The sequence below is a fragment of the Nycticebus coucang genome, chromosome Y (genome assembly GCF_027406575.1).
Source record: "Nycticebus coucang isolate mNycCou1 chromosome Y, mNycCou1.pri, whole genome shotgun sequence".
Classification (NCBI taxonomy): domain Eukaryota; kingdom Metazoa; phylum Chordata; class Mammalia; order Primates; family Lorisidae; genus Nycticebus; species Nycticebus coucang.
In genome coordinates, this window is record NC_069805.1 from 34,282,728 (window position 1) to 34,354,816 (window position 72,089).

Genomic DNA, 72,089 nt, shown 5'->3' on the forward strand with positions numbered 1-72,089 from the left:
TAAATTTAATTATGTTTCTCCCCTATACCTTTCATTCATTTATAATAAATCATGGCTGACTATACAAACCCTTTAAAGCTTCTTTATTAAAGGAGAAACAAATTTACTTTTAAATTTGGAATTATTTTTGCCTATAGTTTCTAACTAAAAATCCTGTCACCCAGACATTTTTAAAAATAATTTATTTGTATACTTCTGTTTATAGTTGGGAATAAAATAGCAGAATATTTATATTTTAACATTAAATTTATATGTCCCACAATATAGAAAGTACATTAAGACAGAAGTATGTTATGCAATTCATGAAAGTTAAGTAAACATACAAATCTAGAATTATACATTCACGGTAAAAAAAAATATTTTACTAATACGGAAACCCAGTACAAAAAGCTTGGCTACTGGATACACAGTTACAGCTAGATAGGGGAGGAGCTGTTCTGTCGCACTATAGGAAGAATGTGTTTAATGGTAATTTAGTGTATATTTTCAAAAAGTTAGAAGATTCTGAATGTTCACAACACAAAGAACTGATACATCTTTGAGGCAACTGATATGCTAATTACTCTGATTTGATCATTGCACATTGTGTACATGTATCAAAATATCACTTTGTATCCCACAAATCTGCACCATTATTATGTGTCAACCCAAAATATAAGAAAAAAATCACTACGTTTGAAAGTCAATGCTTATGTAGATTCACCAAGCAGTTTGCTACTATTATTGATTCATCCATCATATTCCTTGCTAAAGCACACACCTTAGAGGTTGGTTTAGTCTGGGTCTGAAATGCCCTTAGTCACTCATTCTGTCATAATAGTTTTCTTAGGTAAAGCTCTCTATGCTGATGCTTATTCTCCCTGGCACTTCATAAGTCACTACTCAATTACATTCTAGGCTTTATTTCTGACCAAAAGTGATTTGCTGATCTAGCTATCATCTCTTTGTAGATAGTTCTTTTTTATTTTCCCTGATTGCTTCTTAAACAAAGTATTTTTATTGATGTATAATATGCATATCCTCACAGGTCCGGTGACTGGAAGTCCAAAAACGAGGGGTGAAAAGGGCTAGCTCCTTCTGAAGGCCCTAAGGGGGGAACTGCTCCAGGCTGCTCTCCTGGCTTCTAGGAGGTCCCCCATTGCACCACTCATCCTCACAGGGCACTCTCCCTGTGTCTCTGCAGCCAGCATGAAGACATGATAGCAGACAGGCTGAGGGAGAAGCCCACCTGCTCACATGGCCTCCCCTTCACTCACTCTAACTGAATCTGCAATGACCCTGTTTTCAAATAAGGTCTTATTCTGAGGAACTGGGGGGTAGGAGTTCACTAAACTTTTTTGGGGGAGGGACACAATTCAACCACAACATGCCTCAAGGGAATAAAGAGGAATACAAGCAGCTGCAGCCTTCTTACTCGAAAAAAATGCTTCAATACTGACAGTGTGGATGCCGTTCTGCCAGGCAGAGGTAGGTGCAGGGGCTGGTCTTTATTAGATGCTATCAAATGAGAACATTTCATTTCCTAAGTATTGTTTGAATTCTAAAATACAAGCCACATAAAATGGGTTAGGAGTAGATAGAAGGATGGACAGCAAGAGGAAGGGGGAAATTGACACCGAAAAGAAATTATGTTGACAAAAAATGTCTAGAGGAAATTCTGCTTTTGCAACTAGAAATTGTATGCATGAGTCAGCATGACCTTTTAAAATTAATATGTTCCTTTAAAGAGAGGCAACCCATTGTTTCCCATACTTTAATATTGAAAATCACTAGCTAATGTAAATTCTAAAAGAACACATAAACATTTATGGTATGATGATCATTAACTCTGTTACTTAAAGATTTCCAAATAGGAGGAAGTTATGGTATCTATCAAGTTATTAGGAAAAACTATCCTAGTAGTTATTTTCTAGCTCGATTAGCTACACTTCCCATTCCTCAGAAGATGTTATTGTCTGCTGATACTGAATTCTTACAAGCCAAGCAGAATTTAGTCTTACATTATAATATATTTCCTTATAAAGATGTCATAGAAAGTGACATCAAGATCTTTTTCTAAAGACTGACTGCACAGCTAAGAGAGACTATTATTTAAGCTATCATTGAATGTAGATTTTTATGAATTTTTTTAAGAAATAAGGAGAGCTCCACTAAAAGATTGTGATTGTAAGTACCTTCCATGAAAGGCTGTGGTTGCAAAAAGCTCCCCTATACTGTCCAGTTTGGGGAGAAAGTTAAATTGGCCTCTTTTAGTCAGGTTGTCTTTTTCCTCCCCGTATGACACACAGGGGGTATAACACGACCTCACCTGGGCATACAGGGGTTTGTGAACACAATTCCAATTACAAGAAACAGGATTTGCACACGTCAGGGCCCGCCCAGAGAGCAGCAAATTCACCTTCTAATTTGCAGTGTTGCCCCGGAGGCTGAGCGAGATTCTGCCCACATATGGCAAGTGCGGGGATGCTTGCGCTCAGTGCACCGTGGGAGGTACGGCGCTCCCAGTCAGGGCAGCTGAGCAGATGATTTACAGCTGACGTCTAAGCACTCCTTCGAGGACTGCCAAGCACTGCACTAAACACCACCTATCAGGTAAATCCAGTTGTGGTAAACAGGCTTGGCATGAACAACAGAAACAAAATATGCTAATCAGTGGTTCTACTCCAGGAAAACAAGTCACCAGGGAAGGAAAAAAAGCCACATCCTTAAAGAATCACAAAGGTTTCTGGTTAATCTTTTACATTTACCTCTAGCTATGCCATCCCTCATATTTTTACCCCATTTACAATATAATAATGTTTTATACAACTGCCCTCTTTAGCCTTCTTTTTAGAAAAATCTTCAAATACCCTTCCATGCCACCTGAAGTTTAAAATTTAAAAACATATAGATTACATCCAGCATTTAAAAATACATCGATTACATCCAGCTTGTTTTCAGTATCCTCCATGGGATGCAGTGCAGTGTCATAGTTACGCACAACATGGATGGCGCTTGGTAGCCAGGACTCAAATCCTACCTCTGCCACTGAATAGTGTGGCCTTGACCAAGTTACACGCTACACTCTCTAGGTTTCTACTATCTCACCCATGAAATGGGATTATAATGGTATTATATGTTACTATTTTTTCTTTGAGACAGAATCTCACTATGTTGCCCTGGGTAGAGTGCAGTGGCATCACAGCTCATAGCAACCTCCATCTCCCAAGTGATTCTCTTGCCTCAGCCTCCCAAGTAGCTGGTACTACAGGCACCTGCCACAACATCCGCTATTTTTTTGTTGTAGGTGTCGTTGTTTGGGAGGCCCAGGCTAGGTTTGAACCCGCCAGCTCCGGTGTATGTGGCTGGCACCCTAGCCATTGAGCTACAGATACAGAGCCTATATGTTACTATTGTTGGGGGAGTTAACCAATATAAGCAAAACCCTCAGAATAGTACCTGGCACGTAGTAAGTGCTCAATAAATGCTAGCAGTTGTAAGACAATATACTTTCTGTCTGTCCACCTTTGACCTCACAGTTGTATTCCTGATAAATACAACATTATAAAATCTGATTAATAAAGCCAAATACTTTGATAGCTTGTAATAGGGCACAAGAGTTAGAAATACTCAGAAAAAAGATAATTTTCATGGAAGAAGGGGGAAGTTTTTTTTTCAGGTGTAAGTATATAGTTACAAATCATAAACATCACTGAAAAAATACGTGCTTAAACTTCGCTTATTCACATGAGCCTCTCCGACCTGTACAGCCCTGTTTACTAGTCCTTACTCCACCATTGCTATACTTCCTTATTTTACTGCCTTGATTACTCACACTTGAATATAAAGACACACCCACAAGGTACTGATGGTGCTCCATACTTTGTATTCCTTATTACAAACATTGACAACATGCTACAAATTTTATTTATTGATACTAATTAACTGATCCTATTATATCCAGCTAGACCTGTAGAAAAATAATCCCCATATAGTTTATTACACATAATGATGACTGGCCCACAGGCTGCCAGAAGACAGAAAAAGTAGAAGGCTCCAGGTGAAAAGAACTCAGTTCTATATTTTCAATTCTTCATGACTGGGGGCAATCATTGGAGAAGGTAATATTTGTTCCATTTATTTTCTTATTTTTGAGAAGGTAATATTCGTTCCATTTATTTTCTTATTTTTGAGACAGAGCCTCACTCTGTCCCCCTGGGTAGAGTGCCGTGGCATCATCAGAGTTCACAGAAACCTCAAACTCTTGGGCTAAAGTGAGCCTTTTGCCTCGGCCTCCCGAGTAGCTTGAATTACAGACACCCACCACAACAAAACCTGCCTAGATTTTCTATTTTCAGGAGAGACAGAGTCTCACTTTTCTCAGGCTGGTCTTGAACTCCTGAGCTCAAGGGATCCACCCGCCTCAGGCTTCCAGAGTGCTGGGATTACAGGAATGAGCCACAGCCCCCGGCTACTTGTTCCTTTTAGCTTTAAAACTGAAGGGGTAAGAGTAAACTAGTCAGGTGAGTGGGGGAAAAAAGTAGAGAAGATAACAGCAATTACCAGTTAGCTTTAATGGGAAAACAGCACATGCGTTGTGCACTTTTCAATTGTGTGCATAACCCAGGCATCAATATGACACAAATAATTACCACTTCAGTTTCACCATAATAATGCTGGGTGCATTGGTATCCTTAAAGATTTCCTATTTAATCTCACACATATTAAATAAAACGTTAAGTAACATATTAATTGGATTTTTAACTATATGCCACAGGTGCGTCCAATATCATTTCATTCCCCATGGTGAAATAATTTTATACAAAACCTAAAGATAGATGCCTGTTTTTGTAGCAAATCTTCAGCAAGTTTTGAAAAATGTGAATAAATGGAGCACAGAACATAGTGACAGGGGTTTGGGTATTTCTCTGATTTGCCATTAATGAGAAAGACTACACAGAGAAGATACACCACTTCGATTCTTTTTCAATATGCACAATGACAACAGTTAACATTCCTCAATCCTCGTGAACCAAATGTCAATTGTATGTATTAAGCCCTATCCTCTAAAGGCATTAGGACAATTACTTGTTTTATTTTCTTTAACCATGCGGGTCTAGCCATGACAAACTCAATCAGGCATACGTTATTCATTATATAATAACTATAAATGGAAAAATATAATATTCCCCAGCTGTTTCTATCAATAGCAGTTGGTAATTAATGATGACAGAACTAAAAAAAAAAAAAACTCCAAAATAACTTTATACTCAACTCTCAAAACACTTAATATTCATCATATCATGAATTCTGAGGCAAACACATAACACTTCTTTCCTCTATTCCCTAAGGGATCAAGGTATTAAGTTTTTATTTTAATTACAATGTGTATCAAGCCAATTATGATATGGAGTAAGGCAGTAAACGGGATCGCGTTGCTTTATGGGTCCTTTGATGCTACTGAAACACTGACTGTTGAGATGCAGGAAAACAGATAATGAGGAAGAACTTGTTGAAGAACTTTCTCAAATGAGGAAAGAGTTTCACTAGGATAAAAATAATAACAAAAACAGTAAGACACACCATTTATTGATGTTTACTATATAACACAAAATTAAAAAAAAAAATTCCTCCCTCCAGACCTGTGGAATAGCAGCAGTAGAAATGGCAGAACTGGCTTATTCTGGCTAGAGAAGGCTGACTGTACCCATCCCCTCCCAACTCCGACTTTGATGCACTACATTGGTAGCTTACAACCGGCCATGCTGAGAGTATTTACACCACAGAAATTGGAAGATGGTACACATACAAACCAGGACTTATTTTTCCCCTGGAGAGCTGATTCTTAAACATTCACCAGGACATTACTAGAAACAGGTGTGATTATTCTCATGTTATAGGGAAGGCAACTAACATTTAGCAAGATTAAGTGATTTGAGCAAGGTGACAAAATTCAAGCCTGAGATTTGCTTCAGAACAATCCAGTAGAGAAAGGAAAATGGGTGGGGATGCAGCAAAAACAAAATTGGCTCTGAGCTGCTGACCACTGAAATGAGGTGATGGACACAGAAGGGCTTGTTGCTATCATCTCACAATTCACATGATTACATTTTTCATAACAACATCAAAATACACAAACATACAATACTGACACTTGGATAAACAAATAAATTCCATATAGTAATGCTGAATAAAGATCCATTTGAGGGAATGGAGGTTAGGAATATGTTTTGGTGTTAAAAGTTGACAACTGCTGCTTTACAGTAGAATTTATTTACAGAAAGAAAACCAAACTGGAAACAACTCAAAGGCAATCAATAGAGGGCGGATGGGTAAATGTCGTGCACACCAAGAAGCACTATGCTATAAAATAATAACTATTTCTACACATTAATATTGCTTGGTTTCCTACAAATACTAAAGAACAAGTACTAAATTAAATTGAACAGCTCTGAGATACCAGGTAAAGCAAATAGTAAAAAAAGGCTGAAGGGCAATACATGGAAGGTATCCAAACCAATTCAAAGTTTCTTTCCATCACGCACTCATATTTCTTTTTTTTCTCTTTTTAAATAGCTTTATTGAAACATAATTTACATGTCATAAAATTTGTCCATTTTAAGCACACAGTTCTTAATAATTTTACAGAGTCAGGCAACCATCACCACAACCCAAATTTAGAATATTGCATGACCCCTAAAAATTCACTCATGACCATCTTCCTTAGGATTTCTAAACAAGTTCTTTTCAGACATGAAAATGTAGAAATTACCAATCCTCAGTATCTGTTTCTTGAGTCAAGCTGTCCTTGTGCGCATTTCTTAAGCAGACTTAAGATCTATTTGGATAATTCCAGGATGTAGCACCCAACGTTTCACATTAACAATTAAAATTCCTTATAGAGATGTTTAATTCATACAGAAGACCATATTTGGGGATTCACTTAAGATAGCTTGATATTTCCTGGGAAATGTAGCAATCATAATTCCAAAACAAACACGATGCCAACTTCCTCCAAGTAATCAATAGCATAACTTTTATATGAAAGTTTTGTATCCCCCAAGGATAATTATGTATTTAGCACTGTAAAAGGTAATATCATGAATACATATGTGAAATGCGAAGTTCCTAATAACAAAGATCTTATATACTAATTGAGGCGATGTACAAATACCAAAGCACAAGACAGAAAGGCTAACTTAACTTATAAGTGCTAAAGTAATGTAAGGGAAGATATTCTCTTCTCCTCCTGCTTAAAATGAGGAAGGCCTTCTTAAACAATAGCATATTTTTCTCTGATGTGTACATTTATGATTGAAGGTGAGAATAGATTTCTAGAAGGTGGTTTCAAATATGCCTTCAATTGTCTAGGAATTCTTTCATCTCAGGAAACTACAAACATTATCCAAATTAAAAACACAATTGTCTCAAGTCCCTGGTATGCAGACAGACTATTGGGGTTCACATTAAAAAAAGAATGCAACAAATTACAAACCACTGCCTTGTTTCCCGTCCAGGGATGGGAGGGAAGGAGTCAGACTTCAAAAACCCTGGAGGGTGTCAGAGCCAAAGCCAAAAAATAACAACGTTTGGACATAGGTTATGCTTCAGCTGTCTCAGCCACAGGCTTTCTTTGTTGTCGTTTGTTTGTTGGTTTAGTGAGCAGCACCCTGCCTGACTCTATCTCAGGTAACATACAGTTGCTGTAGTTAATACTGACCATGTAGAATCACGGAAACTCCTACTCACCACCAGGAAAAACTGGTTTATGTTCCACATACAGAAAGTGGTCAATGGTGTCAAAAACTTCTAAGAGACCAGTAAAAAGGAAAAATTAAAAATAGATCATTAGATTGGCTAAGAGAATGTCACCACTGACTTTTATGAAAATAAAGTCAATAGTCTGAGGGGAGGAGGAAGCTTTGTAATTGTGTTTTAAGTAGTGAATTAGTAAGGAAGTGAAATTTGTTAAGTGCAATGTTTTCACATGAAATCTGGCAGTAAAGCAAAGGTGGGAGATAGGATGATAGTTTGTAGGTGCGGTAAGATAAAGCACTGGGTTTATTTTTTGGTTTTAGACTTCTGAGCATGTTTGTAAGCTAAGAAAAAGCAGAGAAGAGGAAAAGATCAAAAATAAAAATATAGAGGTATGCAAAGATGAAGTCTAGACTTTACCAGAGGAGGACTCAGGAATTAATTCAGTGGCCGCCCATCAATGACAGCCCACCCCAGCCATAGTGTAATCTCTTGGATGAAGTCAACATGTAGGAAATTCAAAAAGCAATTTTACTGGAGTAAAACAAGCATAAGTTTTCTGACTGAAGAATGAAAAAGTTGAGATTATTTGGGTAGTACAGAAAGGCTGACCTTTCAGTACATAGATGTGAAAACTGGTGAATTTGAAATATTGCAGCATTATCTGAGTATTTGTGTGTGATTACAGTGGATACATGTTCAGAGTCTTCAGGTGTATAAAAGGCAGTGACAGCTGGGAATACATTTTTAATTTTGGTATTGGCCATTCTATTGTGGTACTGGTCTCTACCATTTATGCCTCATTAGACAATCCACCCATTCATCCATCCATCCATCCTCTCAATCTCTCTCTCTGTCTATCTGCTCACTACCCCACCTCTCTGTTCCCTTCACTCTAATGCCTATTTCTCTTACTTTTCCCCATTCCTCTTTAATCTTTCCACCTTTAAAAATTCTCTAACTTCTGGGAGGCCTGAGCTCAGGAGTTCGAGACCAGCCTGAGCTAGAATGAGACCTCATCTCTAAAAATAGCCGGGTGTTGAGACAGGCGCCTGTGGTCCCAGCTACTCAGAAGACTGAGGTAAGAGAATCATTGCTTGAGCCCAAGAGTTTGAAGTTGCTGTAGGCTCTGACACCATGACACTCTAGAAGGTGACGAAGTGAAAGTATGTCTCAAAAAGAAAGTCTCTAACTTATGGCACATTTTCATCTCCTGGGCATGACACATGTTGGGTGCTCAATACCTTACTACTGAAATAAAGAATTTAAACTTCACTCCAGAGACTCTTCATCTACGGTCAAACACAGGTGAACTAAAGTGACAAGAGTGGGGACAAAAAAAATTTCAATTTAATTTATAAAAAAAGGGGGACAAAAAAATTTCAATTTAATTTATAAAAAAAAGGGGGACAAAAAAATTTCAATGTAATTTATAAAAAAAGTCAACCATTTGTGATGATTCCTTAAAAAGAGTCCACGGGGGAAAGGATCAGTCTGCAAGGCAGAAGCGGGCAGGAGTACTGAAACAGAAAAGCAAGGAGGACCAGCAATCTAAGCCTGGCACACACAGCAGCAGCCAGGATGCTCTCTTCCAGCAGTTAGGGTACAGGAGCAGATGGTTTAAGGGATGGCGAAAACTCTCTATTTGTTCCAAAATAGGCAGGAAAGTAGAGAATGGGCATGGCTTTTCTCCCAATAAAGAAATATAGTGATTTACTTAGGGAGAGTCACATATAGAATGAACATTTATTCAAATTCATATCAGCAGTTACTGGAGGTCAGAATCTGTAACAGGCTGGGCATCTGGAGAGCGAGACAGGTCAAACACTAAGACAGAACAAAGAAAAGAATTAGGAACACAGTCACCTGCTATTCAAATGATAAAGGCCAGCAAAAGAGACTGAAAAGTATGAGTCTGAGAGAGATGGCACAAAGCATCAAGGAACAATTATCATTATCTACCCGAAAGACAATTTTGACACATACACCTAAAGAAAAAAACACAGAATGTTAGAGCTGTGGAAGGGGCCCCTGGCTTAATCTCTTCTTGTTATTGGTGAGAAAACTGGGTCCCGGAAAGGTGAAGTGATTTGTCCAAAGTCATAAAAGTCATCAGTGGGAGACAGGAGAGACTGAAACTCAGGTCCCCAAAGCTCAGGCTATTTTAAGATCCGGCATCCTTAGAATGAGAGCAGTTCATTAAACGGCCTCCTTCATCTCATCTTTATGGGACACTAACTTTAGGGATCTTGAGGAAGACCCAGAGGACTCCAGCTGCACTGTGGAATACAGAGGTGGCATCAACTGTGCCAGTGGGATTAGACTGAACAGACCATTCAACAGTGACATCCTATATTTGCACAGTAATTTTTTCAAGGTGCTTCCCTGTACATTTTTTCACCTGAATCTCCTCTGACGTTGGTGAAGTGGACATTACTAGCACCTTCTACAGATAAGAAAGTTTCACTCCAAGACCATATGCTGGAATCACATCTTATATTTCACACAGTGTAAAACTATTTGTAATTAGTACTTTTCTTTTAAAATTCATTTGAGTTTCTCAGCATTGGAAGAAAGCACTGTTTTGTGGAATGAGCACCAAATGAAGGTAACTGGCTTGCAGGCAGGTGACATGTTGTACAAAACATATGGATCTTTAAACTATAAAGCTGCACTCAGCTGGGGGGGATGTTCACCCCAATGATGCCACACAAGAACTCAGACGAAGTGAAGGAGGAGTAGATCCACATCTCAATTTTGACCTTCACCCAGAGGTGTGCACTCTTTGGATGGGAAAGTGGGTGGAATCACTAGGATCACTGATTTTTTATTCTTCTTTCTGTCTCTCTCAACCATAGAGGTAGTCTCATAATTTAAACACATACATGATACAATTCTAAGTGACTAGCTCAGGATCTCAAAGCTAGTATCATCTCAGGCCTGTATGTATGTATCATGAAAAAACTAACAAAAGTATTTATTCTTTTGTTGTGGTAAAAGCATTTAACATGAGGTCTACACCCTTGAAGTTTTTAGGGCACAACACAGTCTTGTTAATTATAGGCTGTGCAAGTATGTACAACTTAGAACTTAACTCTAGAACTTCACTCATCTTGCATAACTGAAATTTTATACCCATTGAATAGCAACTCCCCTTTCCCTCTGTCCCCAGTCCTTGGCAACACCATTCTGCTCTCTGCTTTCGTGAGTCTAACTTCGTAGAGACCACATGTAAATGGAATCACGCAGTATTTGTCTTTCTGTCACAGGCTTATTTCACTTGGCATCATGTCATTCAGGTTACTGCATAGGACAGAATTTTCTTAAATAAACTTCATATTTTAAGGACTATAAAAAGAGTAAACTAAGTCTATAGTTAGCAGAAGGTAAGAATAACAAAGATTAGAGCAGAACAATAGAAAAAAATCAATAAAACTAGGAGTTTTGATTTTATTTTCAAACTCTTAGTTTTTAAGTATCTTTTTGCTTAAAAAAATAAGTTGAAAAACCCTTAGCTTAACTAAAATCAGAAAAGACTCAAAAAAATAAAAATGAAAAAAAGACATTACAACTGATGCCACAGAAAGAAAAAGGATGAGGGCTATATGACCAATTATGCATCAACAAATTGGATACAACACAAGAAATAAATTCCTAAAAACCTACAAGCTATTAAGAATGAACCATGAAGAAATGGAAAACTTGAACAGACTAATAATTAATAAGGAAATTAAACCAGCAATCAAAAACTTCACAACAAAGAAAAGCCCAGGACCAGATGTCATCACTGGTGAATTCTACCAAACATTAAAAGAAGGACTAATACCTATCCTTAATCTCTCCCAAAAATTGAAGAAGGAACAATTCCAAACTTATTTTATGACGCCAGTATAAGTCTGATACCAAAGCCAGACAAAGGCACTACACTAATAGAAAACTACAGATCAATATTCCTAATGAACGCTGATGCAACAATTCTCAAACAAAATATTAGCAAATGGAATTCAACAGCATTACAAGGATCAATAAAGTATGACCAAGTGGGCTTTCTTCCCAGGATTCAAGGATGGTTCAGCAAACACAAATCAATGAATGTGATATACCATGTTTGAAAGCTTTTCTTCTAAGATCAGGAACAAGGCATGGATACCTACTCTCTCACTGTATCTATTCAAAATAGTACTGAAAAATGTTTGTTTTGAAAGGCAAAGAGTGAAAAACCCTAAACTCCGAGTCAAGACGCTCTGATTTAGCACCTACAGTAATGTCTGAAAGCCACTGGGCCTTGGTCAACTTACCCAATTGCTTACCTTCAGGTCTACCTGCAAAATGAGCTATTATTATTAATCTTGTATTCACAGTATGTTGTATGGATCAAACAAGAGAATGTCAGTTAAAATAATTTGTAAACTGAAAATTCATAACAAATGTAAGAATTGTTATTTAAAAATATCACTTTCGGTCTTGGAATTGATCCTGGTAGTTTGATTAACTCCTTAGCCTATTACTAGAAGCAAGTGATGACTATTATTTCATCGTATACAAAAGAACACTACAGCTTTAAAACAATAACAAAACTCAGATTAAAGTTAAGAAAAACAAATCAAAATACATTTGCTTTGCTTTGTGGGTACTTTGTCAGATCAAGTTAAAGTGGAATTTTAGGACTTGCTGTAGGGCATGTTTGACAGAAAGTGTGAGCTGGCTTCTCTGTAGGGACGGGTACAGCTTTTCCACCCTAAGTTATTAATTATTCAACTCATTATATTTTTAAAAAACTAGTCATATGTGATTTTTACTCCTGAAATTATTGAGCCTCCAGTAAATCATTTCAGTAACCAAAATAAAATCATGTACTCAGGAGTTCTTCCTTTTTTTCAATATTAATAAAATGTTATGATTATCAAAACATTTTTCTCATCAAAGATACTATTCATTAAATAAATAGACAAGCCACAAATAGGGAAAATATTTGCAAAGCATATAACACACACATATTCTGAATATACAGAACTATAGATAACTATATATACATTTGAATTTCTCTTTTTTATTTCAAATTAATATCAGGGTACATATTTTTAGGTTACATTGTTCTCACTTCCAAGGTAAAGTTCAAGTTGTAGTTGAGCCCTTCACCCAGGGGGTGTGCTGAACACCCTTACGTTGTGCACATTAGGTGAGATCCCCCAACTGCCCTCAGAAGTTATTTTTCTCAAATTTTCATAACTTAAAGCCAAAATGGTAGCTATTATAATTAAGATCAACAATCAGGCATCCTAGGCTGAGTGCATAATCCTGGCACTCTGCGTGGCCGAGGTGGATGGATCGCTTGAGCTCACAAGTTTGAGACCAGCCTAAGCAAAAGCGAGACCCCCTTCTACTAAAAAATAGAAAAACTGAGGGAAGAGGATCACTTGAGCCAGAGTTAGAGGTTGCTGTGATCTATGACGCCATGGCACTCTATCCAAGGTGACAGCATAAGACTCTGTCTCAAAAAAAAGAAAACCATCAGGCATCTCTATTAAACAAAATATTTCTATAATGTGTACCTCAGTATGTGTGTCTTCATTTTATAAAACAATGCTCTCATTACTATTCTATTAGATCATGCACATTATAAAATACACCCCAAATTAGAAGTCATGAACGGATAGAATAATGCCAAAACTAACAACAAATTGAAGTTCTAACATTTTCCTTACACCATCCATGGGATCATTGTGTCAGCCCTCTGTGACATCTGTACAGCCTTCCCTACCCCCTGACAAACAAACACTTTATTAAGTCAAATACACATAGATCATGAATGCATTTATGCGTATGTGGGGTACAATGTGTTGATTTTTTTTTATACAATCTGACATGGTTAAGATCAAACCAATCAACATAGCTTTCACCTCATTTACTTGATTATTGTGTTAAGACATTTATGTTCTACACTTGACAGATCTGACTTGTACCCTTGTCATAGGTGTGGTGAAGACAGGCACATGGTCTACAGACACATGAAAAAATGCTCGTCTTCTTTAATCATCAGAGAAATGCAAATCAAAACCACTTTGAGATACCATCTAACTCCAGTAAGATTAGCCAACATAACAAAATACCAAAACTACAGATGTTGACGTGGATGTGCAGAAAAGGGAACACTTCTGCACTGCTGGTGGGAGTGCAAGCTAATACGTTCCTTTTGGAAAGAAGTCTGGAGAACACTCAGGGATCAAAAAATTGACCTGCCTTTGGATCCTGCAATTCCTCTGCTAGGAGTATATTCAAAAGACCAAAAATCACTTTACAAAAAATATATTTGCACCAGATTATTCATTGCAGCTCAATTCATAATAGCCAAGTCATGGAAGAAGCCCAAGTGCCCATCAACCCATTAATGGATTAATAAAGTGTGGTATATGTATACCATGGAATGCAAACACTTTAGAGTCACAGAACTAGATGGTGCTTTGTTCATTAATTACAGAAAGAATCCTTAGCCATCCCTGTTTACTGCCCTAAAAGATCAATATAGTTCGTGTATCAAACCAAACAGGAAGATATGTAAATTATAGTTGTACAGTTTAAAATTAGGCAACCTTAAGCGAAAGAAAGAACAGGCAAGAGTGAACAGATTGCTTCTAACCCACAAGCATAACTGAATTGATGGTACACAAGTTCTACAACAGCTGAATAAATGACAGTTAACATTTACCTGAAGCAATTTAAACATTTCTGTGTGGATCTTCTTACAAAATAAAAATTATTGATGTACTCTTATGCTGCACACAGCACATTCAGACCATGAAGCAGTACTTTCATTTTTAAAAAAACTTGTTAAAGTAGACAATTTATATTTCCCAGTTTGATAATAGTCCCCCAAAATGTCAACCCCTAAGATAAAGATTAGTTCATTATATTGCTTTACTAAAAAATAAAAAAAAATACATACAGGCTTATTATGTGTCTTTGGGGCATAAAAATATTACATCAAAGAAGATTCTGTGTCATAATTTTTGTTTAGAAATATATATTACAACTATTTAAAATATGGTAGATCAAAGCCACTAAGCTGTCTATGTAACTATTAAACTTAGATTGGAAAAGGACAAAAATTTAAAAAAAAGAAAAGAAAGAAAGAAAGGGACAAAAATTTAACTGGGAATATCTGGAAATATCTCATAGAAGAAAAATTAGTATTTATTCACCTGAAGTAACTAAATTAATATTTGGGTCAGAATTCTTACCTTCAAATATGCTATTTTAAAAATCTTTGGTGCTGTTCCTGATTTGGCTTATTTCCTTCTGTGCCATCCTGAAATTTAATCTCTCCTTGACTGCAGGAGGCTATAATGTTTAGTAATCATACAAGTGCATATACTCTTTATTTCATTTTATAGAATAACGAGAGAGGGAAAAAAACTACCAATTTTCTGTATGTGATAAAACAATGTTTACCAATCACGAACCACCTAATTCATATTCCAAACCAGAGTAGACCCCAGGCAACGCTGTGAAGTCAGCCAAATCCGTCCACTCTGTTCTCCCCACCTCCCTTTCCAAAGTCTTTTTTCCTCCTGGCGCCAAGTGCCCTCCTGTTCTATCCAAGTGCTTCACAAAATTTAAAGCTCTATTTTGAGAAAAAATTGGCCCTACCCAAAGGCACCGCTTAAGGCCCCCTCCATACCTAAGTGGATGGTACTCCACGTGGACATGAATATACAGTGACTGGATTTTTATAATGAAAAGGCACCTGCATATCTGTAACTTAAAACACATGGATTTCTTTTCAATCAGTAAAATAGGGTGTCAGGAACCAGGAACCAATTTGGAAATTCAGCCTCAAACTCAGTGAGTTAAATACATGTTTGAAAAACTGGATGTCGAAAGAAAGCTTCTAAGGGCCATGTCAAATATTTTTAGGCTTCCCAGACTCTAATTCTGTGTTGAGATAAATAAACTAAAAGAGCAGTAAAATAATGCTTTCAAAACCTACCACCATATAGAAATGAATTTACTATACATTATTAATTTTATTATAGAAAATAAAGATAAGAAATTCCATTTCAAGATAGTTTCTACACTATTTCAGAATCTTGATCTGGTAAGACATTGTCTTTTGCCATAAGTCCATCCCAGAATTTAGTCCTAGAGAAAGTCTACACATCCAGATCACCCTTCACTAATCAGACAGAACTAAATAACAAAAATTACGATACTCTTTTTGCTTGGTATGCTATGGAAGTCAGTGTTACATCTTCCACTATGGTTTGGGCTTTGTCTATTTCTCCCTAGTTCTTTCAGGTTTGCTTCATGAATTTTGAAACTGTTAAATGTCACACATATATGTTAATTAATATTTAGTATCATTATAACTTCTTATTGAATTCCACTTTTTGTTGTTCATAAAGAATATTTAATGAGTTTTAATATTTTGTCTCATATTAATATAGTCACACCCATTTTTATACTTATTGTTTGCATGGTATATCTTTTTTCATCCTTTTGCTTTCCACCTGTTTGTCTTTTTCTATTTAAACTGCATTTCCTATGACAAGATTTTGTGGATCTTTGGTTTTTATATACAGTCTGATGAAATCTTCTTTTTAGTTGTAGTGTTTAATCTACTTACAGTTAACATAATTGTTGATATGGCTGGGTTTAAGTTTATCACCTTTTTTTTTTTGTTTTTTAATTAAGTCTTTGTCCTTTATGTGCAAAGGCTTGAGGGTAAATAGTAACCTCATAAATTTTGTAAAGTATAGAATGTGAAGTATAAAATTGTAAGAACCTGGAAGGGTGAGGAAGCATGTGTAAAGGGTCAGGTGTGAACTGGTACAATAAACGGGCATTTTAAACCTCACATTTTAATAGAATTGTGTTTTCTTCTTAAAGAAATTACAAGGAGAAAAAGCCCATCATACATGACATTCACTCACTTTTATTTAACATAGCCTTCCTGGCATTTTCTTAGTTATTGTGCCAAGACATTTACATTCCACATTTACTAAGTTTTACATATACCCTTTTAAGATGCACCGCAGGTGTAATTCCACCAATCTCCCTCCCTCTGCCCACCTTCCCCCCTCCCTCCCTTACCTTTCCCCCTCCCCCCTATTCTTAGGTTGTAACTGGGTTATAGCTTTCATGTGAAAGCCATAAATTAGTTTCATAGTAGGGTGGAGTACACTGGATACTTTTTCTTCCATTCTTGAGATACTTTACTAAGAAGAATATGTTCCAGCTCCATCCATGTAAACATGAAAGAGGTAAAGTCTCCATCTTTCTTTAAGGCTGCATAATATTCCATGGTGTACATATACCACAATTTATTAATCCATTTATGGATCGACGGGCACTTGTCACCCACTTTTATACAATTTTCAGTGCTCTTCTTTACAACTCATTTACTACATATAGATTCAGATTTCCTCCTCCAATTATTTCCCTTTAAAAAAAATAATGTCTTTTAGTAAAAGGAGAACAATTTATATGATATGAAGAGAATACAGAGTATGGAAATAATGCCTTTAAGAATCTCCCACAGTACAGGTCTAACAAGGAATTATTTCAGCTTTTGTTTATTTGAAAATAAATTTTTAATTTTTATTTTGAGGATATTTATGCTGGATATAGAATTCTGGGCTTACAGATTTTTTTTCCTTCAGCAATTTAATATTACCATCCAAAGCATCACTAATGTAATTCAACTTTCACTGTTCTGATAAGAGGTAAGCAGTGACTTTCACTTACATAGAAGGTGTCTTTTTTTCCTCCTGGCTGCTTTAGTTTCTTTTTATCTTTGATTTCTAGCTTATGACAGGATGCCTATTTACAAATGTATATTTACACTGTTTGACATTTACTAAACTTCTTGAATCTGTAAATCAATGTTTTCCATCAAATTTGGGGAATGTAGGGCCATTACTTTTTCAAATGTTGTTCACTCTCTTCTTCTTCTGGAAATCCTATTTTTTCATACAGGTCCCTGAGGTTTTTCTTCAAACTTTGTTCTATTTGGTCTGCAGATTGGACAATTCCTATTGATTTGTCTTCAAGTTCATTGACTCTTTCTTCTGCCATCTCTAATATGCACTTAAGATCATCCAATGAATTACTCATTACAGATATTATACTTTTCAGTTCTAAAGTTTCATATTGGTTCTTCTATTATTCTTTCTATTTCGCTCAACATTCTCTACATATTAAACACACTGCGGCTATGTTTTCGTTTAGTGCTTTGAATATATTTTACTTTAGTTCTTTGTACCTTTTTTTTAAGTTTTTTTTTTTTTTGTAGAGACAGAGTCTCACTTTATGGCCCTCGGTAGACTGCCGTGGCCTCACACAGCTCACAGCAACCTCCAACTCCTGGGCTTAAGAGATTCTCCTGGCTCAGCCTTCCGAGTAGCTGGGACTACAGGCGCCCACCACAACGCCCGGCTATTTTTTTGTTGCAGTTTGGCTGGGGCCGGGTTTGAACCCGCCACCCTCCGTATATGGGGTTGGCGCCTCACCGACTGAGCCACAGGCACATAATAGCTGCTTTGCCGTCTTTGTTAAATCCAACATCTGGGCCATCTCAGGATTGGTTTCTATTGAATTCTTTTTTTCTTTGCTTGACAATAGGTCCTGTTTTGCTATTTCCATATAGACATTGCTGATGATACCATGCAGAGAGTCTGGTTTCTGTTCTTTTTCTCTGAAGAGATTTTTGTTTTGTTTTGTTTTTCAAAATGTTAAGGGGATACAAATTTTTTTGTTACATAGCTTGAGTCAGGCTATAAACGAGTCCATCACACAAATACTGTTCATTGTACCCAATAGGCATTGTACACCTCTCCTTCCATACCCCTCCCCCTTGGTTTCCAATGACTTTTGCCTCCCTCTGTGCTCCTGTGTGCCCTGTCAGTTAGTTCTGATTTATTAGCGAGTGCATGTGATTATTTTGGGGTAGGCAATTCAACTACCTGGAAGACCATCTTAAACTTAGGTACCTGGGTAAGACTTGAATTATAAAAGTTTTGCTAGGGCAGATCTGTAGAATGCTCAGGGAATTTCCCAAGTCCCTCTAAATTGCTGAGTTTGGATTCAGCATCCAAACTCCATCCTCCTTGAGGATCTCTATCAAGGATTGATGGTTTTAGAGGAGGTCTTACTCATGGTCATGTCCTTACTGCTAAGGCATGGCGTTTCTGGTCTTTCTGGTATCCCAGATTGGTGCCTAGACATCTCTTCATTCTGGTAAGGCCAGACCTTCAATGTCCTCTAGCCCTGCTCACCCTCCAGCATCTCTATTCTGTTCTCAACCTTATAGGAACCACAGCCAGAAAAGCATTACGTGGTCTCTTCCTGCATGTGTACAAGTTAGCTCTTAATCCAATACTCACGAGCAACTCCATGAAGACCTCTGCAGCCCTACCTCTGAGCAGTTCCCCTGGCTCCCCATCCTACAGATGGCCAATTCACCTGGCCCAAACTCAGGTCTTTGCCTCCTGGTCTCAGTAGGACCACTGTGCTCTTCTTGGAAACCAACTCATTGCTCCGCAGTTAAGAAACTACTCTCAGGCAGAAAACTGAGGCAATCATATAGCTCACTTTCCATATTGCACTGCCTGTATGTAAAAACAGTAACCACCTACGTGGTGCCTGTGGCTCAATGGAGTAGGGCACTATGCCGGAGGTGGCGGGTTCAAACCTAGCCCCAGCCAAAAAACTGCAAAAGGGAAAAAAAAAACAAAACAAAACAGTATCTACATATATTTCGTCCAGTTTTAAAATTGATTAAGGTGAGTTATCTATCCAAGTACTAGTACTTCATCATGGCTAAAGGGGAAATGCCTCAGAGTTAAATCTAGTATTCAACTACCCTGTTTCCTTGAAAATAAGACATCCCCCAAAAATAAGACCTACTTACAGGAAAGATAAGACATCCCCTGAAAATAAGACCTAGCGCGTCTTTGAGAGTACACCTTAAAATAAGACACTGTAAACAGGGTAGAGTAATTAACTCGACTTAATTTGCATCTCTAGCTCTCTTTCTACCTAAGTGGTTTCTTCTCATTCTTTACTATGGGAACTTCCTTTTTACCTATTTTCCCATTGTAAGTAGTCTCAAATTGTTTTCATAAGTGGAAAATTACAATTACAAATAAATAACAACAACCCAATCTACATTTTACTATTTATCACATGAACTATTTTTAGTGATACACAGAACGCATGCCCCACACAATCTTCAGCCACCAAGAACTTATTTCCGAAGCAAAAAGCTCTATCTGTCATATTACCATAGAACAGACACCTATTTTTAGGTCAATGGCTTCAGAGCACTTTGTCTCAGTGTCGGGCTTTGTTCATTGCTCCACCACAGACCATGGTGGGAAGAAGAGGGACAGCAGGGAGTGTCCTGGCCCATCAAGACAAGGACTGCAAAGGGTTACAAAGACTCCTGTGGGAAACGTTTTATTTTATGCATCAAATATGAAGTAAGAGTAGACTAGGATTGAGAGAAAGAGAAGAGCAAAACAACACGTCAGCAACCTGTTTCACTGACATAGTTATCATTTCACCTTTACAAGAGATGGCAATCCCTGATTGATAGTTTGATTCACTCGCTGATGGATGTATTTCAACATTTCCATACTTCTGGAGAGCTACCAGAGGCTTCAAATACTAGTGTCCATATTAGAAATTATATCCACTTTACTAATATGAGAAATTGAACCAATAAGATACAATGCTAATTATTCATATAATCATTTATCATTTACATTCTGAGCACAAGGAATAAGCATAATTTTGCATAGAAAATTTCCAATTCCAATTCTTAGCAACCACATCTTGAAAGACTGTTCAAACATTAACTACAGATTGTTACTATACCCCCCAAAATGCTAGAAATTAATCACAGTCTAAGCAAACTTAAAATGCCTCTTTAAAACTACAAAGTGGACATAAACCTACGGCTTACTTCATAAATGATCACAGCAAAGGAAAATGTACAGGAGACTTAAGAATGTTTTTCTAGGCATAGTCTGGAAACATCAAAAGATTGTAACCCAGTGAAAAACTCAAAACCCTGGATTTCTTTTTTATAATTGATGAATGGAAATCACCTTGGGACCTGCTAAATGAAATTTCCTTGGAGTAAGATGATTATGAAGAAATTCAAGAGAATGAAATTTCCTTGATATAACATTATTCTGAGGAAATTCGAGAGACTCCGGGCATAATTCATATTTTAAGTATGTGTGAGAGACAACCCTCGAGAGTCCCTGCACTGCCACATAAAAGCCACTTTCCTGCAAGCGTTCTTGAGGAAGCAATCTAAAGACAACAAAACAACCCGAATTCCCAGAGTAACCATCATGTTCTTGGTGCAGGATAGCTATTTCTCTGTTTGATTATGTGCTCCTAAAGGACTACAGAGTCTAGTTTCTGTCTTTCACTTGCTCTGACAATTGGCCATTACGGATACTTTTTTTAGGATTAACTTGTGCCGAAAGATGGAAAGAAAGGCATTTCATTAAGGCATTCAATTAAGATGTCAGAATATATCTTTTGTATCCCTCCAAATAAATGTTTGTTTCATCTTCTGAATACATATACCTGTGAAAGGTTGTACACAAGGGCAAACTCACACAAAACAGAGATGTGGACAGGGGGGCGCGGATGGCAGAGGGAGGGAGGGCCTGAGGTGGGATCGCCCTAATGTGCACCTTGTGAGGGTGTATAACACGTTCCCTGGGTGAGGAGCTCCTCTACAAATGGAATGCACCCTGGAAGTGAGAACAACGTAACCTAAAAATTGTACCCTCATATTAATTTGAATAAAGTTTAAAAAAAAGATAAAGATATGCAGCATTAATTTTGGGATTACTATATATTGTCGAAAGCAAAAAAAGAATGTAAATTACTTTTTTCACTTAATCATAGTTATTTCCTGTCCCTCTAAAAGGACTTAATGGTCTATAAGCTTGCTTTTATTCATGCTTAAATATATAGATAAGTACAACACATATACTATCAAATGTAAGTTATTACTATCATTAAGCTTTTATTGCTCTTGAACCTTCTACTGGCGTCAGTAATACTTTATAATTGCACTGAACATTACAGGATAAAGCCTGGTGAATGGCTGATTTCATTTTCACTTATGAATATGAGACTTACTAATCTCCACCATAAAAGTTCAATAATGAGAGCTCTTTTCAGAAATACATCACATGATGCTTAATGCTAACTGAAAAATAAATTGATTCAAAACAAAAAAATTATCAAATCACATGACAAAACTTCTGCTATTGAAAAAGACAGGACCAAGCTGGGTACGGTGGCCTGTAAGCCCAGCATTTTGGGAGGTTGAGGTTGGAGAATTATTTGAGAGTAGGAGTTTAAAACCAGCCTGGGCAACATAGTTAGACCCTGTCTCTACAATTTTTTTTTTAATTTGCTAGGTAGAGTAGCACCTGTAGTCCCAGCTACTTAGGAGCCTGCGGCAGGAAGACTGCTTGGAGATTGAGGTTATAGTCAGCTATGATCTCTGCACTCTAGTCTCAGTGATAGAGCAATAATCTGTCTAATAATAATAATAATAATATAATAATACAAAAATAAACCCTAGGTGAAAAACCACTACTTTAGGCTTTAAAATAAAAATCCAAAAAAGGCTATTTACTTTCACTTACTACTTTCTACAGAAAATCAAATTCAAGGTCACCAACAACCTCTATGTTGCTGAATCCTATGGACACTTCCCAGTTTTTACTTCACCTGATTTCTCCACACCTTTGACCTGCTGACTTCCTCACCCTTCTGGAAATGCTCCACTCCTTGGCCCCTGAATCCCCCCGTCCACCAATCCCAGGGTCTCCTGACTCCTACCTGTCTCTTCTCAGTGTCATTTGCAAATTCTTCTTCTGTCCCTCCTACAAATACTGGTACATCTCAGGGTTTAACGCATAACACTTTCTGCTGCACAGTGAAATCCTCCACTCCTGTTTGTCATCTGTGAAAGCATTCATTTGCATTGAGCTCTTTATTGTCACATATTGGATACTGCCATTTGAATATTCGAACATGTTGGACTCAATTATTGCTCTTAGTATGTTCCTTGTCAGAGTGAAGACGATCACCTTATACTCAGATCAGAAACCCGAACATTATCTCAACCCATCGCTTTCCTCAATTTCATTTCCAAACTCACAGGTTTTGAGTCTCTAAAGCTTCCACCTGCGGTGCATCTTACAAGGGTATATGTGAAACTTAGTAAATGTAGAATATAAATGTCTTAACACAATAACTAAGAAAGGGCCAGGAAGGCTATGTTAACCAGTGTGGTGAAAATGTGTCGAACGGTCCATAAAACCAGTGTATGGTGCCCCATGATCGCATTAATGCACACAGCTATGATTTAATAAAATAAATAAATAAATAAATAAATAAAAAATAAAGCTTCCTAAGCACATGCACTGCTCTCCCTTTCCTCTGTCACCCCTCTGCTCAGCCCTTATCATTTCCCCCCAGATTACTGCCAAGGGTCTCCCTCCTCCATTCCTGACTTTCTCCACCCAATTCTCTATACCCTACTCCCCAAATCATCTTCCTAAAGTACAAATCTGTCACATGAATTCCCTGCTGACACACCCTCAAGGCCCCACTCCCTCGTATGGTCCAGGAGACCATCAAAGTCTGACACGAGCTTTGTTCTCAGGCCCCCCACCTTCCATGTACTCTCAATCCAATTCTCTATACCCTACTCCCCAAATCATCTTCCTAAAGTACAAATCTGTCACATGAATTCCCTGCTGACACACCCTCAAGGCCCCACTCCCTCGTATGGTCCAGGAGACCATCAAAGTCTGACACGAGCTTTGTTCTCAGGCCCCCCACCTTCCATCTCCTCTCCATCACACTAAACTTCTTCCAGTTATTAAAACTGCAATATCTCGGGCGGTGCCTGTGGCTCAAAGGGGTAGGGCGCTGGCCCCATATACCAGAGGTGGTGGGTTCAAACCCAGCCCTGGCCAAAAACTGCAAAAAAAAAAAAAGAAAAAAAAAAACTGCAGTATCTCTCTGTCCTCCAGGCCTTGCCATGTGCTGGTCCCTCTTTCTAGAGCACCTCTTTCTTTCCTGAGCCCTCCATTTCACACCTGCAATTAAGCATCTGTGGGTGTGAAGATGAAACTTAGCTAAGAAGAAACTTTGCCCCTCTCGTCTGCTCCCCGGCACCCTTTACACAGCCAACTGCAGTTCACCAAAACTCTAGGACTGGGACTTATTCAATAACGTATCTTTGGTGTCTACTTTGGTAAATATTTATCAAATTGTTGGATATTTATCAATTGTTGGTGTTTACTCCCTTTCCCAACTTTCGGGTACATATTTTTCAGAACTGTTCCTGGGAGATGACTCATCCAGTAAGTGACAGAGGAGTCACTGCCCACTGTAAAGAGTGGGTGAATGTACTAGAGACCCCACCTGAGGTGCTGGCTAGAGGCCTGTGAATGCCTCTCCAGCGGCAGGCGCTGGGGCACAACTGGAAATGTGAGACTCAAGGTCTTGCTTGAAATTTTTGAGCTCTAACAGCTCAAAGTTACACTTTGTATAACAAAGTTACACAGTCATTGTGATGGGGTGCAATATTAAAACACTAACAGTCAGTAGAGAAACACCATCAAATTTATTTTCCTGTCTTCAAGAAAGGTAGATCACAAAGGTCCTCTTTAAAAATATCTGTCCAAATATCTCTCTCCAGAAGAATCTATGCTTCTGACTGCAGACCAGACCCAGATTGATTTTCTATGAGTTACGCCTTTCCTGACGGGCAGGCAGATGATCAGAGGTTGACTTTACTCTTGGTCAATTTTCAAACACAAACTCAGGAGTTAAGTCATAACTCAGGCTTTTACTAACACAGTGAACCTCAGGCTAAGGCCCTAATGTTCACTAAGGACAAAAGACATGACTTGTAAGATATTATTAACCATATCCTCTTCAGAAGTATGAAAGTGTAACTTTATAGGTAAAAGGCTCAGTTCTACAGTTAGAGCAATCCAGATTCTAATCTCAGTTTACTATCTGTATGATTTAGGGTAACTCAAACTCTCCAGGTTTTAATTTCCATATGAATGGCAACTCTTTGACAGTGTTTTAAATAGAATAATTGAACTAATATACACAAAGAGTTTAACATAATGCCTGCTACAAATATTAGCTACCTTAATTAGCTATTCATCCTTCTCTCTTATATGTTTTCTAAATCAGGCAGAGATTACTGGAGTTAGCAAGGGCAGAGAGAACATCTCTCAGTTTTCTAAGTTACGATGTTTGCATTAATTACTAGAGGATTACCCACCACAATAAGAGAACCAAACCACACTTCCATATTCCACTGGAGGGAATATGCAGTCCTCCTAGATGTCAAAACATTCATTTCATTATGATTCAAAGAGAAGAGAATGACCTGCCAAAACACCAACCACTAAGCTTCCCGCAACACGTGGATGTCTCTGACAGGTGTCTCCATTCCAAACACTGACCAGGCCAGCAGCCGGAACAGATGGCCCAGCTGGCAACATAGGCCTTTTCATCCGCCAGCGGTTTCTCACAGGTGCTGGGAGAAGGCGAGATAACTCAGTGTTTTCTGATGTTTTGATAACCTTGACTGCTGTCTTTCCCACAGGCCAATTTTATTTTGGACATATTTCTATTTTTTAATATTTGACAACTGAAGACACTGGTAGGAAAAATAAAAACGTTTTTCTGAAAACTGATCTTATACACACATAATCATACAGCTGGCTTCTTCCCAGCCATCATTAATTTCCTTTCCCTTGAGGCTTTTTTCTCACCTCCATATCAGTGTAACCATCATCAAAATATCACAAAATCTGCTTGTAAGCATTTCTCACAAGCTGGGTGTAATACTGTAGTGTGTTTAAATAAGACATTTCCCCTTTTCTAAAATGAAAAAACTGCAAAAATATAATCATTCTTCCTCATGGTAGCCACGGCAGAGCCCACTTGCTCTTTGTCTGTGTAACTTCCAGATTAAAACAGATGGGCTGACTTAAGAAACAGGTAATTTTAACATCCACCTTCACAAGCAGAATGGTGGCATGGCACATTTAAGTAGAAAAGCTTACACGTTCTAGGTGTAATTTATTAGTAACTTTTCCTTAGAACTTGACAAAGGTTTAAAACACAGAATAGAATTTTATACACAGAAAACATCTCTTTTTAAAGATATTTTAGCTATTCCTTTATTTTTGGCTCATTTGTGATATAGCTCATGAATAACTGCCATTATGAAGCTGTTCCTTTAAACGTGAGAAAACTAAGGCACCAATAATTATAGGTTGTGTATACCTAACGTTCCTTTCATTAGCTGGAATCCAGTGTAAGAGCCCCTCCCTTATCATCATCATCGTCATCGTCACCAGGTACAGTGGTCAGGAGCACAGCTGTGTTAAGTAGGATCTAGGTTCAAATTCCTGTTCCTGACCTTCCTAGCCCTGACCTGGAACAAGTTGCTCAACTTCTCTGAGCTTCCATGTCTTCATCCAGGAACCCAATAAGCACTCCATAAGGTACTTCTTATTATTTATCATTTACTTCTAACATAAATGTAAAAGTATGCCAAGGCCTCTCCCATCTTAAACAAACTAATTCTCTCCAACTTCATTTAACTCCTGTTTGTTTTTCCTCCCTTCCATTTCCTTAATTACTATTAAGTGCTCAATCCATTACAGTCTGGTTTCTACTTCTACTAAAACTGGTCTGACGGTGGCCACCAACTACCACTTCTCTGCCAAATCTAGTGGATGTACTCATTCCTTGTCTTCCTTTACCTCACTAGAGAGAGCATTTGCCCCTGTTGGTCAGGTTGTCCTTGTTAAAACTCTCTTCTCCTGTAATTCACGTGATTACCCTCTCTCCTGATTTTCTTCCTACCTTCTTGAGCCTGCTCCTTCTGAATTCCTGAAAACTCCTCTTCCTCACCTCCTGAACTGTTGGCATCATCAATGGAGGCAGAAAAAGAGCTTTCGGCACCTGTTGGCTCAACAAACCTGACCCTTTGTGATCTGGCCCCTGCTTGCTCCTGTAGACTCGGTCTCTCCGATTAATCACATTTCTATTTCTGCCCCTCTCCCCCAGTCCTTTTATGCCATCGACCTACTTCCAAATCCCTGCATGCACCCCTTGTATCCTGCTTCTCAGCCTTCCAGAAGACACGTCTTTTTCTTAGATCTCTCTCCTCCCTCCACGTTTTCTCTGTATTTAGCCTTCAGAACTCAGCTCAAGCATCACCTTCTTCTCAAGCCGTCTCAACAGGGGCTGAAAAAGTCATCTTTAATATTCTACCCTCAGCTGAGGTTTCATGAATAGAGACAGGCTTCCCTATAGAGCCCTGGCAAAATTACAGAATCATGAGGAAATAAAGAATTGTTATTGTTTTAAGCAGCCAAGTTTTGGGATGTTTGTTAGGCAGCAATAGATAGACAAAACACCCCAAACTCACTAGATTTTAAGTTCTTCAAAGGCAGACTCATGTTGTGTTGAATACTGTATTGAAAACAACACATTCTCTGGTTTATGAAGCCCCCATGAATGATTAGTCAACTAACCACCCAACCAACCAGTCAACTAATGAGCCAGTCCATCAGTCAAAGTGGTCTAAAGTTAGTCTTTTCCCTTTAATTTAATTAAATGTTTCCTTGAACGTGGAAGCCAACAAAATGGGGAAAAGGGAGAGATAAGGAGAAGAATGAATGCTAAGTAAATTCATGTCCCTGGAGGGACTTACCGATCTAAAGTTCTAGCTCTAATCTGCTCTTATCACTACAGTCTCACTTCTATTTCCTACTACATATTTCCATTGAAGTATGTCCCTCTCTCTTCTGCCAAACCTAAACTTTTTACAAACCTTTATACCAAAGTCCTATTTGATCTTTTTGGCTATGTTACGATCATTGTTCATTCTTGAAATCTCAGTCAGCTTTGATTTCTGCCTTCTTCTCCCTACAAATATATTCCACCTTATTATTAGTTCAGACCAATTTGCCTTGGTAATATTGTTTTTTTTTTTTTTGGGCCAGGGCTGGGTTTGAACCCGCCACCTCCAGTATATGGGGCCAGTGCCCTACTCCTTTGAGCCACAGGCACTGCCCTGCCTTGGTAAATTTTTTTTGGTGATTCGTCCTTTCCTTTAAACTCCTTCTTCCCTCATGCTAGTTTGGACTCACATTACCCCATTTCTGTATTAGTCAAATGTCTTATGATTAAAATGCTGTATTGAGAGTCTTATAGTTACATTTCCAAGTCCTGATATGTCTAATCTGAAGCCTTTTTGTAGATGAAACATTTAATTTCAGGGCAAATAGGTTAAAGAAAATGGTAATTATTTCAATTGTCATTACTCTTTCCCAAAATAAATATTTGTAACAGTGAAAGGAAATCAGTTTTAAAAATGATATCCATGAAGTGACTAAACATTAGAACCTATTATTTGACAAATCTTATTAATGAGCAGTGCCATAAGAATAGATGACAGATGATGACTCTAGTGAGGAAGCAATCTGAATTTGTTTTTGTTAGCCTGAAAGCCAACATGAAATAAATAGGCAAAAGAAAAGGGGACAAAACCCAAGCTGGAACCCCATCTCTTTTGTATACATCAGTTCAACCTTTGTTAATAGGATAGGGAATTCATTATTTATATCAAGAGGAAATGGACAAACATTTTATGTCTGATAAGATTTTTTTCTTTATGCGTCAAATTCTTTAAAGGATCCAACTGAAAGATAGTCTTTATCATGGGAAGTTTGGAGAAAGGATTTATCCATATGCTAAATCTATCAAAGCTATTTCATGATTCTGTACCAGCTGAAGCTAACCCCAATTACCCTTTTTTCAATCAAAGGATTATCTTTCATGTACACATTAATGCACATCTTGATTTTAAGCAACAGTGAGTTATTTGCTTTGTGAGAACATGAAAGTCATCTTGATATTCAGAACAGAAAAAAAAAATTCATTCTAATTAAGTAAATCATATAATGTTATAATCTTATCTAGGAAACAGCTACGAGATAAGAATAGCTGTTTGTAAACTAACAATTGAGTTAACAATTAAGGTCACCTAACCTTATCTATCCCTACTAAAATGTCCTATTTTTCAGTCATTGTAAGAATGTATTTTATCACCAATAATAATTCCATATCAAAAATGATTCTGCCTTCACAGCAGGTGCCACAAAGTATGTGTTTTTAGAAAGCTTCCACCCTTGAATTCATTTACTAGCAATCTAGTGGTGATTTACAGTGGACAAGAGGAAATTAAGAATAGGAACAAATGAACACATGTCGTAGGACAACATACAAATAAAGACAAAACAATAACAAGGCCAAGGTGAGAACCAGTGCAAGGTGATTTTCCACTTCACACAAATGTTTTTATATCCAGATTACTACTGAGGGGTCTTTATTAAATTACAGAATACTTACTCCAAAATCTCTGCTTGTTCCCATCCTTGGGTCAATTTTGCCAATTTAATTTCCAAAGACAAAGCATGCCCACCTTGACAAAAGGCAGTTGCTGAAAGGGAGTTTGGGGGAATGTGGAAACCACCTCCTCTTCAAAATTCAGTATTTGGCACTCCAGACAGCCTCATAAATTACACCAATCTTGGTGTTGGCCAATTAAGTTACACAGAAGTTAGAATTAGTTGAATACCCTGCAGTGGGTCTTAAGTGAGTCAAGGTGACCAGAGGAAAGTTGCCTAAATGGTATACAGAGTGAAGATGTCTGTTCCTGGTACAGTAAACAAGACCAAACCAAAAGATGAGTTGCAAAAGAGAGGAAATAAGGTGCTAACTCAAATACTGGCAACTGAAAGGGAAATTATGTAAGGGACATCCAAAATGCTGAAAAGCCAAAAGAAAAATGAATGGTGAATGCAGAATATGATTGTCTTAACACAATAACTAAGAAAATGCCAGGAATGCTATGTTAACCAGTGTGATGAAAATGTGTCGAACTGTTTATAAAACCAGTGCATGGTGCCCCATGATTGCATTAATGTACACAGCTATGATCTAATACTAATAAAAATAATAATAATAAAATGGCAAAAGAAAATGCAAAAAAAAAGAAAAATTAAGGGTGTAGCATGACCATGCTTTGTTGTCTACTCTGGCTGTGACAGATGGGATGTGAGGAAGGGACGGAGAACCGAGAGCTAGATGTTACATGAGTAAGAGGTTTCTGTGGTTAGACATGAGAACAACATAGTCTAGACAAGAAGGGCACTCGAGAATTGTCCCATGGAGAGGAGGGACTCTGCTTTTGCTCTAATTAAATTGTTTTGGTATGTTCATGGGTGTCACTGGTGGGAAGTAAGAACAATGGCTGGATTTAATGAAGAAGCACCAGAATTGGGAAAGTTCTTCCATTTCCTTGCCTTTGCATTTGACATTTTCAGAGGAGTTCTGGGGAGAATGTGCTCATCTCTCATTACACATAGCCATAAAATGGCAAAGTAATAGGAACTAGTCCAGATGGTTCAGAGGAAAACTCTAACATGGATACACTGTGCTTCTTTTCTGCCAAAGTTAGTGAAAAAACATTTACTCCCCTCAAATTGCTGGCATTTTCATTGCCTTATCCTGCCCCACAGAGGTTTTCTACTGCTTCAGATACCCCAGGACTCAAGAAGAGTTCTGAGCTCTTCTTCTGTTGTGGTCCTGAATCTCAAACTTTCTTCCCCCTATATAAAGTCTTGTGGCTCCCAAAATGACAGCTGGATCTGAGCTCTTCTATACTTGCTCTTTTAAGAAAAGATTATATAACCCGAGAACCTGGACTCAAATAAATATTTATGGGGTGAAGGTATGGAGAGACCCGGAGGGGAATCACAGAAATTGCTTTGCTCTCTCCACCTCACCAGATGTCTTCATTAGCCTCTTCTCTCAGATGGGGCTTGAGATTGGCCACCAAAAGCCATAGAAAATCCCAAAAGTGGAATCAGAAACTGCATTAGTGCTTATGTTTCCCTGATGTTATCATACTTAAAACAACATCTGACATTTCCTAATCCCGCCTAATCATTTAACAAGTTTTTTAAAGACCATCTATTTAGCATCTTGCTACAGATACAGCCTCAAAGTGTGGTAAAGAAGACCCCCTGGCAGAGTGACTACTAGCCTACTGTTGGCCTTTGTAGAAAGCAGAAAGTTATCTCCCATAGGCGAAGCCACATGGTACCCCAGCTTGGTGATCCTGGCAGACACAGTTCTGCACCAAAGCACAAGACCTGGTGAGCCAGCATGAGCCGGATGCCAGCCCCACTCCAGGAGGCTCTGTGTAAAGCACTAACTGCATGACTCTGCCCTCCCCCAGCCCTGCTCCCAGGCTCTGACCACTAGTAGCACATCTCTGCATGACTCCGACTGACCCTTCCTTATCAGTCTGGCTCTCTGGTCCTGGATCCCAGGAGCATCCCAACATCCTCACTCGGCCTGCTGGCCACTGCCCCCAACCTAAGACCTCAGCATGCTGAGGACTAATGAGTTACAGCTCCTTGTTCTGACCTTTTGTCATCCAGTTCTGCTTCTGACAAGAGAGAATACACAGAGGCCCAAACAGCCAATTAAACAAACTTATGCTTATCAAAGCTGATAGCATCCAGAGCAGAGACACAGTTTACATTATCTTTTAACTATTCCAAGCACTGAGATCCCAGGCTGGTTTAGAATGTGAAAACAATCTATACCTCCTGTCATTTAAGTAAAACACTCTTGCTTTTCTGATGTCACACTTTTTGGAGGTGATGAGCTTTGCAGGCAGCTCTTGCGCTCTTTGGGAATGCTGGTAGCAAGATGATGGCCAATGCTACCACCGAGAGTGTTAATAGCAGAGGACTGAAGGCCAGAACACTTATTTCTCTTTGAGAATATTACCAACCACTTAATATGCAACTTATGAGCTAAAGTACACAACTCATAGAAAGTGCGAAAAGCTTTATGAAATTTTATACTTTTTAGAGTCCTGAGGGTTTAGTAGGCCTGGCATAGGCCACTGAAGGGCACCCTTCATATTTCAATCACTCTTGATAGAACCAGCTTAGACGGTGTCACAGGTTCCTTCAAAAGATGCTACATCCTTTCCAGGATTATCTCATTCCCTCCACTTGACAGAGACACATTATGGAGGGGGGGAGGGGGGCAGAGACACTGAGGCAACAATGCGGGATGACACTCTAAAGACCAGGAAGGACCGCCGAATGAGTTCAGTTTTCTGTAGTTAGCTACAAAGACCCAAATACTTCCTCATAGGAGAGAATAAGCAGCACCAACCCTAAAATCCTTGTTTAAAAGACTAGACTCTAGAAACATTTTCCCGGCCTCATCCAAGCAGGTAGATACAACACAGAATTTGTGCCAGGTAAAAGCATGACCTTTCCAAAACTGACTTAGCTGGCACTGCGAGTGAGGATGTCTCTGGGTTCCGGCCACATAGTTACCCCCAATTCAATTCTCCTCCTGGCCCAGTGACCTTTTGGTCACGTCCTCCTCTCTTTGATGTTTCCTTGACTTCCTTCATTCGGGCCGTTCCCATGGAGCCTCCGTGGTTTTTACAGTCTGCCTCTGGTTTTCCTCTCCTACATCCTTTATGTCTCCACCATTGACACTGCAGCTACTCCTGCTTTAAATCTGTCTAGGTGCTCAGGCCCTTGTTTTAATTGTTGGGGATTCATCGAGGGTAGGCACTCAGAACTTTTTAAAAATAATTTTCTTTCTAGTGCAGGGAGACTGTTATTTCTTTTCATTGCGACTGTGGCATGCTGTGTCCACTAAATGATAGGAGATATCTTTGGGATTCATGCCACAACACCCTACTATGGGGAACACAAATGCCCTTTAGATACATGTCGTCAAGCTCACTATATACACGTAGAGAATTAAGCCCTGCAGAACATGAGGTGACCCTAGATATACAAGTGAGAAAACAAGTCCTATTGTTTGAAACCTTCGAAATTTTGCACATATATATGATAGTACCGACTTACTTACGAACAGACTCAAAGGGTGCAAGGCAGATGAAAAACATTTACTGAGAACATGTTATACATTGGTAGGTTTTCCTCTATCGTTTCATCCAGTTCCCACCACACCACGTAAGTATTAGGGAATTTGGGTAACATTTTTGAAGACCACAACCAGTTCTGCTCAGGTCTGAGTCTTTAGCTAAAGAATTCTATAGGGCTAACACATCTGTAATATGTTGTAGCTTAGGATTCATAATATATTTCAAACATTTGAGAGAGCAATTACAGAGAGCATAACATCTAATTCAATCATTTAAAATATAATTTATAATACATAAATTGATAGCATAATTGATAGCATAATTTTTATTTTAAAATATACTTTTACAGTATTTCTTATTTTAACATAGACTTCATAATATGCTTTTATAGTATACTTTTAATTTTTAAATATAGTTTAAAAAATTTTTTTCTATGTTATAATCTGATGAAGACTTACAACTATAGTCTTTCACCTCAAGCTGCCACTTCTATGGCCACATCTCAACGTGCTGTCATAAGTTTTCTCTGCAACACGCTGTAAACATTCGCCAGGCCTGGCAAATCACAGTGGCTCTCACCTATAATCCCGGCATTCTATGGGCCAAGGCAGGAGAAGCCCTTGAATTCAGAAGTTTGAGAACATCCCGAGCAAGTGAAAGATCCCGCCTCTACTAAAAATTAAAAAAGTTAGCTGAGCTTTGGGGTGGGCACTGTAGTTTGAGCTACTCAGGAGGCTGAGACAGGAGGATTGCTTGAGCTCAGGAGTTTGAGGTTGCTATGAGCTATGATGATGCCACTGCACTGTAGCCTGGAAGACACAGTGAGACTCTGTCTCAAAAACAACAACAGAAACCTGCCCTCCCCACCGACACTGACCAGCACCCTTTCTTTTGCCTAGGGATTTGTTTCCTGCCAAAGCCCGGGGAGGAAATGCCAACATGTCCATCTCAGGGAGAGACACTTTTCCTACCCTACGAAGATTTACAACTGTTATGGACCCATATTAATCAAAAATAAAAAAATCTTAAAACAACTCTTATATTAGTACATGTTTTGATTATTTACAAGGTAATTTAAGATTTTAATTTTTTAAATTTCTGGGACCACGCCATTCTGTAAAAATTTAAGTTAGAGGCTCAGCATCCATAGCTCAGTGGTTTGGGTGCCAGCCACATGTACCAGGGCTGGTGAGTTTAAACCCGGCCTGGGCCTGTAAACAATGATGACAACTACTACAAAAATATAGCCAGGCATTGTGAGGGGTGCCTATAGTCCCAGCTACTTGGGAAGCTGAGGCAAGAGAATCGCTTCAGCCCAAGAGTTTGAGGTTGCTGTGAGCTGTGACACACGGCACTCTACTGAGGGTGACATAATGAGACTCTGTCTCAAAAATAAAAAAAATTTAAGTTAGATAACATTTTTTGTTTTTATAAAAATGCCCCTTAGAAATTAACGTATTCAGTTTCTTTTATTTATTTATTTATTTTTTTGCTGTTTTTTTTTATTATTAAATCATAACTGTATACATTGATATGATCATGGGGCATCATACACTCGCTTCATAAACCATTTGACACATTTTTATCACAGTGGTTAACATAGCCTTTCCGGCGTTATCTCAGTTACTGTGCCAAAACATTTACATTCTACATTTACCAAGTTTCGCAAATACCCCTGTAATATGCACCACAGGTGTGAGCCCACCGATCCCCCTCCCTCTACCCACCCACCCCCCATAACCCAGCTACGTATTCAGTTTTTTAAGTGATTCCAATTTGCCAAATTTCTGTAGTCCTTCAAGACTATAATTCATTTTGCTTATTTTTTTTCATGCGCTAGCATATAAACTAGGTAGTGTCTAGTTTAAAGCTAAAATTACTAGGTCTTCCCAGAATAATACTGCCTTTTCTAGCACAGACTCATATTTCAGGGTGCCCCAAAAGTTGTCCCTGATGTTGCAATACATAAGAAAAAAGGGAAATTAAAGCTAAATGTACCTTTATTTACAAAATATTCATTACAAAATTTTACAAGGAAGTAAGAATTTTCCTTTACAAAGAAAGTCAACATGTAGAGAATATTTTGTAAAATCTTGTAAAGAATATTTTGCATCATCAGTAAAGGTACACTTAGCTACAGTTTCCCATTTTTGCCTATGTCTGGTGATTTTAGGGGTGACTTTTGGGACACCTGGGTATTATTCTCAGATGGAGATCTCTTTAGGAACTACCTGTATGCCTGCCGGAATAACATTTCAGAATATACCTAACATCAATCCCTATGACATATTTAGATATGTAACAGGAAACTGATGGCTTAGCCAAAGGAGTCTTTAGTTCTGAGCCCAACATATAAATTTTGAAATAGAAGAGAGTGGACCTGGGATGGACTTCTATGGTTGAACATGTAGAAAGAGTCTTAAAAGGGCCAGAAAGAATTCTCTGTGTAGCCCAAATATAAGGGCAAAGGAGAAAACATTTTGCACAAGGAAAAGAGACAAAAATGAAGGTTTCTCTTTCTTGCTTCCAAAAGCTGATTCACAGGTTACTCTGTATGAGGGTGGAATACAGACACGCTGGCACTCAGCTAGAGAGAGGCAGGACCCCCAGAAATTCCTCTAGGATGCAGAGCCCTCAAGTGGTGCCACAAGCTTGGATGCTCAGGAATCTGAGTATCCAGACTAAGACTCCTCTGTGTCTTTTTATGTCCATGTCCAGTTCTAACACTCGACTCCCTTTGTATGGTAATTTCTGCAAGGAAATAAAATTCTTGTCACTTCCTCGTTGCATGAAAACAACTAGAGAAACACAAAACTGCCTTGCAGCATGAATACTGAGAGGCCACTCGTGAAGCCTTGAAATGTGTGTTGTTCCAATTTGCATGTTAGCCACTTTGCAGGCTGTTACATGACTTTGTTCTTTGAGGAGGCTTACTAGTCACTGAAACTGAATGTTAACTCTTACATGCCAAAGACCATTCTAACGTATAAGGAAGGTGGACATAAACGCGCGCACACTTAAGCAACCACACGGTGTCAGGGACCTCTTATGGCAGTGAGTGCTTTTCAAATTCTTTTTACGGATTTTATTTATCTTTCCAAAGAACCAACTTGTTGTTTCATTAAATTAAATTCTGATTTAATTTTGGTTATTTCTTTCCTTCTGCTAGGTCTGGGATTGGACTGCTCTTCCTTTTCCATTTCTTTAAGATGATTCATTAGGTTATTGACATGCTCTCTTTCTGTTTTTCAGCTGTAGACATCTAATGGGATAAATTTCCCTCGTAGGACTGCTTTTGCTGGTCCCACAAGTTTTGGTAGCTTGAGCCTTCATTGTTGTTATGTTCAATCGTTGTTGTTAATGATTTCTTTTTTTTTTATTCTTCCTCGACCCAACTGTCATTCAGCATAATGTTGTTTAATTTCCATGTCTTTGTGTGGGGATGACAATTTTTGTTGGAGTTGAGTTCCACCTTTATAGCCTTGTGGTCTGAGAAAATCAAGGTAAAATTTCAATTCCTTTGATTTTGTTGAGGTTTGATTTGTGTCCTAGGATATGGTCTATTTTGGAGGATGTTCCATGGGCCGACGAGAAGAACGTATATTCTTTGGCTCTGGGATAGAGAGTTCTGTATATGTCTATCAAGCACAGTTGTTCATGGGTCACATTTAAGTCACTTGTATCTTTGTTTAGTTTCTGTTTAGAGGATCTGTCCAGCTCCGTAAGAGGAGTAATACAACCGTCCACAGCAGAGAATACAGTTTTTATTTTGCAACTAAGGACACAGAAAACTTTGTCACAACATGGTTTAAGCATTAACTACAGAATATTACATAGCTCCCCAAGGTTGCAGATTAGTAAGACAGAGGGATGCATAGGGTGAATCAGTAAATTGGCTGATTTCCTCATCATCAGAAGAGTAAACGACCAAAATGAATTAAACAATCATGCAGCACTGTTTCTCCTTTCTTTTCTTGGAAGAGAAACTACTCTCAGGTATGGATGAGGTCTGAATACAAGAGAATAAATTATAACTTACTTAAATTTCCACTTCAATAACTCTTACCAAACTTTCAGTGTGTTAAATGTAAGGTGTCCAACCTTTTTCCTTTTCTGCTGCACACTGGAAGAACAAGAGATTTCTTGGGCCACACATTAAATACACAAACACTAAAGAAAGCTGATGAATAAAAGAAAAGGTCTATGCATACTTTTTGCAATAACCAAAACCACAAATAAGCAAAACAGTTCTCAAATAACCTGAATGTGGTTCCCAGGACGCAGGTTGGACACCCTTGATTGTATGAACAACAATCAAAATTTTCCTGCTAAAAATTTGTCATTATGCATTTTATCTTCTTTCTTTCTTTCTTTTTTTTTTTGGAGACAGAGTTGTACTCTGTTGTCCTAGGTGTAGTGCTGTGGCATCTTAGCTCACAGCAACCTCAAACTTCTAGGCTTAAGACATTCTCCTGACTCAGACTCCAGAGTAACTGGGACTACAGGTACCCCTCTATGACATCCACCTAGGTTTTCTACTTTTTTTTTTTTTAGTAGAGACAGGGTCTCGCTCCTGCTCAGGCTGGTCTCAAACTCCTTAGCTCAAACAATCCACCTGCCTTGGCCTCCACAGACTGCTAGGATTTTATCTTATTTCAAGAGAAATTATTAAAAATATTCTTCATTGTAATAATCTATGAAACCATAGTTTGTCTACCACCTTCTTATTCTTGAATAATTTGTAACTTTCTTATTTACAAAATTTCTAAATTCTATGAGATTTTTTTGACCTACAATATAACCTTCACTGCTGTAAGATTTTGAAAAAAAAAGTTTTAATAACATATACATTCATAAACAAGTAACTGAAGTTTTACTTTTTGCCCATGACTAAAAGACTATCCAAACAAAAGCAATTTTAAAACACTTAGATTTTCTCGTGTACTAAATACATGACATACCCATTCCCTCATTAGTTTAAATTTTTAAATTAAAAATAGATTTAAAAGCATGCTAAGTGGTAATAAAAATGTTAGCTTTTAAAAGATGGCTTGACATATGTGTTTTCATATACTTTCAAAGAATTCCTGCCTGCCCAGTCAAGACTTTTTTGCTTCTTTGTGAATCTCCAGCTCCCCATTTCAGGTGCTCCAGCCTTAACTCTAATAAGCAGAAAAACACCAGGAGGTTGTGGCCCGATTTCAGAAGAAAAATGTCAGGCTGAGAAAGCCCATGCAATTATTGGGATCAAGAGGAAAGCAAATTAATGAAGCCTCAAATTTGGTGTGTAAGCAGCACAGGAGCAAAAAGCAGCTGATGTGTTCAGTACCTACAGTGACAGAAACTGTGTCTTTAATGTAATGGCCTGACCCACTGTCATAAGCCCTGCAATGCCAAAAATCACACAGGCTCACCCCACCCATGCTCTGCTCTGGTTCCACAATGTAATCTTCATGTAGTGTGTTTGTTTGCTTATTTATTTATTTGACAGAAGAACTTCATCTGTAAACTTTCTTGACTAACATCAACTTGGCAACAACTCATCGGTTAATTAACTGTTAATAGATTCTTCAAGATATGACTGCTACACTGATACTTTATCTTCCTGTTAATTAGTAATTATGCACTGGCAAGAAAAACAGTGTTTCTTTCCAATTATCCCAGAATTCAGTGATTATTTAAACTTGACTAATTAGCATTAGAGAGCTGTACAGCTTCTGGACAAATTGTGTTTGATAATCCTTATTAAAATATACATAGTGGTTGTTGACTTGTAACAAGAGAAAAAAAAGTGGTAGTTCAAAGGGTATTAGATATAGCAGAAGGCAAACAGGGGCCCATTAAAATTTCCCCAACTGCTCTAATGAGAATGCCGAGGGTCATTTCTGCCTAGTTTACCATCTGTTTGGTTTCTGGCATGTGGCTCTGATGAGAAGGGAGTGCCCCAAAGCCCTTTCGGCTTATCACAGTGTCATCCAGGGTCTGAAGTAATTTTGGCCTTTCATAAAGTGGCGCTTTCATAAAGTCAGACACTTACACATGTGGAATGAAAAACTTATTAAGTGTGAAAATGATGCTACCTGACGAAAAGCATCCTGATTTTTTTTTGTTGTTGTTGTTGTTGTTGCAGTTTGGCCGGGGCTGGGTTTGAACTCGCCACCCTCCGTATCTGGGGCCAGCACCCCACTCACTGAGCCACAGGCACCACCCAGCATCCTGATTTTTAAAAACAGGGAAGCAATATTTAAAAAGGAACTTTACAAAACATCGTATATTAAATTATGTGTCTGCTTTCCAATCACCCGAAGGTTTTCATGATTTTATGATAATGAAAAACAGCTACTTTTCAATAATTAGGCTCTCATTAAAAAAAGGATTTGCCTTGAGTCATGTGATGGTATGCTAGACAGGACACAGGAAGCGATTACCACAAAAGAAAAAGTTGATAAATTAGAATTTCTCATAGTCATCACATAGTAACATTGAGGGGAAAAAAAGAGACAAGCCATGAGCGGGAAATACATTCACAAAACATAAATCTGGTAGAAGACTATAGCCACGTCCTCCTATACAACTCAATAAAAACACAACTCTGTCTTTTAAGACGGGTGTAAGATTTGGCAGACTTTGACAAAAGTGGCTGATAAGCACATGAAAAAGTGTTCAACACCAATAGGCAGCTGGGAAATGCAAATTAAAACAACAGCGAGATGCCGCCACACACTCACAAAAATGGCCAAAATTAGAAACAGACTGTGTTGAAGATGCAGAGAAATTGTGACTTTCACGCTCTGTTGGTGAGAGTGTAAAATGGGATAACTGTTTTGAAAAAAACATCTCATAGCGTCTCATAAAAGAAAAACCCAAACCACCACTAGGTTTTTACCCAACGAAAATGAAACAGGTATTCATAAAAAGGTATTCATTCATTGCAGAATGTTCATAGCAGCTGTGTGCACAATAGCCAAAAATCAGAAACAACCCAGGTATCCAGTACAAGGAAAATGTAAAAACAAACACAGGAATACCACACAGTAATAAAAAATTGTAAAAACTACTGATACATACAACATGGATAAATCTCAAAAACGTCATGTTGAGTGAGAGAACCTCACTCATCTGAAGGTCTAGAACTGGCAAACTAATCTATGGACAATCAAAACAGCACTGCCTCTGGGAAGCAGGGTGAGAGTTGACAGAGAAGAGGCGTGAGGGAAACAGGAGGTGACGGTAACATCCTATGTTTTTTATAGGGGTTTACACAGCTATGTACATTTGTGAAATCTCATCTCATATACCCTTAAAATGTGTGTAGATCATTGTATATATAAACGTTACCAACACAATGGGTGTTGTATGATTCTTTCAATTTTGATATTTGTTTAAAAATTATAATTATATGTTAAAAAGTAGATTGATATGACTTTAATCAAATCCCTACTAAATTACTTTTAAAAATAACATTAGTTCACTAGGTGAATCGCTACATATAAAGCCACATAAATGTAACTGTTGACAAAGCATCAGTTCATTTTGTCACATCGGCCTTGCGATAGGAGAGCAGGTACCACTGCTTTTGTGTTCAATATCTGTCCTTCTACCAGTGTGCCAACCTGGTGTTCGCTTATATGGGTATGCATGTGGTATGTGCCCCTCAACCTGTTTATCCCATTTGAACCTGATATTATCGTAATGTAATCTCATCAAATGGTATATAAATTGATGAAAAATGAATACAGGCAGTTCCCAGCTTATGAGAGAGGTTCTGTAGGTCTGCCCTTAAGCTGAATTTGTATATAAGTTTACAACAGGTAAATTTGCTCTTACATAGTACTTCTAATAGTCTCTGTTCATAAGTGCGAGTTATACACCAATTAGATGTTTATAACTTGGGGACTCACTCTAATAGCCTCCATTCTCATAAGTGCAAGGTGTACTTAAAGTGGATGTTTGTAACTTGGGGACTGCCTGTATGCATAAGAAAAGGAGTTTTTGTTCATATATAAACTAACTTGAATGATTCAGGCAGACGTGACAAAAAGAAGCTAAAGAAACGTTGCTTTAGATTATCATGAAAAGGGTACCAGTTAAAGATTGCAAAACAAAAAATCATAAGTATCTAGAATTCTGTACTCAGACTTCTTCACAAGTCTGTTTATGTTTCTGCTCCATTTTAAAGAAACGAAAAGTAGGAAAGTGGTTTATGTAACAAAACAAAACCCTAGTGGCCTGCCAATCACTGGGCCCACATTTAAAGAACAGTTCTTAGATAAACTTTGAAAAGGGTAACTTTATTACCAACCATCCTATTTGATACCCAAACGGGTTAGGCAGGAACTAAATCTGGAGGGCGGTTCCTAGGGGACGGGGACCAATCAGGGGCAGGGGCTGCAGGAAACCACAGAACACCTGTCAGTCACGTATCTCAATCTCCTGGTAACATCCACACTTCCCTTAACCCCTGTCCAGAACTAGCCCAATAAAAGGAAACCACCTGAGAGTCCTTAATTTCTTTCTCTGCTCTTAGAGATTGACCCATTCTCTCTCCACTTTGTATAACTTCCTTCTTTTCGACAATAAAAGCTGTTTGTGTGGAACTGCTTCCTGTCTGAGCTCATTCCCTCCACCAGCTCTGCTTGTGATGCTTCCAAGCAAGGAGCCAAAAACCCAGGACAACAGTGCACCAAGAGCCCAGACCGGACAAACCCACACAAGTACTCTGTTACCTATCCCTAGCCACTTCCGTCCCTCCCCACGGGATTCACCTTTTAACAAACTAATGAAACTGTTGCTTAATTATTCATAGAAAAATCAATATCAAGCATGTCTAACCGATTTGTTTTAACTCCCTCACTCCTAGTACTGATCAAGTCAAATAACAGAGTTCCTGTAGTTTTTTTACATAATTTAGTACGGATACGAATGTGTAAGTATTTGGAGAAGCAGGGTCAATTTCTAAACTCCGTGTGTGTGTATTTGTATACATACTTCAATTATACTCTAACCATTAAATATTATGCAAAACATAATTTTAATTCCTGAATGCTAACTTAATATATTTCCGTATTTAGAAAATTTTCAAAATCCTATCATAAATAGTGCCTAGTGAACAATCGTGTACATCGAATTGTCTGTGTTTGTTTTTTTAAATTTATAATAGATGTCCAAAGGTAAAAGAACAGAGTCAAAATATATAAACATTTTAATGGTTCTTTTTAGATACCATCAGTTTGGTTTTTAGGTAACCAATATACATACACATCAATAATAAATACCTATTCTATTTTCTATCACTAATACTAGTTATTAAATATGCAGAATTTTAAACATCTTTGCCAAATTAAAAAAAATGTACCTCTTACTGTTATGTATGTTTATTAGTAAGTTGAATATTTTGTTCACATATATTGAACATTTGTCTTTCTTTTTTTTGTAAATGGTCTGAGTTTTTTATACTTTTCTATTAAGACACAGGTTACTGGTTTCATTGTACAAAGGCTTAATAATCCCTTTACACCTACAGCAAAATGTTTGTTCATTTTATTAATTTTTTAATACACAAGCAATACTTTTTCATTGCCAGAAAATTTTTTAAAAAAGAAGAAAACTATTAGACACTATGAGATTTTCCAAGTTGTCCCGCACAAAACTAGTTCTTTAAGATACAAAACAAATTTTCTTTGGGGAAAATAAAAAGAACTCTTATGTTAACATATATTTTTGAAAGAATGCTCACTATATGCTGTTGATAAAAATTCATAATGTGCAAAGGTATATTTAACTCACAGCTCAACAATAAAAAGACTCATAAGACAATTAAAAAATTGGAAAAGGCCTGAAGTAGATATTTCTTCAGAGAAGACACACAAACACAAGAAAAGATATTCAGTGTCATCAGTCATTAGGGAAATGAAAATCAAACCACAGTGAGATACCACTTCACATGTACGAGGATGGCTATCGTAAAATAAATAAATTAAACAGAAAAAAACAGGTGTTGGCAAGGAGGTGGAGAAATTGGAACTCCCATACATTTCCAGTAACAATTTCCAGTAGCACAGTTTCTATGACAAACAGTTGCGTGGCTCCTCAAAAAGTTAAAAAGAATTATCCTATGACTTAGCAGTTCTACTTCTGGGCACATACCTGAGAAATTTCAAACATACATTCGCACAAAAGACCTGTAAGGCGATTCATAAGAGTATTATTTACAATAGTCCAAAGTGGAAACAACCCAAATGTCTGTCAATACATTGAATAGATAAAATATGGAATATCCATCCAATGAAATATTATTAAGCCATAAATAAGGATGAAATATTAATACATGCTTCAATATGGATGAACCTTGAAAACATGTAAGAAGCCAGCCACAAGAGGCCACGTTTTGTATGATTTTCTTTATATGAAATGTCCAGAAGAGGCAAACTCAGAGACAGAAAGCAGTTGAGTGATTGGCAGGGGAATTTGAGATGCTAATAGACAATAGGGTTTCTTTCTGGGGCTAACGAAGATGTTTTCAAAATTAGTGGTGATGGTTGCCTAACATAGTGATTGTGCTCAGATCCACTGAATTGCACATAAGAGGTAAATTTTATGTTATGTGAATTATGTCTGAAAAGAAAACATTAAAAACTCTAAGAAGTACTGTTTAACTTTAACCAGAATATTCCCAGCTTTTTATATGGCAATGCCCCTTCTCCATGTTAGACTTATTAATATATCATGAGGCAGTAATGTTTGCAAGAAATGAAATGTGGGAAAAAGCTGCTATTAACACAACATTTTAAAATTCAGTCTAAAATGTGGCTATCTGAGTTCCTGGCTGAAAAGGGGACAAGGATGAGAATGAAAGAGAAAAGCTAGGGATCAACTTCACCAGCCTCATAATGATTCCAGAGCTGGCCATTTGTTCCATGCTCTAGACACAGAAAGCACAAACCTCAATTGAGTTCTCTTATTAGCAACAGATTTCTCTCCATTTTTGCTATTGTTGTAAGAAATGCTATCAGATCATACAGGTTAAAGTCAGGTTAAAAAGGAATCCTCTCATAATACAAATAATTATTTTAAAAAGGAAACAAATGATAAATAAAACATATTCCCAGAATAATATCTCTGATAGCTACATTTATTGTATGTTTAACTTGCTATTTACAGGAGTTCAAGTGGAGAGGAACTTTTCTGAAAGAGAACCAGAAATAACATAATTAACCAGATAATAACAACAACATGGTTCTGCTGTATGAAAACGTGCAGGAAGAAAAGCAGGAGGGGAGTTCAATCTGAACTTTTACCAACATATTAACAATTTTCGCTGTTCTGTTTTCCAAAATGGCATCTCCCACACTAACAAGTATCTTTCCATCCAGACAATTCAGAGTCCTGAAAACAGTAATTTAGTTGTGTGCTTGCCTCAGAGAGCAGCCTACACATCTATTAGGCTAAATGCAAAACTCTGCATCAGAGGGTTGAAAACAAACTACAAAACAGAAGACGGGAGTGGAAACAAAACCAGCACTTGGTGAGGGGCCTTTGTTGGACTCCTACATCTATTTTCAAATTATAATGTTGCATGCACAACTATTTTCTGGGAGAAGAATTTACTTTCACTATTTTTTATCTCAAAATAAAATCACAATTATATCGAAGAAGTAATAACATTACAAAATCATTGTTAAGCTTTTCTTAGATGTAACTGCCAAGAAAGAGAAGCCAACTTCATCCAACGGTATTTATAAATAAGTTACTGTGTACGTGGAACATAAACTCATTTACCATTATCTGGAAACAAAAAAAAAAAAGGACTGGAAAACATCGAGATTAAACCACACTGTAAGTAAAACAGCTGCTAGGTCAGAGTCAACCTTTGAAGTCCATTCCCTGGAGCATGTGCTTCTGTCCCCTCTCCTGTTAATGTGAACAGTCTGGCTTATTCAGAGAAGTGTCACTCTCCTGGAGAACAGTGCCTTTTACCAGCAAAGACCCACAATTCCTAGATGTTTTTAAACATTATTATTGAAGAAAGAGAGAGAGGAAAGTATTCCTGATTCTGTTCTCATCAAGTGAGGGCTAAGAGTTCATTTACAGAAAGTCACTTTCCAGAATTATTCTTAACAATTTTGGCCCATGAAAAAGTACCTCAAGTAACGACCTCCACTCCATTCCTGTTTGTTTGCTCAATAACCAGGGCAAATGTCTTCTTCAATAAAAGGAAAAAGCTCTGCCAAGATAGAAGAAGCCCTTCACACATTTTTTAACACCAGCTGGCAAATGATAGAATATTTTCCGAAGTCATAGCTTATAACTTCCACCAGAACCTGCTCTAAAATGTGCACTTCTTAGCCCTCTATTTCAATTTCCTACATAATTTTATATATACATACCAGTTTTCTGTATGATTTATAATATATATATATCAGTTTTCTATATGATTCTGAGCATATTCATTTGAACAGAAGTAAGAAGAGAAGAACTGCTCTTCAGGATACATTTTTAAACCATCCACAGTGGTTTCTGGGTACATGTCTTATCAGGACTAAATTCCTCCACCTGCAATCTGTAGAGTGTCCAGAGAAAACTGACAAGTAAATTATTAAGAGCTAGGAAATGGATGACTCTTACACATCTGTGAAGTGTATGTTTTGGGAATTTTGTTTCTGTAAAGGAAAGAAAACAAGAGACAATTACTTTCTGACAAACACCATTTTCAGTTACATGAAAAATTAGATGAGAAAGATGCTAAAGTTAAAGCAAAGGATTAAACTTTTATAGAGGAAATCTTTCATTATCTGACTTGACTTAATGTTAGAATATGTTCCTAGGAAACTGCAGAGTTATCATTTCTGGGAAGATACAAGAGAGGAAATAAGAACTACGGTGTACCACCATGACATTAACCTGCTCTGAGAGCTGAGGCTGCACTGGGCAATCTCTTAAAGTTCTTTCTATCTTCTTAATCAATCACTGTCCTATCTGAGAGCATTGGTACCCATCAGCTACAGTAGAAAAAGGGACAGAGCAGTTGCCAGGATGTCTAGAGATGTAATATTCCCCACAGCCAATACATATCCACACACTGGCACATACACATGTATTTAGTAGTAAAATAGCCTGTGAATCCTCAAAGATTTGAGGATTTTTCAGGACCTTTCTCACATAATTTTTCATGTTCCCCCAGGAGACAGAGCCAGAAGGAATTCCAAGGGCCATAAACCAGGGCAGCAGAAGTTTTAAAGCAGCTGGGACTTTGGAACCAGGCATGGGTTATTTTGAATGGTTCATGGGTGCGTATGTGTGTGCGTGCTGGGAGTGCGTATCTGGAAAGGGGTGGTAGGAGGCTGGGAAGAGATGGGGCTAGAGCAGAGAAGGCCTTTCCTTCATTTCTTTTGGCTGTAACAGAAACCAATCCAAACTGGTTTGGGCTGCCAGGGAAGCTCAATGAGAAGCCAGAGAGCCTGGTCTGAATTAGGGCTTTGTAACTCCCTAAGCAAGTGTGACTTCAGGCAAGTTTCTTATCCTCTCTGTGCCTCAGCTCTGTATCTACAAAATAAGAAGAATGATAGTAGGATTTCTTTTTTTAGCATGAAAGAGTTAATACTTGCAACACACCTTGCATATACCAAATGATTGGTATATTAGCTATGTTTATCATTTCTTAGAACCCCAAAATAATCCTAAAATAGGAGAAAGGAGGCCAGGTGCAGTGGCTCACGCCTGTAATCCTAGCACTTTGGGAGGCTGAGCGGGTGGATTGTTTGAGCTCAGGAGTTCAAGACCAGCCCGAAAAAGAGCGAGACTGTTTCTACTAAAAATAGAAAAACTAGCTGGGCTTTGCGTGAGCACTTGTAGTCCCAGCTACTCAGGAGTCTGAGGCAAGAGGATCCCTTGAGCCCAAGCGTTTGAAGTTGCTGTCAGCTATGATGACGCCACACTCAGTCTCAAAAAAGAAAAAAAAAGAAAAATAGGAGCCTAGAAAGCTCCAGTACTTCAGCACTCTGACTCTCACCTCCTTTCCCTGCTCAAAACTCCTCTGAGCCATTGCTGAGGGCGGCTGCCCATCACTACTGAATGTTTTCATGCTCCATGGGTCTACCTCATGAAGAGCTGGGGACTGGGATTGGTGAGTCTCGACTTACGTAACTCAACAAGGGTTAGGCTAAAAACATGCCACCATGCCTCTCTTGACTGGCAGAAAAGGAAGGCCGAGGAGGAATTTGTCTTGATTCCGAAGTTTGAAAATTCTCATATCTCAGCCATAGAACAGATTAAACAATTTTAGTCTTTAGAGATTCTGAGCCACTGATGATAAATATTTAAGGAATTTGGTGATCCTACTGCTCAGCATCTTCCTTAAACTGTTTTTTCTTTTCCTTCTTTTTTTTTTTTTTTTCAATTTGCACAGTCCTACGTCCTTTTATAATAAAAATCTGGTAACTGCCAAATATCCACCTACTAAATAAAGTAATGTCTATCCATACAGTGGAATTTTTATTTGGATGTAAAAAGGAATGATGTAGCTATATCATGGTAAACCTTGAAAAAGTTATGATAAGGAAAAGAAGTCAGGTACAAAAGGCTACACGTTCTATGATTCCATTTACACGAACTGTCTAGTATAAGCAAATTTATACAGAGGGTAGATAAGCGTAGGGACTGAGGGGAAGAAAGAATGGAGAATAACTGCTCATGGGTCCTGGGTTTCTTTTAGAGGTGATGAAAACACTCTGGAATTGCTGGTCTTGTGCATATACAGGAAATCATTGAAATATATCCTTTAAGCGGTCAGTTTTATACTATTATATTTTTTAAAAATCTGGGAACTGGATGTGACACTAGAACACCTGGTTTTAGTCCTCACACTTAACCAGCTCACATAAGAGTCACCACTTGCCTTCCCAAATTTTGCTTCCTTACCCAGACATTTGGACAGAGGCTGAGCCAGACTCTCCTGGAGGTCCATTCCCGCTCAAAATTCTATGGGTAAGAAACAGAGTGCATCCCCCCAGAATCAGAGGCAAACTCTCTCCTTTTAAACCTTCTTGAACAATCCTCCCATTCCATCGCCCTTCTCAAAGAAATAATTCTTGCTTCTTTCTGAGTCTTTAAATAATACCTGTTTGGAACATGTAATACACTTTGTATTTGAATGGTAATTTTATTTACTCCATCCAATAACTCTCTGTACTGAGCACTACTGTTATTCTCATTTTACAAATACAGAAACTAGGGCTTGGGGAAGGTAAGTCTATTGCTTAGGTTAGCAAGAAGCAGGGCCAGGCACAAAACCTAAACTGCCCAGCTCCAGAGGTCATGTGATGAACCATTCACAATGAGTTACCTTTCTCTACCAACCAATTTCTCTGTCTTGGCTCAAATCTCATGGCCTTAAACATACGCATAAGCAATTTGTTGATTGATGAACTCAACAGTATATGGACTATGCCCACTATTCTATTGTAGCAAGTGATTCTTTTCAAGTTGGCTATTTAGAAGTTAGGAAATATCCCTGAATTCTTTATCGTATGTCAAATATAAACTAAATAAAACTACTTCTTAATGAAGGTAATGCTGGCATACCTAAGTAGAATAAATAAAGACCAAATTTAAGTTAATACTCTGTAAACAGGAAAAATTAATGGCAATTTCAAATCCTTTTATCATAAGGACACTTGTACTAGACTGTTTATTGCAGCTCAATTTACAATCGCCAAAATGTGGAAACAGCTTAAATGCCCACCAACCCAGGAATGGATTAACAAGCTGTGGTATATGTATACCATGGAATACTATTCAGCCATTAAAAAAAATGGAGACTTTACATCCTTTGTATTAACCTGGATGGAAGTGGAAGACATTATTCTTAGTAAAGCATCACAAGAATGGAGAAGGATGAATCCTATGTACTCAATTTTGATATGAGGACAATTAATGACAATTAAGGTTATGGGGGGGGAAGCAGAAAGAGGGACGGAGGGAGGGGGGTGGGGCCTTGGTGTGTGTCACACTATATGGGGACAAGACATGATTTCAAGAGGGACTTTACCTAACAATTGCAATTAGTGTAACCTGGCTTATTGTACCCTCAATGAATCCCCAACAATAAAAAAAAATAAATAAATAATGGCAATTTCACCTCTTGTCAGCTGTGCTCCTTATACCATTGACCAGAGTAATTTGTTTAATTGAGTCTTCCTGTTAATTTTAGATCATTTATTATACCTAGTAAAAGGTCATGCCTTTGAATTCCTCAAGTATATTTCAATTGCATTTATTTTTTATTTCCTTGTAAAGAGACAGACAAGACAAATTTATCCAGATCATGCTGAATATAGTAAGCTTAATCTGGACTGGTAAATACCAGAACAGATCCTATTTAATAAAGTCAGTAGGGGCTACCCCCCTTTACAGACATTAATTTCTTATGCTCATGTATTCAGACTGTGCATCGGACACAGAAACAAGACCCTTAGGACTGAACTGTAGCTAATGCTTGGGGGGGGAGGAGTCTTAAGATAATTAGCAAAGTCATAAAAGGTTCAACTTAGTCTTAACACGATAACCAAAACAGTTAGCTTAAAGAGACCCTGTATTTTTCTTTTCTTTCCTTTTATTTTTGGAAATGGAGTCCCACTCTATTGCCAAGGATAGAGGGCAGTGGCATGATTACAGCTCACTACAACCTCTAATTCCCAGGCGCAAAGCATCCTACTGCCTCAGCCTGCCAAGTGGCTGTTACTATAGGTGTACACCACCAGGCCCATTATTTTTTTCTATTTTTAGTGGAAACGGCCTCACTCTCACTCAGGCAGTCCTTAAACTCCTGGCCTCAAGTGATCCTACAACCTTGGCCTCCCAAGGTGCTAGGATTATAGGCATGAGCCACTATGCCCAGCCAACCCTGTAGGTTTATCTTTAGTGAAAATAAAACAAAGTAGTAAAAGCTTGCATTCTGGTGATGAAACATTAACATACCATCTAAATCTACTGGCAAAGTACACATTTTTACTAACTAGTGACAATATAAGATTTACTAAAATTTGAAGTCCTTCTGAAAGTATTTAAGTAATTTGTTGTATAAATATACCCAATCTAGAGTGTCAAATCACATTTAAAAAAATAATATCAAGTTAAAAATTCTAATACTGTGTTTTAAAGATAACATTGAAAATATTAATTTAATGTTAATTGCTTAATCTCTATTAAAAATATAACATGAATGTTTAAGAGAGAAAATTAAAAAGAAAAAAATAATCCTAGACCTGTTCATCAGATCACCATCCCAAACTCTTGAATTTCATCAAAAATTGCCATTTTAAAAGTTTTATTACTTAAATTATTGGATCTAGAATGCCTAATTATTACAAAACAAAAATATGAAACAAGTAGGAAATTATAAAACTTTAAGTTTTGAAAAATTGCTAAAATGCCTCATGGGTTAGTTAAGCAAGATTATCTAGGAATTGCAAAGACCTTAATTTATGCAAGGTCTAACAATTGTGGCTGGTATTTATCAGACTTGCAAACCTGATTTTCAGGTCTTCGAACCAGAATATTAAAAATTGAGTAAAATCTCTAGCATTTAGAGCCAGAATACTAAATATTGAGTAAAATGCATTTCAGCCCTGGAACAGGAACAATTTTGCACGAAAGGATATTCAAATCGCTCTTCATTGAGCAACCACCCCCACGAGCCTTGAAGATTTACATGATTGAGCTGGAATTCAAAGCCAAAGACAAGAGAGAAGCATTTTTTTTCTGGGACACACAAAGAGATATCCATAATTAAACATCACACTTTCCTAGGGCAGCATGTTTTCTTATATTGACAAGCAAAATGAGGCATTTCAAATCAGACATTGCTGGCTTACAGTCATTTTTTTGCATAGCTATTGTTTTAATGTATTTCTGGCTATTAGGCATTTGTCTATTTTTGGTCGGTGAGGCATGCATTTTATAGAATTCTGGTTTTGCATAAAAAGCTGTACTTACGTTAGTGTTAGTGCAATTCCATTCCTACCACAGTATCTTAAGAATAATTATGGACTTATTTTGGATGGTCATATACACGTTTTATATTCAAAAGAGAGTGGCTGTAACCATAGTATAATTAGTACAATTCAAACAACTCTAGAAAAAAAACTTTCCAAAGTACCTATTTCGACTCAATCATATACTTTATTTTGCCTTACTGTCACAGCTAAATATATCACAATCATGCTAGGATTTGGAAAAATGCCAAACTAGGTTTGCTTAACATTCCATTAAAAAGGTCAGAGATTAACAATGGAGTCAGTGTTCAATAACTCTTTTGTTCTAGGTCAAAGAATGCCATATTACTTCAGCCTGATTCTCATATAAATTCTAAACTACCAAAAAGCAGCAATTCTTTTGAATTTTACCTTCTATAAGTTTCCCCTACTTTCCTACCTGTACCCTAAACAAATTAAATCTTTTTTATTTTGATCTTATATTCTAAAGAATATGTTTAATTTAAATCAAATACCATAGAACAATACAGTTTACTTCAAAAGTGACCATTTTATCTAAAAAGACATTTAACCTCCTGCTTTCCATTCTAAACATTATTTATGAAGATTAACTCTGCTATGTAATATTCAGGCATACTATTAAATTTCATTTTAAAGTTATTTATCAGTATCACATAAACAAGCATACAATTATTAGGATATTATTGGAATCGACCTATCCATCCATATAAAAATTATGTTCTATAAAAAAGGAAAATATCTAGTTCAAGACCTGAGCACTTGGCTGTGGAAGTCAAACTATCATCAATGGACTCTGTTTATATTCGGAAGCCTCTTTTGACCATTAAACCAAGGATACAGGATTGACAGTGATAGGAAGCCTAAGTGCAATTTCAGCTCCCCAAAATAGATAATAATAATTCAACTAAAAATTGATTTTTCGTATCTTTCAAAGTCACTGTAAAAAATGTCTTGATGCCTGGGTTTCTTAAATCATGCTTAACAATTTTGTTATTAGTGTTGTGTTTGTCTTTCCAGCTAAAATTGAAGACAATATGATACATATATTTTATATGTTCCTTCAAATGTACTTGTAACATACTTGTGAATGATCTTTAATGACTTTCCTTAAAGCCCCCAAATTAACAAATGATAGTTACTTAATTCAGCCAAGTTCTCTCAAATCATCTCCACCAACATAGTACAGATTAATTACACTTCAGAACTGTTTTCGGCATCCATTACAATTTGTTCTCAGTACTGACCCCAGAGTGATTTCTTCAAAATCAAAGGCTATTCAAGTCACTCCTCAGCCTACATTTCTCAATGGCTTTCCTCGCTCTTGGAATGAAGACCCAAATCTTACAACATCCCAAATAGTCTGTTCCTGGTCTCTTATCCAACCATAGTTATCATTTTCCCTCTGGATTCCAGGCCCAGCCACACCAGTGTCCCTTCCTTTATCTAGGATACGGCCAGCCTGTTCCCACTCTAAGCCTTTGCACTGCCCTTCTTTCCTTTGGGCATGCCATGCCCTGCCTTTCACAGGCCTTTAGCCAAATAATTCCTGCTCCTTCAGATCTCCACTCCGATACCATTTCCTCAGGAAAACCTTTCCAAAGTACACCCCACCTTACCTAAGACTAGGTCTAGTTTCCTTGTGAGACCCTTTCCCAGCATTCAGTGTATTTGTCAGCCCCACTTACCTGATCATTTCATCGATATTTGTCTTTCTACTAGAATTATTCACACTTCAGCATGTATCAACATCACCTGGAGTATTAAATAAATGGCCAGTGGGTTCCACCCTCTACTGATCACCATGTCGGTAGTGAGGCCCCGAACTCTGCAATTACAACTTCCCAGAGTTGCTGATGTTACTGGACTGGGAACCAACTGGAGAGCTTTAAAAGTTACCAATTCCCAGGCCCGGCTCCAGAGGTTTGATTTAACCGGGCTATGGTGGAGCCCAAGAGTTCTTATTCCAAATATTACATGCTTATACTACAAAATTTAGTGGTTTATCTAAAATTTAAATTTAACCCACTGTAATGTATTTTATTTGCTAAATCTGACAGCCCTACTTATAACAAAACAGATAGTATGCAATATACTTACGCATTTATACATGATCGTAACCTGACTCTTCATCTCTACAGCGCGTAAGAAGAGTGGGTCTGAAGATGTGGTATTTTTAGACATAAGAGAAAATTTTTTCCCTGAGGTTTAGACCTAGAAGTCGTTACCAAAACATTATAAAATCTCATCTATGACTTTTTAAATATAGGTAAATTCTCATAGTCTAAAACTATGGGACTTAATTCTCATAGTCTAAGACTTAGGAATTAAATGACTTTGAGGCTCCTTTAAGCCCTAGGGCTGTGGACCTCATCTGGGGCAAGCAGAGAGAGAAGGCAGCATCAACATAGCCAATGAGTCACCTGGGCAGAGCTACTGCTGGGACTCGACACAGAGCAGGGGGCTCTTTCATATACAAAAAAAAAACAGGTAAAAACCACTTATTTCCATTTATAAATTTATAAAACCATTTATAAATACAACAGGAAAAAAGACTGAACATACACCTGCCTTTGATAATACAATTCTATCCTTTTAACGTCTATGAAGTCATGTATAGTTTTCCAATTTGAGAGAAAGATCAATAATTTCATGTCTTACATAAACTGATATGTTATATTTGCATTTTTTGATGCTGTGAAAGGTTGACTTAATTCCAGCTTGGCATGTTGATAGTGTTATGAGTAAACCAGAGATTTCCAAATTGAGAATCCTCTGGGATTAATGGCTACCATGTGGTCTTCTGCCTCTCCAATAAGTAACCTGACAGGTCTCTGATTTAAAGATAAAGACTCCAAATAAATATCTTAAACATTAAATAGCATTCTTTTATGAATACTCATAGACTTCAATCATTTCAACAACCACTGCTATCTTCTGTTTTATACAATGATTACTTGTCAAACTTGACATGTACACTTTTTATTCACTATTTATGAGAACAGATTACTGAAAGATCGCATGGGCATCAGAGCTAATTCCAGCAGCCTTGGTGAAGGAAGCCAGAAATTTACGTGAACCCCACAGGACCAGAATAACAGTGGCGGCAGGTGTAGAAAGATAGAGAAAGCTCATCATGATCAAAGCTGGCTGCACATTTGCAGGACTTACTTCAATTCGCCCCGCTTCAAGCAAATACACACAAGTCACTTCAGATTATTTTATCTGAAGTAGTCAATTTTCATTACTTTTAAAAGAGATAATTTCAAAAAATAAGACCTACAACTGCATAAAATAGCCACTATTACTGGTTTCTTTTGTCAGGGCAGCTTACCAAATCCAAAGGCACTGGAACCTGCAATGCTCTGTGAAGCCTGGACACTTGTGGACATGTACAGCCCTGTCACCAGCAAGCCGTCAAAGAAGGTGCTTGTTGAAATTGTCACTGATAGATAAGGAAAAGAAAAGAAAGAAGTGTCAATTAATACAGTCAGAACAATGCAGTAGATTTCTGAAATGTCAGACATTGTCAAAACGATCTTTGCTCATTATTAACAAATTATTTTTACACTATCCACACTTAGTATTTTTACGCCAGAAATTACAGAGGAGCAAAAGGAAGCTCAGAACTCCAGTGTCTATAATTGCCTGTCCTAAATTTAGTATCTCAGTTCAACCTTTCTGCATTCATTTACACATTTCCAGGTAGGTGGAAAATCATCTGAAAATAATATAGTATTGAAAAGATGGTTCCCCACTTCCATTACCACCCCTGAAGGCAGTCAAAGCCATGGCTGGAGTTTTGGCGCTGGGATGAAACACTTTTTTTTAAGCATTCCATGCTGTGGGAAACAATATTACACTGGCTGAAAGCGGAACAGTAAGATGTGCTGTATTTCTTATTGTGAGTCTCCATTTCACAGGTAAATTCCCTGAAGGTTTCCAACAAAAACAGACTAATTTGCATGAGGGCAGCCCTTTTCTTCTTGTGAAGGCCACTGCATGCTTTTTTTTTTTTTTTTTTTTGTAGAGACAGAGTCTCACTGTACTGCCCTCAGGTAGAGTGCCATGGTGTCACACGGCTCACAGCAACCTCTAACTCCTGGGCTTAGGTGATTCTCTTGCCTCAGCCTTCCGAGCAGCTGGGACTACGGGCGCCCGCCACAACGCCCGGCTATTTTTTTGTTGCAGTTTGGCCAGGGCTGGGCCTGAATCCGCCACCCTCGGCATATGGGGCCGGCGCCGACTCACTGAGCCACAGGCGCCGCCCAAGGCCACTGCATGCTTTAAGTCTTAGAACAAAGTCTACAGGAGGGGTCCAAATGGTTCCATAATCAAAAAATTGGGATGTTCCTGGGAAGAAAAGGGTCAAATTAAGTGTATCTGTATGCGATTCAGGTTTGGGTTTTTAACATTTTTCTTGCTCACCATCTTAAAAATTGATCATAATTTCCTGCTTGACATGATAAATTTTCTCCTGCATAGGTTTTACAAGGCCAATATGATGCCATTTGCAGGAAGCAGGCAGGGGGAGGTAACATCGGCCTTGTGAAAGACTTAATGAAGAAGACGGCCATGGCAATTGCAACAACAACAAAAATAAACAAATGGGACTTCATTAAACTGAAAAGCTTCTGTACAGCCAAGGAAACAACAACCAAAGCAAAGAGACAACCTACACCATGGGAAAGGATATTTGCATATTTTCAATCAGACAAAAGCTTGATAACTAGGATCTATAGAGAACTCAAATTAATCCACATGAAAAAAGCCAACAATCCCATATATCGATGGGCAAGAGACATGAATAGAACCTTCTCCAAAGAAGACAGATGAATGGCTAACAAACACATGAAAAAATGTTCATCATCTCTATATATTAGAGAAATGCAAATCAAAACCACCCTGAGATATCATCTAACCCCAGTGAGAATGGCCCACATCACAAAAATCTCAAAACTGCAGATGCTGGCGTGGATGTGGAGAGAAGGGAACACTTTTACACTGCTGGTGGGACTGCAAACTAGTACAACCTTTCTGGAAGGAAGTATGGAGAAACCTCAAAGCACTCAAGCTAGACCTCCCATTTGATCCTGCAATCCCATTACTGGGCATCTACCCAGAAGGAAAAAAATTCTTTTATCATAAAGACACTTGTACTAGACTGTTTATTGCAGCTCAATTTACAATCGCCAAAATGTGGGGACGGCCTAAATGCCCAACAACCCAGGAATGGATTAACAAGCTGTGGTATATGTATACCATAGAATACCATGCAGCTATTAAAAAAAAGGGAGACTTTACATCCTTCGTATTAACCTGGATGGAAGTGGAAGACATTATTCTTAGTAAAGCATCACAGGAATGGAGAAGCATGAATCCTATGTACTCAATTTTGATATGAGGACACTTAATGACAATTAAGGTCATGGGGTGGGGAAGGAAAAGCAGAGAGAGGGAAGGAGGGAGAGGGATGGGGCCTTGGTGTGTGCCACACCTTCTGGGGGCAAGACATGATTGCAAGAGGGACTTTACCTAACAAATGCAATCAGTGTAACCTGGCTTATTGTACCCTCAATGAATCCCCAACAATAAAAAAAAAAAAAAAAGGAGGATGGCCAGACTCACATAAACTTTGAAGACAATTTTTAAATTAAACTCCAGGAAATCCACTGAACGAAGCTGAATGGTCTGGAACATTCATGTTATAAACCATAAAACAAGATACATATATAAGGTGTCTGATACCATGATACTATGTTAACCCCCAAATGGGACTGGATTTTAGAACAAATTACCTTACCATTCTTTAACAAGAAATAATAACTAATACTTTTGAGTACTGACATGTAATCCACATGTAAACCACTCCCCTGGGCACCTACCTAAGGAATTTACATGTATTATCTCATTTAACTGAAAAAAGCACAGCAGGGGTGCAATTATTTCTTCCAGCACACAAATGAGGAATTTACGGCCATTTAAGAACCTTGGCCAGCACCATTTATCATCTTAAAATGTTCTGATGTTGTTTATGTCGGTTCTCCCCTATTTTTCCCTCTGCTCAGCCCAGATCCCAAAGTGGCAAAGAGATCACTGCCAAATCCTTGTTCAATCGCTCCCTCCCTAGATTATTCACATGGAGGAAGAATATTTAAAGAAAAAGGAAAGGAAAGCATCAGGAGTTTGTATCGTGGTTATTAGAAGGAGAGCCAAAGGCTCTTGGGAGATGTCCTCTAGAATATGACAGACAAGCCTCAGGGTAAGAAGGATGAGCCCTGGACGCTGGGCCATCATCTGCTACCTGCTGGCTGGGTGTTCTTGAGTAAACCACCTCATCTCTCTCAGTCTTGATTTCCATATCTACGGGGTAATTATCTAATTGTCTGTTGCCCACCCTGTTTTGTTGATCTCAGATTCCCACAACTGGTTCTGGGAATGCTTCCTCCCTTTGAAACATGAGTTCAAGTTAACCAAGACAGAACGTGCTTGAATTGCTTCAGTGCTCCAAGTAGGGTTTAAAATTAATTTAATTCCTATTAGGTTCACCATAGTGACCATGAGACCTTAATATTGTGTCTCAGATCATCCTTCACAGCAGATCACACCCAATCTGCAGAGCCTCATCATGGCCCCATGGAGTCCCCTCAGCTCACACCACCCCAAGCCGCTTTCAGAGACAGCGATGCTGTACTGGTGCACAGGCTTGGGGGTGTTGCCCTATTCCTTTCTGCTTTTGCTCTGGCTCCTATTTCCCAAATTCGGGGGGGGGGGAAGGAGATTAGAGTTTCACAGGTCTGGAAGGGAGGCAAACCTGAATTTGAATCCCACCTATCTATCCACCTCTGATCAGTAGGTGACCTTGAGGGAGTCTCAGATTCTTCATTCACAGAAGGGAATAATAATACTGTGAGGTCTGTTGTAAGAACTAGTATCTCTCTCTCCTCCTTTTCCTCCTCCTTCTTTTCTTCCTTTCCCCCTCTCCCCCTTTCCTGTCCTCTCTCAGACCCAGAGCTCCTTCAATTCCTGAGACCAGGAGTCCCCACAAATTTCTGGGCATCTACCTCCCAGGGCCTAGGCACGTAGGGTTACTGAACTGCCCACATCTGAGTCCTACATCTGCCTCCACCCTCCCCACTGGCACTTCCCCTCTGACCATGGTCCTCACCAAGTCTAAGCTGTGATCTCAGTGCATCCAGAACAAGTATCTCCAGCTTGTTATTAATTTGTTTTCCCTTCCAAAGGATATTCTTTAAGTACCTGCTCAGGGTTTATTTAAAACAGAAGCCAACCACTCTTGGAGATGGGCCGAGAACGAGAACAACAGGCAGCTCTCACTCTTTCCTTGGCAGCCCCTCAGAGACTCAGCTCTTGTCCCAAATGGGTACAACCCACCCAGCAAAACAAAAGCCCTGCCAGTCTAGTGTAGCATTGTTATTTGAACTCACTGGTAGCCTGTGCGTATCCAGTGATGTTTTAATCCCTTAGAGATAGGCCTCCAGGAAGCTGCCTGGAAGGCCTGTGACTCATTTGGGTATTGAGATGACCAAGATCACTTGTCAGACATCCAGCCAAGCTGTTAACCCCTCACCAGACCCCTTCTCACCCTCTCAGTGGGCAGGCCAGACTTCTCCTGCCTCAGAGGATGAAACAAATTCTTATTTTTACTCCATCACACACCAAAAAACCTGTTTCAGATCAGTTCTCTCCTTAATATAGATTCTTGGATGCTAAAGCAGCAAGGTCTAATGAGAACAGCCCAGAAGTAAAGACTTCTGGATTTTATTCCCAACATATTAAAATATATTAAGTTGCTATGTCAGACTTGGCACGTTTTTCTATTGCTTGCTTCTATTCCTAGCACTGATACAAATACCTATTACTCTGTAAGCTCATTGCTAAGTGTTTTTAAATATGTGGGAAATAATTTCTAAACATTGAATCTTAGAATAAAAATAGAATTTCTAAGAAAAATACTTATTTCTCCATTTTAAATACCTATTATCCATAAGCTGACTACTCCCAAATTTCCATCTCCAGTCCAGACCTCTTCGCAAGATGCAGACGTATGTCAAGCTGTCCCAGAGACATCTCAACCTCAACATGGCCAACATGGAATGCCCATATCACCCCTACTCCCAAACCTTCTCCTGCAGACTTCCAGTTGCTCAGGCAAAAAACCTCTGAGACAACTGGGGGATTGCCTTTCTCATACAGGCTGCTTCCAGGGGCTCAGAGAATCCTGGTGGCTCTGCCTTTAGAGGCTATCCAGAATGTGACCCCTTGCCTGGTGGAGGGACTAGCCTCACACCCGCGGATTATTTATTTCTTTAGACATCAATCTGGTCTGCCCAGTCCTATCCTCAGCTCTCTAATATATTTTCAGTGTGAGTCAGAGGGAAGCTTTTGAAACAATCATGTCACTTCTCTCTTTACAATTTTCCAGTGGCTCCTCAAATGCTCAGAGTCTCCACAGTGGCCTTGTGGTCCTGCATGACCTGCCTCTGCTCCCTCTCTATTCTCCCCGCCTCCTGCTCTCCTCCTGGCCCACTCCACTGTAGCACGCTGGTCTGTTTGCTATTGCGCAGATACATCAGGCCTTTGCCCCAGCCATTTCCTCTGCCTTGGACTCTCTTCTTCCAGATACTGAAGGGGTCCTCACCTCCTTCATGTTTCAGCTCACACGTCACCCTCTTCATGATGCCTGCCTTGACTACGCTATTTAAATTTGCAGACAGACCCTGCACACTGGCTCCCACTGTCCCCACATTCCCAGTCCCCCTTGCTTGACTCTATTTCCCCTCCTTTTAGAATTATCACCTTCTAACACATTGTACTGATATATCTACATACAATATTTTTGTTTATTGTCAGTCTCATTCTATAGAATGTAATCTCCATCAAGGCAGGTATCTTGAGTATTCTGTTCAATGTCTTGAAAGATTCCTGGCACATTTAAGTGATCAATAAACATTTAGTGAGCTGTTAAAAACTCATTCATTCAAAAGTAGTACGAGGCTGTCTTATCTTCAACTTATTTCCAGAGAATATTATGAATCCTAGACTTTATGTGTCAGATGAATCCTGCATGGAAAAGCCACACCGAATAAAAGGAAGGCAGAGAAAAGTTGGCTATTTAAATATGTAAAATGTTTTCTAGAGCACAAGACAGATCAATGCAGAGAGAAACTGACCAAGGGACCAACTAAAGGCACTTAGGAAAAAAGCTTAAGTACCCCTAAGTTCTCACATGCTGTGTGTTTACAAGAGCCATGCAAAGCGAGTTTCCTTATATGAAACAAAGTGATTATAACCCATCTCTCTGCATGCTAGAGTTGGAAATTTAAACTATTTTTTAGGAAAAACAATGTTTCCCTTGGGACACATGCTACTCTTTTGACTGTATGGAATAAGCATTCTTTTCCTCCTTGAAACAGAAGCACAATAGATACGTGAACTGGCAACTAGTCTCTTTATTTTAGAAAGAGGAAGCCCTGCCCAGATTTGCATGCAACTTAAGACATAGCTTTCTGATCACCAGGCTCTTTTATTCAAGAAAACGGGTCCAATTTCTGTGTTTAAAGAACACCAGACACAGTTCGCACTTCCCTGTTAGCACACAGGACATTTCAGGATGTCCCCGCTGTTCTTACTGACCAGAGCCCTGGCCGTGAGTAGCAGTCTACAGGAGCTCACTGAGACTCTACACCAAGGCACTCTGACTCTGAAACTGCATCAGGAACACCCTTCTTTTATCTCTACTTACAGCCCCTGGCTAATCTGTCAGAGTAAGAAACAAGCATGGACAGTGTCAGGCGGCACTCTCTGGCTGCTGTGTCCCCATGCCCCAGCTGTTGTGACACCCCAGCTGTTGTGACCTGCATAGCCCCGCGTCTTCACCCCTGCAGGCTGGCTTCCTGTAGTGCCTCTCCCCACATCTTGCCCTCTAGTGTCTTCCCAGTTCCCTTTCATCAAAGTGCACTTGACTCCCACAGTGCACAAGCTCTTGTCCTTCCTGTGCGCCCTGCCTTGACTTCCTTTCCTCCAGTTTCACTGGACTCACCCTTCAAGCACTACTTTAGTTTTTCTAGTCTACTCATCACTCCTGTCTACAACCTGCTGCCATCTGGGCAACTGGCATAATCTTGAAAGCAGAAGAGTAATTTATGATAAATTAAAGGAAAAGCTTAAAACCAATATGCCTCATGAGAAAAAAGTTGAGATTCATGTTTGTGAATATTAAATTACAAGAGAACCTCTGTAAGATGACCACCCAAGGGACTGTGACAAACTGGTCAACATACAGAGGTGGTCAGCATAAGGAACCAGGTCTACTGTACTGATACGTACATGTGCTGCACGTCCAATCTATGAAAATTAGGTCAACTTAAAGAGTTGGTCAATGTAAGGAAGTGATCAACTATGGAGGGCCTATTGTGTTAATATGTGCATGAACTAGAAGGTAAACTTAAAACGTTCATGGTGCCTACAATAGTTAGCCTACTGATGAGGCTCATTAGCTAAAGTCAGAAAACTGTTATCTACTATTTTAAATGAACTATCCATGAATCGTAAGATTATATGTATGTGTGTAGATCTAAATATACTCATTTGTAGAACGTAAAATACACAGTCCTAATTCCCACTACAGATATTCTTGTAATTTTCTGATACTCTGATTAAAAATGTTATATAGTACCAACTACATAGTTTAAATTTTTCTATAGCTCCTGCCATTTTAAAATGTTTCCTATAAAAATATTTATGAAGTATCTTTGCATAAGTTGAAGTTAGAGTTAAAAGATACAAATTTGAGTACATTAAGATAGGAAAAATTTTCACAAAATGTTTACATTTGAACTACCTTTAAGATAAACAGTTGTTGGGCTGCATGTGTCTAACTGATATCTAACTAAGCTCAGTTAATTAAGCAAAAACTTCATGTTTTTTCCACGATCATCAGCCAAGTGCTCTACTTAATGTTAAGATGGGGAACAAATAGTATTTACCAAGTGTCAATTCACTTTTTCTTTTTTTTTTATTAAATCATAGCTGTGTACATTGATATGATCATGGGGCATCATTCAATTCACTTTTAAAGGAGTTTATTGAAGAATTATTATAGGAATAATTGCCAAATCTAGGTGTAGGTATACAGATGTTTGTGGTACTTGTATTTTAACTTTCATTTTACAAAAATTTTATATTAAAAAGTTTGGGGGAAGAAATTTATCATAAATGCACTAAAGCAAACTAGCCCAAACAATAAAACATACTAGAAGGTACATAACACATTCAGACTTCGAGAACTGAGCAAGGCGCATGACTGGTTGATTGACAGACACCTTCTGTAAGAGCCAGAGAACCATGTAAGCACTGGAATTTGGGTTTTACTAACTAGAAGTTAAAAAGAGACATTTATAACTAGTCCCCTCTTGACAACAATGTTTATAAACTCTGACAGTCTGTCAATTCCAGCTATTTTATACAAATTAAAATGCATCACCCCTGTGGGATAGGAACCATGAGCTATTCATTTCCAATACCAAAGTTTTATTTATGTAAAATCATCAAACAATTTTAAATAGCTGAACACTTACTTATACAATCCATTCTCCCCCCGATCTGTTTCTCTTCATGGATTTATACATTTTCATGGTAAAATTTGTAAAATTCTTTTCCAGGGTACTTTTTCCCCCTTGGAGTCAATTTTTATATTTCATAGTTTTGCATCAAAACATAGTAAACAGAACTAATAACTTTAATTATATGGGAAAAACATAAGTATTATAGATTGCAAATAGTATTTCCAAATTGCCGGTACATTTTTAGGGGGGCAAATAAGGCATGTATATTATTACCTATAATCAGAAAGGCAATGTGTCCTACCAGATCACCATTCCCTTGTTCAGTAAACATCTCTAACTTTCACAGATTAAAACCCTAACTCTTCAACAGGTTTCAAAGACCTTCAAGCTGTGGCCATCACCCATCTCTGTGGTTGAATTTCTCCATTTCAGGTGAAAACACCCTTGGATCCAGTGAAATCACAACATGTTTTACACTTCCCCGCCTCCCTGGCCTTCTCACCCGGGATGACTCCCCCTGTTACCTTTTGTTAAAACCCCACCCATTCTCTAGGCACAGGCTTGAATGCCACCTCTCTCATGAAGACAGATCCCTTGGTGAAAGCCTCCTCACCCACTTCAGAGACACAGAGCTCTGGGAAACTGCAGGGCACTTGATCACACTCTGCTTTCCCCAGAGCTTGGGTCAAAGAAGGAGCTCAACCAACACGTGTGCAGTTCAACCACACAGAAATATTTGTTCCAACATAAAATAACATATAAGGATAAAAAAAGAATATAACGGAGAAATGGATTGCAGTCAATGTCATTTGCATTGTAAAATCTAACTTCCCATCAACAGAAAAAAGGGCGAGAGTTTGTTATTCATATGATACGTAACAGTTTCCCCTGAAAAGAAAATAAAAAATAATGTGGTATTTTGTTATAGTACCCAAAAATCAGAAATGTCTATAAAAGTTTTGGTTGAATTTTACATTTAACTATGTTTCTTTTGTGTGTCTGTATTTTGTGCATAAATATATACATACTTTATGTACAAACCAAATTAATCTTCTATTAAGCTTTGTCACTAAGGTACCTAATACTATTATCTTCACTGTAAAGTTACTCAGCCAGTTCCTTAAAATAAACATCAGGGATCAGAAGGCGGAGTTTATGCGTATCTCTTCACATTTGTGTTAAACTGGCAATGAGCTTAGCGCCAGGAGACTATAAATATGGATGGCTGGGTTGTGACAGCAGAATGAAAACATGATGTAGCAACACAATCCAATTCTTATCAGTGGCTCAAAGAGCACCTCCGTAGAGATGACTAATTACAGAGTCAGTGATTATCTGTTACAGCTTCTATTAAATGTTCCGAACAAGGCTCTAATGCTGTTCTTGCAGAAAATCACTGTAAGATGAAAGTCTGGAAGAAAATAAATTTAGACATTTAATGCTGTTTGCATTTCATCCTAAAGCTTCTGGTCTACAAATGCTCTATGGTCTATTAAATTTTGATCACTTCCAGGATATTCCAGGACTATTTTATACAAAAGGCTTTTAATATGTGCAGAAAATAAACATGGCAAACAATATTTGAAATGTTTCCATATTTCTTAAGATGACAACCGTCACACAAATTACACAAATTTTGAAATTAGCACTTAAGTATCAGTGATTATGCATCAATTGCACAGTTTCCATTTCTTGGTTTTATATATTTTGAAGACGAAAAAACACCAGCAGAATCTAATATTGTCAATATTTTTAAAATCATCACAGCATCTTGCCTAGGAACAAGAACTCGTTTGCTTTTTGAACACAGATTAAATAGCCTAAGGAACACATGTATTTCTTTGAAAATGAAAGAAACGGAGTTTATTTGCTGCAAAATTTCATCAACACTGTGTGTTCAACTACTGACTCGCCTTTAAAGTACCAATAGCTCTGAGTACCAAATAAACATCATCAAAAAAAGCATTACCATCTCCATTCCAAACCTCCAGAAGAACATGACCCCTGAACTACTTCTCATTGCATCTATTTGTTCCATTTTGACATAGTTTTATGTGATTTTCAAATACTAAGTCAGGCATTTCAACAATAACATTACCAAAGCAACAACAGCAATAGAAAGAAATCAGCCCAGTAAATACATAAAAGCAATCACTGTGGGTCATGATTCACTGATGGAGGATATGAATCCACAGTAGTGAACAGAGATCTCAAATAATTAGATCAGGAAAAAATGGGACTCTGATCAGCCGTCTGCTTCTGCTTTACCTATTTATCCCAAAAACAGATAAGGGGCATGATGAGGAAGGACGTGGCTGTCCACCTGCCCATTTCCAGAGAAGCACTGCTGAATGTACCATACCCACCCACATTCTTTGGCTGATCCACATCATCCCTAAGAGCTCTTCACAGTTTAACAGACCTCTCCTTAATAGTAACACAGCTAAAGAATATTTGAGCAGTATAGTCCAGGTACCATTCTAAGTCTTTTATAGGTATTATTTAATCTCCATTTTAGACAAGGACTATTATTACATCCTTTGTAGCCATGAGAAAGCTGAAATAAAATGGGGAGAGGGCCAAATAATGTACCTTAACTGGCATGTAAAAGGTGGCTCTAAGAAATGGAACTGTGTTCCCCATCCTCAACCGACTGCCAAGTACATAGAACAGCCTCTGTCTCCTGCGGTGCTGAGAAAGTGACAGGGGCTCCACCTTCTCTCAGAAGGCAGTAGTACAGTGTGCTCCCAAGCTCCAGATATAGGGGTGCAACCTCCTGGGAGCATGCCCAGCAGGCTGCCCTGCACAATGCACTTAACCTGATGTCTGCTGCACCAATTATTATCAAAGCCATTTATGATCATCAGTATTATGTTTCTCTTTAATTTTATACAGATCTGTACAGTTCCATGGGGGACAAAGGAAGGAGGAGAAATGGTCCCCAGGGAGGACTAAATGCAGTGTGATAGAGGACTGAGCTGAAGATCGAAACAGCAAGTTCAAAGAGCCCTGGATGAGGCAGCCCACGTGGAAAAGCAGGGCCAATGCCCTGGAAAACGCCCACCACCTTCATGTACACCTAAAAGGGGAGGGCAAACCAAACAGGACTCCGGAATTAGGGCAGGTGAAGAAGACCCATCCTACGCAACATTTAAGGATAAACTAAAACACTTCCTAGAGTCTGAAAAACACTATTTGTTAGCCAGAAGAGGGATCCAGCATCTTCGTGGTACCCTATTAGTAAATCCTATTATATTTATCATAAACTCAAAATTCAGAAGAACCATATGTAGTCTCTAAGTCTTATCTTCTGGCACCACCAGTAATAAAAGGAGATTCACTAAGATTTTCCCTCTGTAAAGTGCTTCTTAGGATTTTGTATGTAGACATTTGTATTCTACATTTAGTAAGTTTTACCTATACCCATTCTAGGATGCACCATAGGTATGACCCCATCAATTACCCTCCCTCCACCCCCACCTCCCCCTCCCCTCCCCTCCCTTGGCCCTTTCCCCATATTCTTGTGCTATAGTTGGGTTATAGCCTTCATATGAAAGGTATAAATTAGCTTCATAGTAGGGCTGAGTACATTGGATACTTTTTCTTCCATTCTTGAGATACTTTGCTAAGAAGAATATGCCACGAAGGCTATATTAAACAGTTTGATGAAAATATTTCAGATTTTATATGAAACTGGCACATTGTACCCTTGATTGCACTAATGTACACAGTTGATTTAATATATATATATATATATAGATATAGATATAGAGATAGATAGATAGATATAGTACTTCTTAGGAGATAAAACAGGAGATAAAATGTGCTTGTGAATATATTATTTTAAAATTAAGCCCCTTGGAAGAAAGTTTAAATGACAGTATTTGGTGAGTATAAATCTTCCTGTTTCTTCATCCCTCCACATTGCTGTTTTCTCTTTTTTATGACCCGGGTGTATTTGTTTTTCTTTCTCTCTCTCCTCCTCCTCTTTCCTCTCTCTTTCTCCATTCTGAAACATTAACCTTAGGATAAAATCCTTTCTCTAGACTCTCTGGACTTGAACTCCTATGTTAGAATAAAGCACCTAAATGAGGTCCTGAAATATATTTCTGAAATCCCCTGAAGATTGGCCAATCTATCCTAAATACAAATTCCCTAACTAGTGATCTCGGCTACCAAGAAGAAAAATATAATTTTACAATACTCTACCCTATTTCTAGTTCTGATTGCACTTAAAACAGGAATGATTCCATTTTTGTCAACCATTTTCAGCTCTAATTTAATTCTTAATTTTAAAAAATTCCTACAAATAGTGATACAATTGTTTAGTTTTTAGAATCAAATTTTTTTTTCTTTATAAATAGAGAATTATAGCCAAGAGTTACTGGTATTTTTTATTTATCTCTAACCTTGTTTTTCATGTATATGAGGCTGAATAATACCAGTATTATTTTTTATACTGTTTTTAATACTGTTTTCCACAGTATTCTCTTTTGGGACTTCCAAGTATTCATTTCAATATACTTAAACTAATTATAAGCTACTGTCCTAACATCAAAAGAATTTATTTAAGTATATGCTGAGTATGTTACACATATGGAATGCATATAAATTAACTATAAAACTCTATGTAAGGCAAATTTTAAAATTTTCATTTACTTTATAAGATCAGACTCTGTGTACTGCTTAACTTATTCAATTAAAACAAATATATATAAAATGCTACTCTTGATACTGAGGATATAATGATGAACCCTCTGTATAGTTACAAAAGTAACATTTGAATAAATATTCCTGTCCCTTTCAGAAGAATCTCTACTTCATGTTTCAAAATTCAATTCATAAAACCCTAAATTTCCATTGCTAACAATGAAATTCGCAAGATAATGTTAAGTAAATGATCTGACAAATTTTTAAGTATCAGCACAGCCAGTTGCTCTTTAAATATGCTATAAGTGAAAGGTTTTCTTTAATTTTTAGATTAAAATTATCACTAGGAATGTAATTTAAATGACATTACATTGACAGATGGCATCGAATAGTTATTTGGTAAATTACACAAGAAATAAATGAACAACTAATTTGCATAATATTAAATTATAACTCTAGATAATACTTCTCCTATAGTTAAAAATGGAAAATGTTGTACCCTTTATATTGCAACATGGCACTTAGTACGAGCCTTAGAATCATCACTAAAATTAAAACACCTCTTGCAGTTAAGTATAAATTTGCATTTTCAATAAAGCCATATAGCCATGAGACCATTTTTCCAAAGATAAGGATAAAGAAAAACTCCAGATGTGAATAATCATCAGAAAATGTTTTGAGGCCTAGGAGTATAGGAAAAAGTCCAATGATTAGTTATCTAAAGAGTGTATAGATGAAAGAATTTTGAAAAGGTACTAAGTAATTTTTGCAATTGTGGTAATCCTCATTTTCTGGTCCATGATTTCCAAGAAAATCTTAATCTAACTTTAGTATATGTTTGGGTTTTGATTTGTCAAACTGTTTTTAGAGAACTGATCTAAATTCTCAAGTTAAAGACTTGGCCTGGAAAACTAAAATTTGATGAAAGGCAAACTAACATATAGATAACATACAGATACATTTTTATCAACGTATTTCTTGCTTGCAATTACTGCTACACAGAAATGCTAAAGATATTATTTGTTTGGTTGGTTGGTTGTTTTTGAGACACAGTCTCACCCTGTCACCCTGGGCAGAGTGCTCACAGCAACCTCAAACTCTTGGCCTCAAGAGATCCTCTTGCCTCACCCTTGCCAGTAGCTGGGACTACAGGCACCCACCACAACACTTAGCTAGTTTTTCCATTTTTAGTACACACTGGTCTCACTTTGCTCCAGCTGGTATCCAACTTCTGAGCTGAGGTGATCTACCTGCTTCAGCCTCCCTGAGTGCTAAGATTACAGACGTGACCTACTGCACTCTGGTCAAGATATAGCTCTAAACAGAATTGAAAATATTAAAATATCTATTGGATACAGGTGGATTCATATTCTGTGTCAAATAATCAGTATCTGGCAGAACAACTAAATTCTCTCAAAGACTATTTCACTTTTATAACTAAAACTTCCAATCACCTAAGAAGCTTTTTAAAATTCAGATTCCCAGAACGGCATCTGTAGCTTAGTGGGTAGGGCGCCGGCCCCATATACCAAGGGTGGTGGGTTCAAACCTGGCCCCGGCCAAACTGCAACAAAAAAATTGCCGGGCGTTCTAGTGGGCGCCTGTAGTCCCAGCTACTTGGGAGGCTGAGGCAAGAGAATCACCTGAGCCCAGGAGTTGGAGGTTGCTGTGAGCTGTGACACTGCAGCACTCTACGGACAATGATAAAGTGAAACTATGTCTGTAAAAAAAAAAAAGTCCAGATTCCCAGCTCCCCCAGGGCTTCTGATTCTGTATTATTAGGATAAAGCCCAGGAATCAGCATGTTTAACAATGTCAGCTCAGTACATTTTGTCGGTGGTCCTGGGGCAGACAAGTCCCAGTGACAGCAAAACTTTCAGATTCATAGCTCCTATGAATCTCCAACAGAATCTCCAACGAAGGCTGTCCATGGGACTAAAAATTACAAATGAACTGAATTGAGACCACATTAAGAATTCAACTACAGTAAAAAGCCACTTTGCCTTTTAATATACCGCAGTTTCCTCCTAGTGCAAATGATGTTTAACAAGATAAGTATGTAATGGGACACCTGTTCTTAGGAGACCTCACATGTGCCAGCAAATTTTCTCTGACTGATGAGGACGAAACAGAATGAGGAGAAGCAGCCAAGGTTGCAGGAGATTTGGGGTGAGCTCTAAAGAGCAATGTCAGAGTGCTGACTGCGAACTCACAACAGAAGTGAATACGTCCTGAATTTGGCAGGTGAACATTTAAAGAACATTTAGCCAATGTTACATAGATATTATAGTTTCATTAGCATGTCTTGTAGGGAATCCTTGCCGAATGTAAGGGAGTACCCCTTTCTTTCCTGCTTGCTATCAGGCCATCAGAATTTCTTGAATTTACTCATGAATCAACATCGAGTTAAATGGTTGTTGCTGGAATCTCACTTCCAATGTCTAGGTAGTAATTCCACTACTTCTCTACCTACCTTGAGCTTCAACTCTCGTCTAAAGGTATTTGTGTTCTACATTTTTCAATCTGAAATAACCTTATTGGTGGAGAAGGTGGAATCAGGATTTGCATAGGTCGACTTTCCAACAGCCACTCTGCAACATGATACAACAGATTCCCATTATTTGCAGTAGTTACGTTCTATAAAATCACTACTAACACTGAATTAGCAAATATTGAAACACAGCTCCTAGAGGACATACGGAGTTAGAGTCCTGTGAATCCCTAGTCACAACTTTTTCACCAACCAATCAATTCATAGCCTTGTTTTATGCATTTTTCTGTTTAAAGACGACTTTATTCAATACATATTGTTGATTCATTAACACTGAACTCATGGCCAACAGCACTGAAACCCATGCCTGAAGGAAGCTTATCTAACACCCATGTTTTCTCTGTAAGGCATATCTCAGCCTTCAGCACTTCAGTGCTATACCTGCGGGCTGTTTTAAAAGTGAAATCACCAAGTAAAGGACAATAATTAAAACTATGCCCTCCAGACTGTTTACAGTATGAGAGCTACAGCAGGAAGGTAGAGCCCTTGGCCTCGCCTGGTAAACGAGCACCGGCCAGTTCACAATGTCCAGCACTTGCTCTGTGCACAATTTCAAGTGACCATGAAATGGAGTTCAGCATGGATTTGGGGGTCATGGGGGTCACAAATAAAAACCTGCAAATAATGAGGATCAACTATGTTATCTGCCCCAAGGCAAAGACCCCATCCTTTCATTGCTCTCCTCATGCCAAGTCATTACTTTGCTAGGGTTGCTGTTGACAACGTACCACAGACGGGGTGGTTTAAACAACAGAAATTTATTTATTTTTTTTTAGAGTTCTGGAGGCTAGAAGTTGGAGCCCAAGGTATCCACAGGTCTGGTTTCTTCTGAAGCCCCCCTCCTTGGCTTGTGCTGGCCGCCTTCTCCCTATGTCTCCACACAGCCCTTCCTCTATGCTCACTCGTGTCTGTATCCAAATTTCTTCTAGTTACAATGACACCAGTCATACGTCATTGGAGCCCCCTAATGACCGAATTTTAACCTCCCTAGAGATCTTATCTTCAAATACAGTCACATTAGGAGGCACTTGGGGTTAGGGCCTGAACACAGGCATTTGGGGAAGGGGCAGCCCACAGCCCGTAACACCAAGCACGTCTGTCGCACACTGCTTTCCCCCATGCTTTAGTTTACTGCAGGCTTGGACTTCCCAAAGACATTCTCCAAGTCATGCCTCTTGGTTGAGTGTCTTTTTAAATGCTTCTGAAATCTAAGCTGATCAGAACGCTCTTATAACAAGTTATAACATAATTAGGATTGACTATTTACAGACCACTTTCCCTCTTGAGTCTCAAGAATTCTCTTGTGGAGCTCTAGCATGGCCAGGAAATCAGACCCCTTCTACAGTCCTCTGCATCCTAGGCGCTTATTATATTAGACAGGTACTGGGAATGCCCCAGATTCCACCCAAGCCTCTACACCCTGCCTCTAATGTGCTTTTCCAGACTTTCCTCTGAGTCCATGCCCCTAAATACCTCTCCCTGTCCAAGACATTTTCTCGGTTTCAGGCCTGTCTTCTCACCAGCATTACTGCCCACAACTCTTTTCCTCTCCATCTCTCCCTGCTGAAATCCTTCCAATTCACCATCTCAGCTAAATGTTAGCTATTCCAGGACTGTCCTCCTTCCTCCAAGCCTCTTCCTCCCCGACAAGCTGCACTCGCGCTCAGCTCTGTGAAAATGACCACATTCTACCCTTGTGTTTGTGTGCACATCCGATAACCCTCAATATGCTATCACTACCATTGGCAATGGCTTATTCACTGTCGCGTCCCCACACCACTCAGCAGAGTCCCCACTAGGTTATTAGCAAATGTTTTAAAGCAGATATGCTTTGCTTTTAGTAGAACTTGGATTTAAATTAGGTAAATACAGTTGAAGTCCCTCATGACTACCAGCCTTGCTTTTCTGCTAATTTTGTGATAGCTATTAGAAAATCAGCATCCATGTCTGAGCCTGGCTGCACGGGTCACTGTCACTTCTCACGAGCTACCCCGAATCCTGCCCCAAAGTTCTCCAATATACATCCACAGCATGCCTCACTCTGAGGTAGACCTTGGGGCAAGCAGAGTGAACACCAGGACAGAGGAAAAGAAGTGGTCCAGGGAAGGGAGGGCAGATATCTGTTAATAAAAGTACAATATGAAATGCACTGCCATCATGGGTAGTAGGAAATGGTGTAGAACACTTGCTCAAAGTCATCCCACTTGAAGGATAAGCTGAGGGCTGCTCCTGCAGGAAGCTGATTCCTGCCAGCAATGCACGTGGGCAGGCGTAAAGTGACCTTCCAGAGAAAGCCTCTGGTACAGAGATGCAGGCAGTCCCAGAGAGAAGCAGGCTGGAGCACAATGAACAAAATGTCAAAGTTCAAGGGATGTGGGAATGTATTTATAAATATTACAAACTCCTGCATGGCAGAATCAAGTTTCCAACTGCTAACTCACGAACAATGAAGTGGACGAGATGCCATTATCCTG